At 35.5% G+C, this 72,089-nt stretch overlaps 1 pseudogene; it reads left to right on the top strand.

Moving 5' to 3' along the window:
• The first annotated feature begins 57,594 nt into the window (after positions 1-57,594).
• Positions 57,595-60,270, top strand: LOC132370128 (DNA endonuclease RBBP8-like; annotated as a pseudogene).
• Positions 60,271-72,089: the final 11,819 nt, after the last annotated feature.

Here is a 72,089-nt window from a genome sequence, read left to right as displayed (position 1 = left end):
CCAGGAGCCTGTGCAACCCGACACTGCCAGGGTCCCGGACAACTTCCCCAGGGGAACAAACAACATGCCTCAGCCTGGTGCAATGTCATGCCGGCCTCTGCCACCGCAGGCTCACCCTGCATCCGTACTACTCCCTCTCTCCGGCCTGAGTGAGCCAGAGCCCCCCAATCAGCTGCTCCTTTAACCCCGTCCTGTCTGAGCGAAGAACAGACGCCCTCAGGTGACCTACATGCAGAGGCGGGTCCTAATCCAAAGCTGAACCCAGGGAGCTGTGTGAACAAAGAAGAGAAAGGGAAATTTCTCCCAGCAGCCTCAGGAGCAGTGGATTAAATCTCCACAATCAACTTGATGTACACTGCATCTGTAGAATACCTGAATAGACAACGAATCATCCCAAATTGAGGAGGTGGACTTTGGGAGCAACGATATATATATATTTTCCCCTTTTTCTCTTTTTGTGAGTGTGTATGTGTATGCTTCTGTGTGATTTTGTCTGTATAGCTTTGCTTTTACCATTTGTACTAGGGTTCTGTCTGGCCATTTTTCTTTTTTTATTACCTATAAAATTTATTTTTCTTAATAATTATTTTTTATTTTAATAACTTTATTTTATTTTACTTTTTTTATTCTATCTTCTTCTGTCTTTCATTCTTTTCTTTCTCCCTTTTATTCTAAACCGTGTGGAGGACAGGCTCTTTGTGCTCCAGCCAGGCGTCAGGGCTGTGTCACTGAGGTGGGAGAGCCAAGTTTAGGAAACTGGTCCACAAGAGACCTCCAGCTCCACGTAATATCAAATGGTGAAAATCCCCCAGAGATCTCCATCTCAACACCAAAACCCAGCTCCACTCAATGACCAGCAAGCTACAGTGCTGGACACCCTTTGCCAAACAACTAGCAAGACAGGAACACAACCCCATCCATTAGCACAGAGGCTGCCTAAAACGATAATAAGGCCACAGACATTCCAAAACACACCACCAGATGTGGAGCTGCCTACCAGAAAGACAAGATCCAGCCTCATCCACCAGAACACAGGCACTAGTCCCCTCCACCAGGAAGCCTACACAACCCACTGAACCAAACTTAGCCACTAGGGACAGACACAAAAAACAACAGAAACTACAAGCCTGCAACCTGCGAAAAGGAGACCCCCAAAACAGTAAGTTAAGCAAAATGAAAAGACAGAGAAACACACAGCAGATGAAGGAGCAAGGCAAAAAACCACCAGAACTAACAAATGAAGAGGAAATAGGCAGTCTACCTGAAAAAGAATTCGGAATAATGATAGTAAAGATGATCCAAAATTTTGGAAATAGAATGGAGAAAATATAAGAAACTTTTAACAAGGACTTAGAAGAACTAAAGAGCAAACAAACAGAGATGAACAAAAAAATAAATGAAATTAAAAATTCTCTAGAATAGATCAATAGCAGAATAACTGAGGCAGAAGAACGGATAAGTGACCTGGAAGATAAAATAGAGGAAATAATTACTGCGGAGGAGAATGAAGAAAAAAGAATGAAAAGAATTGAGGACAGTCTCAGAGACCACTGGGACAACATTAAACACACCAACATTCGAATTATAAGGGTCCCAGAAGAAGAGAAAAAGAAAGGGACTCAGAAAATATTTGAAGAGATTATAGTTGAAAACTTCCCTAATATGGGAAAGGAAATAGTTAATCAAGTCCAGGAAGAACAGAGAGTGCCATACAGGATAAATCCAAGGAGAAACATGCCAAGAAATACATTAATCACACTACCATAAATTAAATACAAAGAACAAATATTAAAAGCAGCAAGGGAAAAAAAACAAATAACACATAAGGGAATCCCTATAAGGTTAACAGCTGATCTTTTAGCAGAAACTCTGCAAGCCAGAAGGGAGGGCAGGACATATTTAAAGAGACAAAAGAGAAAAACCTACAACCAAGATTACTCTACCAAGCAAGGAACTCATTCAGATTTGATGGAGAAATTAAAAGCTTTACGGACAAGCAAGACCTAAGAGAATTCAGCACCACCAAACCAGCTTTACAACAAATGCTAAAGGAACTTCTCTAGGCAGGAAACACAAGAGAAGGGAAAGACCTACAATAATAAACCCAAAACAATTAAGAAAATGGGAATAGGAACATACATATCGATAATTACCTTAAATGTAAATGGATTAAAGGCTCCAACCAAAAGAAATAGACTGGCTGAATGGATACAAAAACAAGACCCATATATATGCTGTCTACAAGAGACCCACTTCAGACCTAGGGACACATACAGACTGAAAGTGAGAGGATGGAAAAAGATATTCCATGCAAATGGAAATCAAAAGAAAGCTGGAGTAGCAATTCACATATCAGAAAAAATAGACTTTAAAACAAAGACTATAACAAGAGACAAAAAAGGACACTACATAATGATCAAGGGATCAATCCAAGAAGAAGATATAACAATTGTAAATATTTATGCACCCAACATAGGAGCACCTCAATACATAAGGGAAATAATAACAGTCATAAAAGGGGAAATCAACAGTAACACAATTATAGTAGGGGACATTAACACCCCACTTTCACCAATGGACAGATCATCCAAAATGAAAATAATTAAGGAAACACAAGCTTTAAATGATACATTAAACAAGATGGAATTAATTGATATCTATAGGACATTCCATCCAAAAACAACAGAATACACATTCTTCTCAAGTTCTCATGGAACATTCTCCAGGATAGATCATATCTTGGGTTACAAATCAAGCCTTGTAAACTTAAGAAAATTGAAATCATGTCAAGTATCTTTTCTAACCACAATGCTATGAGACTAGATATCAATTACAGGAAAAATCTGTAAGAAATACAAACACATGGAGGCTAAACAATACACTACTTAATAACCAAGATATCACTGAAGAAATCAAAGAGGAAATCAAAAAATACCTAGAAACAAATGACAATGAAAACAAAACAACACAAAACCTATGGGATGCAGCAAAAGCAGTTCTAAAAGAGAAGTTTATAGCTATACAAGCGTACCTTAAGAAACAAGAAACCTCTCAAATAAGCAACCTAACTTTACACCTAAAACAATTAGAGAAGGAAGAACAAAAGAACCCCAAAGTTAGCAGAAGGAAAGAAATTATAAAGATCAGATTAGAAATAAATGAAAAAGAAATGAAGGAAACAATAGCAAAGATCAATAAAACTAAAAGCTGGTTCTTTGAGAAGATAAGAAAATTGATAAACCATTAGCCAGACTTATCAAGAAAAAAAGGGAGAAGATTCAAATCAATAGAATTACAAATGAAAATGGAGAAGTAACAACTGACATTACAGAAATACAAAAGATCATGAGAGATTACTACAAGCAACTCTATGTCAATAAAATGGACACCTGGAAAAAATGGGCAAATTCTTAGAAATGCACAACTTGCCAAGACTGAACCAGGAAGAAATAGAAAATATGAACAGACCAATCACAAGCACTGAAATTGAAACTGTGATTATAAATCTTCCAACAAACAAAAACCCAGGACCAAATGGCTTCACAGGCGAATTCTATCAAGCATTTAGAGAAGAGCTAACACCTATCCTTCTCAAACCCTTCCAAAATATTGCAGAGGAAGGAACACTCTCCAACTCATTCTACGAGGCCACCATCACCCTGATACTAAAACCAGACAAAGATGTCACAAAGAAAGAAAACTACAGGCCTGTAATACTGAGGAACATAGGTGCAAAAATCCTCAACAAAATACTAGCAAACAGAATTCAACAGCATATTAAAAGGATCATACACCATGATCAAGTGGGGTTTATCCCAGGAATGCAAGGATTCTTCAATATACGCAAATCAATCAATGTGATACACCATATTAACAAATTCAAGGAGAAAAACCATATGATCATCTCAATAGATGCAGAGAAAACTTTCGACAAAATTCAACACTGATTTATGATAAAAACCCTCCAGAAAGTAGGCATAGAGGGAACCATCCTCAACATAATAAAGGCCATATATGACAAACCCACAGCCAACATCGTTCTTAATGGTGAAAAACTGAAACCATTTCCACTAAGATCAGGAACAAGACAAGGTTGCCCACTCTCACCACTATTATTCAACATAGTTTTGGAAGTTTTAGCCACAGCAATTAGAGAAGAAAAAGAAATAAAAGGAATCCAAATCAGAAAAGAAAAAGTAAAGCTGTCACTGTTTGCAGATTACACGATACTATACATAGAGAATCCTAAAGATGCTACCAGAAAACTACTAGAGCTAATCAATGAATTTGGTAAAGTAGCAGGATACAAAATTGATGCACAGAAATCTCTAGCATTCCTATACACTAATGATGAAAAATCTGAAAGTGAAATTAAGAAAACACACCCATTTACCATTGCAACAAAAAGAATAAAATATCTAGGAATAAACTTACCTAAGGAGACAAAAGACCTGTATGCAGAAAATTATAAGATACTGATGAAAGAAATTAAAGATGATACAATTAGGTGGAGAGATATATGATGTTCTTGGATTGGAAGAATCAACATTGTGAAAATGGCTCTACTACCTAAAGCAATCTACAGATTCAATGCAATCCCTATCAAACTACCACTGGCATTTTTCACAGAACTAGAACAAAAAAATCTCACAATTTGTATGGAAACGCAAAAGACCCCGAATAGCCACAGCAATCTTGAGAAAGAAAAACGGAGCTGGAGGAATCAGGCTCCCTGACTTAAGACTATACTACAAAGCCACAGTAATCAAGACAGCATGGTACTGGCACAAAAACAGAAATACAGATCAATGGAACAGGATAGAAAGCCCAGAGATAAACCCACGCACATATGGTCACCTTATGTTTGATAAAGGAGGCAAGAATATACAGTGGAGAAAAGACAGCGTCTTCAATAAATGGTGCTGGGAAAACTGGACAGCTAAATTTAAAAGAATGAAATTAGAACATTCCCTAACACCATACATAAAAATAAACTCCAAATGGATTCAAGACCTAAATGTAAGGCCATACACTATCAAACTCATAGAGGAAAATATAGGCAGAACACTCTATGACATAAATCACAGCAAGATCGTTTTTGACCCACCTCCTAGAGAAATGGAAATAAAAACAAAAATAAACAAATGGGACCTAATGAAACTTAAAAGCTTTTGCACAGCAAAGGAAACCATAAACAAGACGAAAAGACAACCCTCAGAATGGGAGAAAATATTTGCAAACGAAGCAACTGACAAAGGACTAATCTCCAATACATACAAGCAGCTCATGCAGCTCAATATCAAAAAAACAAACAACCCAATCCAAAAATGGCTGAAGACCTAAATAGACATTTCTCCAAAGAAGATATACAGAATGCCAACAAACACATGAAAGAATGCTCAACATCATTAATCATTAGAGAAATACAAATCAAAACTACAATAAGATATCATCTCACACTGGTCAGAATGGCCATCATCAAAAAATTTACAAACAATAAATGCTGTAGAGGGTGTGGAGAAAAGGGGACCCTCTTGCACTGTTGGTGGGAATGTAAATTGATATAGCCACTATGGAGAACAGTATGGAGGTTCCTTAAATAACTAAAAATAGAACTACCATATGACCCAGCAATCCCACTACTGGGCATATACCCTGAGAAAACCATAATTCAAAAAGAGTCATGTACCAAAATGTTCATTGCAGCTCTATTTACAATAGCCAGGACAGTCCATCAACAGATGAATGGATAAAGAAGATGTGGTCCATATATACAATGGAATATTACTCAGCCATAAAAAGGAACGAAACTTAATTATTTGTAGTGAGGTAGATGAACCTAGAGACTGTCATACAGAGTGAAGTAAGGCAGAAAGAGAAAAACAAATACCATATGCTAACACATATATATGGAATCTAAAAACAAATAAAAGAAAAAACAAATGATCGAAGATCCTAGGAGCAAGACGGGAATAAATATGCAGACTTACTAGAGAATGGACTTGAGTATACAGGGAGTGGGAAGGATAAGCTGGGACAAAGTGAGAGAGTAGCATGGACATATATACTCTACCAAACGTAAAATAGATAGCTAGTGGGAAGCAGCCGCATAGCACAGGGAGATCAGCTCTGTGCTTTGTGAACACCTAGAGGGGTGGAATAGGGAGGGTGGGAGGGAGTGACATGCAAGAGAGAAGAGATATGGGGACATATGTATATGTATAACTGATTCACTTTGTTATAAAGCAGAAACTAACACACCATTGCAAAGCAATTATACTCCAATAAAGATGTTAAAAAAAAAAAAGTCTTGACATGGCATCTAATTCCTCATCTGACATTCCAGGCAGATTACACCTCTACCATCTCAGACCAATGGCATTTAATATAATCCTGGTCATGATACTGAAGGATATTTGAGTCACCAAGAACTTTGATAGTAGTGTTTGAGAATGTGATGGGGAGGGTGTACATAGCTAAAACCTTCAAGGAATAAAAGGAAGTTATACAAGGCCAGTAGATCACTAAAACAAGGATGGTTTTGTGTTTGGCATTGTTTAATGAAATGAGTTTCAAAACTGGTGTGTTTCAAGAAAAAAGGCTGAAAAATTATATGGAAGAGGCAGTGAGGAAAACCCACCTCCAGGTCCAGAGGAAAGAGGTTTGGGAGAGAAAATATCTACCATTTAGAGAGGACAAAGCAATCCTCCGAAGAGAGGCAGGTTTATGTTAGGAAAAGAAAATGAAGAAGATGTCTGGTTTATGGGAAATTTTGTTGATGAATGATCCTGAGATCCAGAGAGTATAGTGAAAGGGATTCAGAATTTAGGTAAACGTAGAAGATGGTGTCAGAGAAAGCAATGCACAGACTCATATGGGAATTACAGTACGGAGGATGGTGGATGATTAGGGAGTCCTGGACTTCTTGTGGTGACATATGTAAACAGGTAAAAAAGGCATGATAAGTCTTGATTGGTCACAAGGCAGATATAAGGGTCTGGCCAGGAACACACTAAGTTTTAGAAATCCCTTATAACTACAGCTGATGGAAGCATGGAGGCTGGGGAAAAGGCAGCTTATGGAATCTCTACTGATATCTGCTGACATCATTCATGTTAATTTCAGTCTCTTGACCACTTCTCTTCCAGTAACATTGTCCTCCACCCCACTTCCTCCCATAGACACATCCTATTACTATACATAATTATCGATAATTGAAACCTCTCTATTGGCTCAATTTAAAGCACCACACTTTTAAACCACCACTTTCCTCTAGTCCTTCAATTCCAACATTTTTTCAACACAGCAAGGAAGCTAAAATCCATTTATCTTATGAACTTTTCACTATTCCTTATACCCTCAGGTCCCCTTTTCCCTATATACCTTGCTAAAATGCCATGGTTGGTCAATATAATCACTCTTTATTTACATCCTCCACTTCCTTTGTCTTGCTCTCACTTCATGGCATCCACTTTTGTAAACTGAAGCAAAGGTTGAATTCAAATAACACCCTATTTGCTTAATGTCTACTATATTGGTCTAGTCCATTTTTTCTCCCACTCTCTTAGATGACTACCTTATTTTCTCTAAAATTCCAACACCTCTTCCCCACTGTCATGCTCAGCTGATGACCTTCCTTCCAATTTCACTGTGAAAATAGTAGAAATAATCAGGAGAAATTTTCACACATTTACACCAGCAATTTTTGCCCTACCTATATTGGTGTCCATAATCCTAGTAAACACTACACCCTACACTTCAGCACTAGATCACACCCCATTTGCTCCACTCAAGAATGTTGTCCCAGCAAATCTTCTTTTTTAGACATCATTAGTTTTGTTTGTCCCTATTGGGTCTCTCTAATCAGCCAACAAACATGCTTTTATTACTTACATCTTTAAAAAAAATCCTCCTTGACTTCACTTCCCCTTTCAGCAACTGCTGCATTTCTTCCTTGAAAAACTTTTCTGCACTTGCTGTTTCCAATTTTCCTACACTTATTCTATCTTAAATTCATTCTAATCTGCCTTTCTCTTATAATACTCCATTGAAACTTCATTTATCATAGTCACTAATGACCTCTACAGTGTTAAATCCAAGAATAAATTCTCCATAATCGTACTTGACCTAGCTGTAGCATTTGACCTGGCTGATTATTGCCTGCTCCCTATTCCTGAAACAACTGCTTCACTGGTCTGCCAAAACCCTCATTGTTTTTTGTTTTTTCCTACCTTTTAAACTACTCTTTCTTAATCTCTTTTACTGGTTCCTGTAAAACACCAACTTGTTAACGTATGCATGTTCCAGGGCATAGCACTTGGACTTTTCTTCTCAATTTATACCCGTTTCCTTGGTGACCTCAATCAGAATCATGGCTTTAGATACAATCCATATGCTGATGCTTCTCAAATCATTTCTCTAGTCTTTGTTACATCCCTGAACTCCAGATTCATGGATCCGTCTCTCTACTCAACATCAACCACTAGATGTCTCAAACCTAATATGACCAAAATTGATTTATTGATTCATATTACTATCTCAGCAAAAGGGACAACTTCATTCTTTCAGTTATTCAGGAGTCATCATTGAATAATCCCTTTCTCTCATGCCTATATCAAATGCAGCAGTATCTTCAGAAGTCTACTAATTTCTCATCATCATAACCTTTCATTAAATATTGCAATAGCACCCTAACTGGTTTCCTTTATTCTATTCTTAACCACCTGTTGTTTATTCTCAATATAAAATTCAGTGATAATGTTCAAACCTGCCTTAGTCAATTCAGGCTAATATAACTTCCAATTTTGCAGATGGCCACCTTCTAGTTAAGTTCTCACATGGCTAATAACAGAGAAAGGAAACAAGCACTCATATCTCTTCCTATAAGAGCACTAATCCCATCATGAAGTGTTCACTGTCATAACCTAATTACCTCCCAAAGCTCCCATCTCCAAATACAGTCATATTAGGGCTTAAGGTTTCAATATGTGAATTTGGGGGGAACCCAAAACTTTAGACCATAGCAAATCTACATCAGACAAAGTCACTCTTCTGCTGAACTCCTCCTAACCCCATTAGATTTCAAACTGAAAGAAAAAGCCTGAATTCTTTTTTCTTTTGAAAAAAAAATCTATTTTACTTAATTTTTGGACAATTTTTATTAAAGTGTAGTTAATTTACAATGTTGTGTTAGTTTCAAATGAACAGCAAAGTGATTCAGTTTGCTGTACATTTGAAATTTTTTCAGATTTTTCCCTTTATATGTTATTACAAGAGACTGAGGATAGTCTCCTCTGCTATAGACTAGGTCCTTGTTTTTTAACTATTTTATATATAGTTGTGTATATATGTTAATTCCAAATTTCTAATTTATCTCTCTCCCAACCACTGTAGCTATCCCCTTTGGTAACCATAAGTTTTTCTATGTCTCTGAGTCTCTTTCTCTTTTGGAAATAAGTTCATGTGTATCATTTTTTTTTAAGATTCCACATATAAGTGATATCATATGATATTTGTCTTTGATTTACTTCACTTACTATGATAATCTCTATTTCATTCTTTTTATGGCTGAGTAATATTCCATTATATGTATATATAATATATATATGTAAATTGTATACTATATGTATAATATATATTATATATAATTTTATATATAATATATATTACACATATATATATTATAATATATATATAATATAATATATATAATATTCCTTTATACATATATATATATATATATACACACATATATATATATCACATCTTCTTCATCCATTCATCTTTTGATGGACATTTAGGTTGCTTCTATGTGTTGGCTATTCCAAATAGTGTTGCTATGAATACATGTATCTTTTCAAATTATAGTTTGTCCAGACATATGCCCAGGATTGGGGTTGCAGAATCATATGGTAACACTATTTTTAATTTTTTAAGGAACCTCCATACTGTGCTCCATCGTGGCTACATCAATTTACATTCCCACCACATTCTTGCCGACATTTGTTGTGTTCTTTTTGATGATAGCCATTCTGACAGGTGTGAAGTAATATCTCATTGTGGTTTTCATTTGCATTTTCTTGATGATTAGCAATGTTGAGCATCTTTTCATGTGCTTGTTGGCCACCTTCATTTCCTCTTTGGAAAAATGTCTATTCAGTTCTTCTGACCACTTTTAAATTTTTTTTTTTTGATGTTGAGTTGTATAAGCTGCTTATATATTTTGGAAATTAATCCCTTGTTGGTAGTATTGTTTGCAAATATTTTCTCCCAGTCCATATGTTGTATTTCCATTTTATTTATGGTTTCCTTTGCTGTGCAAAATCTTTTAAGTTTAATTAGGTCACATTTATTTATTTTTGTTTTTATTTACACTGCTCTAGGAGACAGATCCAAGAAGATATTGCTGTGCTTTATGTTAAAGAATGTTCTGCTTATGTTCTCCTGTAGAAGTTTTATAGTATCCAGTCTTACATTTAAGTCTTTAATCCATTTTGAGCTTATTTTTGTATATGGTGTTAGAGAATGTTCTAATTTCATTCTTTTACATGTATCTGTGCAGTTTTTCTCAGCACCACTTATTGAACAGACTGTCTATTCCTCCATTGTATATTCTTGCCTCCTTTGTCATAAATTAATTGACCATAAGTATGTGGGTTTATTTCTGGGCTCTCTATTCTGTTCCATTGATCTCTATGTCTGTTTTTGTGTCAGTACAATACTCTTTTGATTACTGTAGATTTGTAGTATAATCTGAAGTCAGGGGGCATGATTACTCCACCTCTTTTCTTCTTTCTCAAGATCGTTTTGGCTATTTGTGGTCTTTTGTGTTTCCACACAAATTTAAAAAACGTTTTGTTCTAGTTCTGTGTAAAATGCCATTGGTAATTTGATAGGAATTACATTGAATCTGTAGGTTTCCTTGTGTAACATGGTCATTTTAACAGTATTGATTCTTCCAATCCAAGAACATTGTGTATCTTTGAATCTGTTTGTGTCATCTTCAATTTCTTTCAGGAAAAAGCCTGAATTCTTACTAAGATCTGAAAGACATATACGGTCTGCTCCCCTTCCCTTAACTTATTTTTTTTCTTTGCTCTCCTTTTCTACTACTATCTAAAGAATTCTTCTCCAACTACATACTTCTTGCTGTGCTTCAAACATGCCAAGCAATGTTGGACTTACTCTTCCATCTGATTGTTCATTGTTTCTCCAGATAGCTTATCAGACTTAACTCCCTCACCTTCTTTAGGCTATTTATTTCACCTAAGGCCATCTCTGACCACACTAACTCAAACTGCCCCTCCTAAAAACAATCCTTGTTTGCTTTTTCTACTTTAATTTTCTCTTTATCATAATATAAGATTCTATAAGTTCATTTATTTGACTAGTTTTACTATTTGTTTTCCCTGCTAGAAATCTAAATGAATAACACTGGTCTTTAAGGCACATTTTATTTAAGTTTTGTTTGAGTTAATATTTTCATCAGTAATAGAAAGTTACTTTACTAAAAGGGGAAGCTTTCATTGATGGCAAAACTAAGAAAAAAACCGCTCACTCATGTTTCTAAGATTTTAAGTTTGTCATCAGTGATCAGAGTCACAAGTTCTACTTTAAAATACCATTGTGCATGTCATCATTTGTAGGATTATTTCATAAGAGATTCTCACTGTCACTTTTCTATCAGTATGGCAAAGTTAAATGCAGGAAGAAATCATAAAGGAAGAGAGAAATTTGGGAATTAAAATGATGGTAATTAAAAAGATGATTTTTTCAGCTAAAGTTTTAAGTAAAGCAAAGTAGAAGTAGGAAGAAACAAAAAAGAGGGAAAGAAATATGTTTTATGTGAACCTTTTAAAAAAACAAATAGATTTTGAAAAACTATAGAGGCTGTGGGGTCTGGAAGAAGTTTGGTCTGGTTCAAATCATAGCCTTAATTACTTAAATACAATCAGTAGAAAATAACTGATAGCTAAGCACAAACATCTAGTAGGAAGAATTAATAGTTCAGCAGTAGACTCTCTTTATATGTATAAATGTATAAAATGTATACATATAATCCTATATAACTAATATAGGGGAAAGCCAAAAAATTTGATATGTCTTCCTGTGCTTTATATTGTACCATGGATGCTATAAAAGAGATAGTAGAAGAGATCAGACAAATGTGCTAGGCTTAAGATATATATTGGGAGTCACAGCAAAACATTTATAATAAAGTAGATCATCAAGAAAATGAGTGTAGAAAGAGCAGTTATTCAAAGACCATGTCTTCTTTGAGCCTTGAGGTTGAGCCTAACAGGTTGGGGAGTGAGGAGAAACTGGTAATGCAAACTGAAAAAGATCACCCAGAAAGATAAGAAGATGCTTCTAAAGTTGTGTTTTAGTGGGTAAAGAGGGTTTTTTTTTTTTTTTTCCGTTGAGGAAATCAATGATCAACCATTCTGAAATATTGTTGTTAGTTCATGGATGATAAGGACTGAGAACTTATCCTTGTAGTTAGCAAAATGAAGATATTTTTGTGGCTTTGAAGCAATTTTGGTAAAGCTATAGAAGTTGAAAGCCAGATTAGAGTGGGACTCAAGAGAGTACCAGGGAAAGATATTGGAGAAAGCAAGGAAGTTGACTGCATGAGGAAGGAGAGAAATGGAGTTGTAGATAAAAATAAGTTATTGTCAAGAGGTATTTTTCAATGGGATTATTAAAAGCTGGAGAATAAGATAGAAATGAAAAATTCTTGCTGCAGAAAATTAAAAGGAGAATTTCTCAGACAATAGAAAAAAACGTGATATAATGCATAAATAAGAGAGTTTATAGTTTTTTTAGATTACTAATGGATTATTCATAAGAAGAGAAAAGAAGGCAGAATATCTGGGTAGAGAAACAGGCAGGTTAGTAGATGTAATGATGGAAATATGTAGAAGTCTTCTTAATGGTTTTCTTAATTCTCATTTAAGAGAATAAGATTTTTTAATATCAATAAACTAATTAGTATGACTTCTATATGGGCCTTTACATGTGCTTTTGTATTTTTTATACTATTATGGAAGTACCTTGAACATGGGAATAATGTTTAATTGATCCTTTTCTCTCTCTTTTTAATTACTAGAATCATAGAACTTAAAACACAGAATGTGATCTTTTGAATTAAATTGAATGTGTGATTCCATTGCAGAATATAAGTAATATTCACAACTTTCTAAATCTCTGATATATAATAAATGTGGACCCTTTTCTTGGGGGGGGGGTGTCACCCTAAAAAAGAACTCTGTTTAAGGGGATAAAATAATCAATTTCAAAAGTAGTAACTTTGCTTCTGGCCAAGATAGAGTAACCAGGACTGAATTTACCCTTCCACCTGAAACAACAAAATGAACTGAATAAACTATGTGAAACAGTAGTTTACAAGACATTGGATATCAGGCAACAAAGGCAGTTATCCTTGAGAGAGGAGAAGCAAATGAGAAAAATCCTACAATTGACCCAGCTTAATGTCTTAAAGATTTTAGTCTTGATTGCAGGGGAGTTAGGAGGAGGACCAAGGTATATCTGTGCAGACTGCCATAGTTGAGGAGAGAGAGCTAGAAATCTGAAGAAGCCAAAGCATCTAGCTCACAAGGCAGAGTACTGTAAATGAGGAAGGAACACAGGGAGAACATTCCAGAGATATATGGTCCTCCTAATAAACTCAGTTGAGAATTTATAACTACAACCTTGTGAGGAAACTTAAGTCCAGGGGAAGAACTATCTGGTGGAATTAGTAGAAAAGGACATTTAAACATTCAATATGCTCAAGAAGCTAGAGGAAAGATTGAGTATGAATAGAGACAGGATTTTGTTTTAAGATACAAATCAAGCTTTTAGAAATTAAAAACTATACTATCTAAGATGGCAAATACACTGGATGAAATTAATGGCAGATTGCAGATTGTAGAATAAACAATTAGTGAACTTGAAAACAGAAACAGAAAAATATCCAAAATAAAACATGTAGAGAAAAAAAAAGACTGAAGAGAAATAAAAAGAGAATTAATGAGTTGTAGGACAACTTCAAGCAACTTATATATATATACAGGCATACATTGACAATATTTCAAGTTCAGTTCCAGACTACTGCAATAAAGTAAATATCACAACAAAGTGAGTAACATGAATTATTTTGTTTCCCAATATATATGAAAGTTATGATTGCACTATACTGTAATCTATTAAATGTGTAATAACATTATGTCTAAAAAACATATATACCTTACTTTAAAAATACTTTATCATTAAAAATTCTTAACATTATGTGAGCTTTCAGTCGTAAGAATAACATCAAAGATTACTGATTACAGATCATCATAACAAATAGAGTAATAATGAAAAAGTTTGAAATATTGCAGGAATCAAGTGACATAGAGACATGAAGTAAGCAAATATTGCTGGAAAGATGGTACCAATAGACTTGCTTAATGCAGGGTTGCCATAAAACTATTTATTAAAAAAAAAATACAATATCTGCAAAGTGTGATAAAGCAAAGCACAATAAAATGAGGTATGGCTATAATTGAAATTCTCAAAGGGGAAAGGGAGAGACGTAAAATTATTTGAAGTATTTAAATAAGACTAAAAATTTTCCAAATTTGTGAAAATTTGAAACCCACAGATCTATGAAGTGCAAGCTCCAACCTCAAGAAACATAAAGAAAAGTACAAGACAACCTATAGTCAAATTGCTCAAAACCAGTGATAGAGAATCTTAAAAGCTACCAGAATAAATAAGACATGTTATATATAGAGGAACAAATAAGAATGACAGCAGATTTCTTATTAAAAAAAAAAAAATTCAAGCTACAAGTTGGTGGACACACATTATTTAGGTGAAAAAAATTTTTTTTAATTTTATTGAGGTATAGTTAATCCATAATGCTGTGTTAGTTTCAGGGGTACAGCAAAGTGAATTAGTTATACATGAATCCATTCTTTTTTTAGATTATTTTCTCATATAGGCCATTATAAAGTATTGAGTAGAGTTCTCTGTGATATACAGTAGGTTCTTATTAGTTATCTGTTTTATATATAGTAGTGTGTATATGTCCATCCCAATCTCCCCATTTATCCCTCCCTCCCTTTATTGCCTGGTAACCGTAAGTATGTTTTCTACATCTGTGACTATACTTCTGCCTTGTAACTAAGTTCATTTGTACCCTTTCTTAGATTCCATATATAAGTTATATCATGTGATATTTGTCTTTCTGTGTCTGACTTATTTCACGAAGTATGACAATCTCTAGGTCCATGCATGTTACTGCAAATGTCATTATTTTGTTCTTTTTTATGCCTGAGTAATATTCCATTGTAAATATGTACCACATCTTCTTTATCCATTACTCTGTTGATGGACACTTAGGTTGCTTCCATGTCCTGGCTATTGTAAATAGTGCTGCAATGAACATTGGGGTGCATATATCTTTTAGAATGATGGTTTTCTCTGGGTATATGCCTAGGAGTTATATTGCTGGGTCATATGGTAGTTCCATTTTTAGTTCTTTAAGGAAACTCCATACTGTTCTCCATAATGTCTGTATCAATTTACATTCCCAAAAATGGTGTAGGAGGGTTTCATTTTCTCCACACCCTATCCAGGATTTATTTTTTGTAGATTTTTTGATGATGGCCATTCTAATTTGTGTGAGGTGATACCTCACTGTAGTTTTGACTTACATTTTTCTAATAATTAGTGATGTTGAGCATCTTTTCATGTTCTTTTTGGCCATCTTTATGTCTCCTTGGAGAAATGTCTATTTAGATCTTCCACCCATTTATGGATTGGATTTTTTTTTTTTTTTGATATTGAGCTGCATGAGCTGTTGTATATTTTGGAGATTAATCCTTTGTCAGTTGCTTCATTTGCAAATATTATCACCCATTCTGAGGGTTGTATTTTTATTTTGTTTATGGTTTCCCTTGCTGTGCAAAAGTTTTAAGTTTAATTAGATCTGATTTGTTTATTTTTGTTTTTATTTTCATTATTCTAGGAGGTGGATCAAAAAAGATCTTGCTGTGATTTATGTCAAAGAGTGTTCTGTCTATATTTTCCTCTAAGAGTTTTATAGTATCTAAGCTTACATTTAGGTCTTTAATCCATTTTGAGTTTATTTTTGTTGTATGGTGTTAGGGTGTGTTCTAATTTCATTCTTTTACATGTAGCTGTCCAGATTTCCCAACCCCACTTATTGAAGAGACTGTCTTTTCTCCACTGTATATTCTTGCCTCCTTTGTCAGAGATTAGGTGACCATAGGTGTGTGGGTTTATCTCTGGACTTTCTATCCTGTTCCATTGATCTATATTTCTGTTTTTATGTCAGTACATACTCTTTTGATTACTGTAGCTTTGTAATGTAGTCTGAAGTCAGGGAGTCTGATTCCTCCAGCTCCATTTTTCTTTCCCAAGATTGTGTTGGCTATTCGGGGTCTTTTGTGTTTCCATACAAATTATAAAATTTTTGTACTAGTTTTGTGAAAAATGCTATTGGTCTTTCGATAGGGATTGCACTGAATCTGTAGATTGTTTGGGGTAGTACAGTAACTTTCACAATATTGTTCTTCCAATCTAAAGACATGGTATAGTTCTCCATCTGTTTGTGTCAACTTTTATTTCTTTAATCAGTATCTTAGTTTTTTGAGTACAGGTCTTTTACCTCCTTAGGTAGGTTTATTCCTAGATATTTTATTCTTTTGTTGTGATGGTAAATGGGATTGTTTCCTTAATCTTTCTGATCTTTCATTGTTAGTGTAGAGTAATTCAGGAGATTTCTTTGTATTAATTTTGTATCCTGCTACTTTACCAAATTCACTGATGAGCTCTAGTAGTTTTCTGGTAGCCTCTTTAGGATTTTCTGTGTAGAGTATCATGTCATCTGCCAACACTGACAGGTTTACTTCTTTTCCAATTTGAATTCCTTTTATTTCTTTTTCTTCTCAGATTGCCATGGTTAAGACTTTGTTGAATAAAAGTGGTGGGAGTGGACATCATTGTCATGTTCCTGATCTTAGAGGAAATGCTTTCAGTTTTTCAACATTGAGGATGATGTTTGCTGTGGGTTTGTCTTATAAGGCCTTTATTATGTTCAGGTAGGTTCCCCGTATGCCCACTTTCTGGAGAGTTTTTATCATAAATTGATGTTGAATTCTGTCAAAAGCTTTCTCTACATCTATTGAGATGATCATGAGGTTTTTATTCTTCAATTTGTTAATATGGTATATCACATTGATTGATTTGCATATATTGGAGAATCCTTGCATCCCTGGAATAAATCCCACTTGATCATGATGTATGAGCCTTTTAATGTGTTGTTGGATTCTGTTTGCTAGTATTTTGTTGAGGATATTTATGTCTGTGTTCATTAGTGATATTGGCCTGCAAATTTCGTTTTTTGTGATATCTTCGTCTGGTTTTGGTATCAGGGTGATTGTGGCCTCCTAGAATGAGCTTGGGAGTGTTCCTTCCTCTGTGAATTTTTGGAACAGTTTGAGAAGGATAGATTTAACTGTTCTCTAAATGTTTGATAGAATTCAACTGTGAAACCATCTGGTCCTGAACTTTTGTTTGTTGGAAGATTTTTAATCACAGTTACAATTTCAGTACTTGTAATTTGTCTGCTCATATTTTCTGTTTCTTCTTGGTTCAGATGTGGAGGTTGTATATTTCTAAGAATTTTCACATTTCTTCCAGGTTGTCCATTTTATTGGCATATAGTTGCTTGTAGTATTCTCTTAATGATTCTTTGTATTTCTGTGGTGTCAGTTGTAACTTCTTTTTCATTTGTAATTTTATTGATTTGAGTCATTTCCCTATTTTTCTTGAGGTGTCTTGTTAAAGGTTTATCAATTTAGTTTATCTTCTCAAAGAACTAGTATTTAGTTTCATTGATATTTGTTGCTGTTTTCTTGATCTCTATTTCATTTATTTCTGCTCTGATCTTCATGATTTCTTTCCTTCTACTAACTTTGTGTTTTGTTTGTTCTTCTTTCTCTAGATCCTTTAGGCATAAATTTAGGTTGTTCATTTGAGATTTTTCTTGTTCATTGCGGTAAGATTGTATTGCTATAAACTTTCCTCTTAGAACTGAATTTGCTGTATTCCATAGGTTTTGGATTGTCCTGTTTTCATTGCCATTTGTCTCTAGGTATCTTTTGGTTTCCTCTTTGATTTCTTCAGTGATCCATTAGTTTAGTATAATTTGTTTAGCCTCCATGTGTTTGTGTACTTTACAGTTGTTTTTTTTTTTTCCTGTAATTGATTTCTAATCTCAGTGTTGTGGTTGGAAAAGAGGCTTGATATGATTTCAATTTTCTTAAATTTACCCAGGCTTGATTTTTGACCCCAGATATAATGTATCCTGAAGAATGTTCCATGTGCACCTGAGAAGAAAGTACATTCTGCTGCTTTTGGATGGAACGTCCTATAAATATCCATTGTCTATGTCATCTAATGTGTCATTTAATGCTTGCTTTTCTTATTAATTTTCTGTCTGAATGATCTATCTATTAGTGTAAGTGGGGTGTTAAAGTCCCCCACTATTATTGTGTTACTGTTGATTTCCCTTTTTATGGCTGTTAGCATTTGCCTTAAATTTTGAAGTTCTCCTATGTTGGGTGCATATATATTTACAATTATTATGTATTATTATTGGATTTATCCCTTGATCATTATGTAGTATCCTTCCTTGTCTTTTGTAACAGTCATTATTTTAAAGTCTATTTTGTCTGATATGAGTACTGTTACTCCAGCTTTCTTTTGATTTCCATTTGCATGGAATATCTTTTTCCATCCCCTCACTTTCAGTCTGTGTGTATCCCTAGGTCTGAAGTGGGTCTCTTGTAGACAGCATATATATGGGTCTTGTTTTTGTACCCAGTCTATGTCTTTTGTTTAGAACATTTAATCCATTCACATTTAAGGTAATCATCGATATGTATGTTCTTACTGCCATTTTCTTAATTGTTTTAGGTTTGGTTTTGTAGATCTTTTTTCTTCCCTTCCTCTTTTTTTCTCTTCTCCTGTGTTTCCAGCCTAGATAAGTTCCTAGGGCATTTGTTGTTAACTTGGTTTGGTGGTGCTGAATTATCTTTGCTTTTGCTTGTCTGTAAAGCTTTTGATTTCTCTGTCAACTCTGAATGTGTGCCTTGCTGGGTAGAGTATTCTTGGTTGTAGGATTTTTCTTGTTATCACTTTAAATATATTATATCACTCCCTTCTGGCCTGTAGAGTTTCTGTTGAAAAATCAGCTAATAACCTTATGGGCATTAACCCATATGCCCTTATGGGCATTAGCCATATGTTATTTGTGGCTTTTCCCTTGTTGCTTTTAATATTTTTTCTTTGTATTTAAATTTTGTCAATTTGATTATTATGTGTCTCAGCATGTTTGTCCTTGGGTTTATCCTGTATGGGACTCTCTGCGCTTCCTGGATTTGTGTGACTCTTTCCATTCCCATTTTAGGGAAGTGTTCAACTATAATCTCCTCAAATATTTTCTCAGGCCCTTTCTCTCTTTCTTTCTCTTCTGGGACCCCTATAATTCGAATGTTTGTGTGTTTAATGTTGCCCAGAGGTTTCTGAGACTGTTCTCATTTCTTTACATTCTTTTTTCTTCATTCTGTTCTGCAGCAGAGATTTCCACCATTCTGTCTTCCACATCACTTCTTCTACCTCAGGTATTCTGCTATTGATTCCTTCTAGTGTATTTTTCATTTCAGTTTTTGTATTGTTCATCTCTGTTGGTTTGTTCTTTAGTTCTTCTACATCTTTGTTAAACATTTCTTGTATCACTTGATTTGTGCCTTCATTATTTTTTCTGAGATTTTGGATCATCTTTACTATCATTACTCTGACTTATTTTTCAGGTAGTTGCTTGTCTCCTCTTCATTTAGTTGTTCTTGTAGGTTTTTATCTTCCTCCTTCATCTGCAACATATTTCTTTGTCATCTCATTTTGTCAGACTTACTGTGTTTGTGGTCTCCTTTCTTCAGGCTGAAGGATCATAGTTCTTCTTGCTTCTGGAGTCTGCCCCTTGGTCTAGAGCCTTGTGCCATGATCCCTTTGTAGGGGTTTGATTGGCTTTGTGATGACAAGAGCCTGCCTTGGATATTTAGCAGGGCCTCCCCTTAGCTCTATGGTTCTCACTGCCTTGTCAGGGGCAGGACAGCGCCCTAGTTTTTTTTAGTAGAGGTCCGCATATCTGTTTCTTAGCTGTGATTCTGATATGTCTGTGCCCTTCTGGGTCAGTGGGGGGTGGGTCCTGGGTCCTGTTGGCAGAATTCCTAGTGGCTGGAATTGCCCACACCCTTCTGGGTCAGAAGTAGCAGGGCCTGGTGTCTGCCTGTGGGTCTGGAGGAGGCAGTCATGCCCACCTCTGGAGCCCAAGATGGTAGAGGCAACTCACACCTACCCTTAGAGCTTCAACAGGTGGCATCTTATTGCCTAGGAGGGCTCACAGGGAAAGGAGCTCTTATGGTGGACTCATCTCTCTCCTCATGTGCCTCTCAACAATGGTACTTTGTCACTCTGGTTTCCTCCTAGTTTATCCTCAGTTGCTACAGCCTGATCTCTTCAGGCTGTTTCCACACCCAACCCTGGTCTTCTCCCTGAGACTGAGCTCCAGGGTTTGAGCTTCTGTACCTGATCCCCACTCTAACCTACAGAGGAGTTTCTTAGATTGGAGTACACAGAGTAGTGGTTCTGAACCTCTTGCAGGATCCTCTCCACTCCACCTTCTGCAAAACAGTTGATGCTCTCTCCTCTTAGACTCTGAAGGTCCCCCTCCATCCAGGCTGATCTCCCACTGGTGAGGAGATTTCCCAAAATGCAAGAACCTTTCCTCCTTTACAGCTCCCTCCTTGGGGCACAGGCCCCGTTCTGATTCCTTCTTTTTCTTTTTCCTTTTGTTCTATCCAGTTATGTGGAGGTTTTCTTGTCTTTTCAGATGTCTAAGGTCTTATGTCAGCACTCAGTAGCTGTTCTGTGTGAATCGTTCCGCTAGTAAATGTATTGTCAATGTTTCTGTAGAAGGAGGTGAACTTTGCTTCCTAGCCCTCTGCCATTTTGATCATGAGCTAGGTGAAAAAATTTTAAATGTCAAGTTAGAATTTTCTACTAAGGGAAAATTTATTTCAAAAAAAAGGTGTAATAATTTTTCACACATTGAAAAGCTAAATAAATTAATCACCAGCAGAGCTGCACTATACAAAATGTTAAAGGAAGTCCTTGAAGAAAAGAAAAATACTAAATAAAACCTGGGTCTATGCAAAGGAATAAAAAACACAAGAATGACATGGATAAATGTAATGAAAAACTTTATATTTGACAAGTTAAATGAAAATGATGAAGTCCTTGAAAGAAACCAAAGTAGGAATGTTTACTCAAGAAGAAATATCTTTTATGCTGTGAATGACTGTTGGTTGGGACAGAAAATAAAATTGATACTTGTTTCTTTACAGGCTATGCTGTAGCAGGGGCAGAATTTGAAGTCCCAAGAATCAGTTGCCAACATCAACTTGAAAATCTAGGCTTCAAATTTGTTGTAGAAGCATAGCCCCCTTGTGCTGAGTATCAGAAGAGCCATTCTTACCAATGTGATAGCCAAGAAATGGATTTGGCAAGCCTTTTCCTAGGACAGACACTTTTAGTGTCCTTAATTCATGAGTTCTCTAATATTGTCCCTTTACTCAAAAGGAGCTTTTGTACTTTCAAATATAGTCCAGGCTTTACTTCAAAAAAACTCAAGACTTAACTGGTCAATTTTACCAGACATTTAATGATGAAATAATACCAATTCTACACTCACTCTTCCAGTAAATTGAAGGTGAAGAAATACTTTCCAACCTGACTCTAAAGTTCCTAAGTAAATACAAAAGACCTAGAATAGCCAAAATAGCTTTGAAAAGAACAACGTTGGAGATGTTACACTATATTATGCAATAATTTATAATAAAGCAACAGTAATTAATAAAGTAAGGTGCTAGCATCAAGACAGACAAATTGATCAATGGAACAGAATAAAAAGCTTTAAAATAGATGTATATATATATATATAATTGATATTTTATGTAAGTGCAAAGCAATTTAGTGTATATTTATTCATATGAAACAAAATGAAATGTTATCTATATCTTGCATCATATATAATAACTTAACTCAATGGTTCATAGTCTTAAACATAATGCCAAAATACTTCTGTAAGAACATACAAGAAAAAATCTTTGTGAAAAAATCAATTAAGTTTCTTTAATAAATATAGGAAGGTTTAGATTATCTATGTCTTCTTGAGTCAGTTTTACTAGTTTATATTGTTGGGGAGGAAGAAATTTTCCTCTATCCTTCTTGGCTCTTCTGGCTGGTCTAAGAATTAAATTGACATGAGACAGTATAAGAGGAGAAAATTAAACAAAAGTTTAATAACATGTATACATGGAAGAGACCCAGGGATACTAAGTTACTCACCCGAATGACTAAAACCTTCACCTTAAATACTATCTTCAGCTAAAGACAAAGGAGGATGTTGGGGGTAATGGTTTGAGAGTTCAAAGGGGAGGAAGGCAATTAAGATGGAGATGGAAAAGCAAATGTTTGGTAAACGAATGTTTGCTGGAACATGCGGAGAAAATGAGACACATTGATCTTTAGGCCCTGCCTAGAATTTCCTCCATCACACCTAGTCTGTATTCTTTGTAGATGTTTCTGGTGTTAGCTCTATTCCTAGGATGGACCCTCTATCTAAATTCTTTTAGGCAGTTAGGGACAAGGTCAAAGTTTCTTCCTGAGTCTTTTGGGCTTTGACTGTTTTCAGCTTGAAATAATTTGTATACTAAAGAGACACTTTGGGGTGGCAAATTTTGCTCTCCTACAGTGCCTTTCAAAAAAATTGTCCATTTCAATGTCCTTTTCTGGATGTAATGTTTTTCATTAATATCTTATTGTTACTATCCCTTTAATGTCTGTAGAATCTATAGTGGTTGTCTCTCTCTCCTTTCTAATACTGTTAATATGTGTATACTTTTTTTGTGTCATCAGTCTAGATGAGCTTTATTAATATTATTAATCTTCTGAAAGAACTAGCTTTTGGTTTATTCATGTGATTGATTCTTCCCTCAGGTTCATGTGGGTTTTTTGTTTTTTTTTTACATGTATGTGCTGATCTGTTATTTCCTGAAAACTCTAGGAGGACCCTCTCCAGATTTTAGAATTTCTGTTTCTCTTTCTTGGCAGCAATCTCTTCTCCTGTACTTAGAAATTCGTCATGCTACAATTGCAGTTTCCTGTCTCTCAGACATCACTGTCTTTCATTGCTAGGCAATGTTTAAAAAGCTGTTGTTTATCAATTTTAGTTGTTCCAAGTGGAAGGTAAATCTGGTCCTTATTACTCCATCTTAGCTAGAAACTGATGTCTTGATGGTTTTAAGAATGAGAGTGATATGATAAAATACACATTTGAATTTTTAAATTCTTACCACTATGTGCAAATTGGTTGGAAATGGGGTGGTGGTGGTGGTTCTACTTAGGAGATTATTGAAACAGTCCAGGCAACAGTGGTTTGGACTAGGATGACATCAGTGAGTTTGAACACAATTTGAGAGTTATTTAAGCATTATGATTGTTTTTGATAACTGATAGTTCAAAAGGGGGCAATTTCTGGCTTTGAGTTGGATGGATGGTGATGCCATTATCTCAAACATCAGAAAAGAAACAAGTTTGGGGATACTCAAGATGGGTGAGGGAAAGGATTTATTAAATATTAGATTTGTTGATTTTGATGTAATTATACAGAATCAAATGGAGGCATCCAGAAACAGTTGACAATCTGTGAAGCTCAAGAGAAAGGAAGGAAGGCAAACTAATTGGAGATAAAATTGTAAATGGTTTATTCAGACTTTAGAGTTGATGAAATCAAATGAGGAGAGTTGTATGGGCAGAAGAGAAGAGGAATTGAGAATATTAACATATAAGAGCTAGTGGAGGAAGAGCCAGAAACATGGCTGTGATGAAGCAGAGTTAGAAAGGTAAAGAGAGTGTATGATATACCAGAAACCAAGGGCTCTCCAGAATTTCTTTAATCAATGGAAGTAGAAGAAATGACTCAGGGAAATAACTGATACAGTGATACTAATGTAAAGATTATATGTTCCCCCTTTTCATTCAAACAACTGTAAATGGAATAAAATTAAAAAATAAAAAACCTTAAACCTCATTAATAACCAAACAGAGGTATTTGTAAACCACAATATTTTTTATTAAATTAGCAAATATTTTTAAAAGATAGAAATAAAAAGAAAATATGCAATGTTAGAAATAACCAATGCAAGCTTTTTGAAATGTTGACTGGTACATCTTAATGGGAAGTAATTTGATAATGCAATTTAACCCATTTGTATGTATCTTAGATAAATAGTGGTCTTCACAGTTTATATATATATACATATATGTATGTATGTATATATATGTTGATTACAGTGCCATTCATTTAAACAAAAACTTAGAAATAATTGAAAGTTTCACAGAAAAAGGAAATCACTAAATAAGTAAAGTTATCTACACATAAAAACATTATGTGATTTTTAAATATTTGTTAATAAAGTTTTTAATAATCTGGGGACATAATTTTGGGATAAGGTTAAATACTAACTTTAAATACAGCATGTTTTCAAATATCTAAAAATGCATTGAAGAAAACACTTCAGCTGTGGATGCTTCGAGTAATTAATTGGTTTATTAGGTTATTCTTAATAAAATATTAACAATAAGTGAATTTGGTGAATTCACCATGTTAGGGAGTTATTTTCTTCCTAAAATAGGCATAAAATAGTTAGACAGTTCATCCAACTGAGTTAAAGGAGATTTTGTATGTGTCCCAATGACTCCACAGAAGATATTTTGCTGCAAAACTCTACTGCAAATATTAACTTATACATTATTTCCAACAATAGCAAAAAATAGCTAGAGCCTGGGGAAGGGGGAAATACTGATAGCTCTATTTCCCTGGCTCTTAGATAAATTTTAGACTTTAAATGTCACTGAAAATATTAACAAGGAGCTAAGAAATATATACTGAAAATAAGTAAATAAAAAAAGAGCCCTAGAGTATCTCTAAAATATGCAAAGTTTCTGAAAATTTAATTTTTTCACTAGGCTAAAATATGATGCATCAAAGAGTTAAAATTGGATATTTAATAGCTGTAATATAGACTCATATCAACTTTAAAGGTCAAATTACTTCCTCTAACATTTATGACATATAATGTAGACTGTGTTTTAACATTGTATCTGCTTTACGCCAGCAAAATGTGCACTATGGGCAAAGGTAAGAATTATATGTTACGAAATGAAACACAGAAATAAAATTCTGAACTTTATTTCTAAAATAAGTTTATCTGTAATTTTATAATCAACAATCTTTTATTATGCATGTACTGTGTGCCAAGAACTGTCCTAGTCTCTAAGGATGTCAAAGGGAAAATCAAAGAGCCTAAGTCTAAGAGACAAATATATATACAATTTAATGGCAGAATCTACCACAAATATGGGATCATAGAAGAATATAAGAGGGACATTTAATCAAAGGTAGAAGTCAGAAAAGAAGTTAGAAAAATGATTTCCAGAGTTTAAGATATCTGAACTGAGTTTATAAGGAATAAGAAGATTTATGCAGATAAAGAATTAAGGTCAGCTCGGTGCTTTGTGACCACGTACAGGGGTGGGATAGGGAGGGTGGGAGGGAGATGCAAGAGGGAGGAGATAGGGGGATACATGTATATGTATAGCTGATTCACTTTGTTATACAGCAGAAACTAACACACCATTGTAAAGCAATTATACTCCAATAAAGATGTTAAAAAAAAAAAAAAAAGAAAAAGAAGAAGTAAGAAGGCCAGCAAGCAGAGGAAACTGTTTGAGCAAAGAAACTCAAAAACAAAACAAAACAAAACAAAACAAAAAAAAACGAAGGTATGGAACTTTGAAAATACTGTGAAGTCATGGAAGAAAGGTCTTTATTAGTGGTAGCAATAGTACTATTATCAATTTTGTTTATTAATGGCTGGGACAAGGGCTAGCTCATGAGCATGCAATCTGTGCAGTCAAATAAATCTCATCTTTAAAGTACCTTATGTTTCGTTTAATGGTCTTCTGTCATCATCTTAAAATTGTTAATAATATTTGAATAAGGCACCTGTATTTTTATTTTACATTGGGCCCCACAAATTATGTCATCAGTCCTGGCTAGAACATAAGTTAGCATGAACATGAGTGAGAAGGACAAGCTCATAACACAGTCTCAATGGAATGCTTTAGAGGTTAAGTTTTCCTAATTGTAGTCATTAAAGAGAAAAAATTTAGCTGGGGGTGAACACAATCAGCTGTGAATTTTACAACTATAACATTGATTGAAACAGAGAAGTGATTGAATGGGGGCAAGGCTAGAGATAGTTGAGATATTGAGTAGACTACTGTAGGAATTCAGAAAAGAATTAGTAACATATGAAATCAAGAAATGACAGTGGAAATGAGAAGAGGTAAACATTTCCAAAAACATTTAGGAGGTATTATTAATAATTAATTAATTAATTAATTTTTGGCTGCGTTGTGTCTTCATTGCTGCGTGTGGGCTTTCTCTAGTCGTGGCGAACAGGGGCTACTCTTCATTGTGGTGCACGGGTTTCTCATTGCAGTGGCTTCTCTTGTTGCGGAGCACGGGCTCTAGGTGCCTGGGCTTCAGTTGCTGTGGCACGCAGGCTGCAATAGTTGTGGCTCACAGGCTCAGTAGTTGTGGCACACAGGCTTAGTTGTTCTGCGGCATGTGGGCTCTTCCCAGACCAGGGATCGAACCCGTGTCCCCTGAATTGACAGGTGGATTCTTAACCACTGAGCCACCAGGGAAGTCCCTAGGAGGTGTTATTAATGGACTTCTGGTGACCAAAATTAAAATGAGAGAGAAGAGTTAGGGATTACTCTAGACTATGCCATTTACCAAAACCAATGTTCAAAAAGTGGCAGGCTTTGGGGGAAGACAATTTCTTTATCTTGCTGTATTCCAGCTGCACAGAGTGAGGCAGTTCTGCCTAGATGATGTAATCCTAGAGGTTCTAAATGTTCCTCCTCCTCCAACCTACCCTCAAAGAGGTGGGTAATTGAAAATGCAATTAATTACTGTTAATCACTAAGCTTTGGTTAAGACATTGGGGGGGAAAAGCCTCTGACAAATTGCAGATATGTTATCTGGTAGTAATAATCATCAGCCTCAAATTACTTGTGTAGAGAGGGGTCTTGATATGGGGAGGAGTAACAAGCACAATTGTGCTCTCTGATGATCTGAGTAGCTGGAGTTGGAGAGGGGCTCTAAAAGAAAAGCAGGGCTTCCCTGGTGGCACAGTGATTAGCCTGCCAATGCAGGGGACACTGGTTCGAGCCCTGGTCCAGGAAGATCCCACATGCCACAGAGCAACTAAGCCCGTGTGCCACAACTACTGAGCCTGCACTCTAGAGCCCAGGAGCCACAACTGGAGAAAGCCCGTGTGCAGCAATGGAGACCCAATGCAGCCAAAAATAAAATAAATTTAAAAAAAATAAATTAAAAAAAAAAGAAAAGCAAATCAAAAACCTCCCTGTTTCTGAAAAAAGGTAGTCCTTAATAGAATGGGTTTTTGGAGAACATGATGCAAAAGGCCATTTAAATTTTTTAAAATAAATTATTCAGTAGATAATTCATGTTACATAATATGCAATACAGCCAAGAACTTCAATAGCTTGAGCCTTCCTTTTAGAAGTGTGTACCTTTGGTTTTAATTCTAACATAAAATCCTTAAGTATTTGGCTATTCTGGGCAGTACAATAAGATGGAGCACCTACTAACCTTCTTTACTGAAGATTGAATTGAATTATGAATGATTTGAGGATTTAAGGAACTTAGGCATTTCACTGGAAAAAAATATTTACAATCTTTGTATTATGAGTCTTAGACACACAAACACACACACATTCATCACAAACACTTTCCTTTGAAAAACTGTCATTGAGAAATCCCTGAGAAAGTAGAACTATTACCAAAAAAAGACAACAAGGTAGAAAAGAGGGAAAAAAATAGAAAAATATAAGATGAATCCTACAGATTCTAAAACTGAACGTAATAGTTTCAGAAAGATAGAACAGAACTATCTAAAGGAAGTAAATTATTAAAATAATAAGAAAATTCTAGAACTGAAGGGCAAAAGAATTCAGGTTGAAATTGTCCATAAAGTGTCTGGTAAAATGGATGAGAAAAGACACACAGCAACACACATTATGAAGAAAGGTGAGAACACTGTGAACTGTTCAGAAACACTGTTTCTAAAATCTGAAACAGTTACAAATATACATGAGAGATGGTAAAAGAAGGAGAAAGAGAAGAAGAAGGAGGGGAAAAAAGAGGAGGAGGAAGTGTCTAGACACTTTGAACATAATATCTCTCTCTCCTTACCTCTCTCTCTCTCTGCCCTTCCTCCTCCTCCTCTTAATCTTCTTCTTCCTCCTCCTCTTTTTTCCCCTCCTCCTTCTTCTTCTCTTTCTCCTTCTTTTACCATCTCTCATGTATATTTGTAACTGTTTCAGATTTTAGAAACAGTGTTTCTGAACAGTTCACAGTGACTAATAATACCATTTGCCATCCACTTTTTTCCTCTGGTAATATTGCCCCTTCTATAGGAAAACCACATTTATGACTATTATTTTGACATTTAAATTTCTATCACTTAGTTTAAAAGTATAGCTTAAATAACAAATTGCCCCTTTCCTGTCCTCTGTCTCATTTATGCCCCCCAGAGACAACTACTTTCAGTTTTTGTTGGCTGCTACTTTTCATATTTATATCCACATTTCCAAATAAAATATGCTCCCATTTTGCTTTTTATATTTTTCAGTTTCACACATACCTACTGATCTCCCACTATAGGGTCTTCTGTCCAATTACACTTTTCCTCCCTTCTCCATGCTTCCAGATAGTTTATATATTTATGAATTTTGGTTTTATAACTCCTCACTGTGTACATTATTTTAACAATGTAAATATTACTTACAATTAAACCATGAATAAACCACTTTTACTTTCGGTGTAATCTTTTATTTTCCCTGGAGTTAATAATTGATTCATTCTCAGTTGCTTTATTTTATAGATACTTATCACTAACTTGTCCACTATTTCTCTACCATAAGTATAAATCTCCCTGAAATGTATAGACATATTGAATAATTTATCCATTTTATTTATTTATTTTTTTGAAACATTCCTTCTGGAAACTTTCTTTCTCCTAGTACAATCTGGATAGAAGGTTTCCTAGATCTGTGGCAACCTTGTTATCCTTGAACATCTCCTTACTGCCTTCTTGAGTATTCTCTTTCCCTCTCTCTAGTACTAGATCCCATATCTTCCTCTCTCTTGGTTTGCTCCAGTAGCTACCCAAGAAAGCATGGATGGTAAAATGGCAGAAAATGTCTTTATTTTACCCTCAAACATGATTATTTGAGCTATATGTAGAATCTTGTTTAGAAAAATTTTTTTCTAGGAAGTTGGTAGTCATTGCACCATATTATTTTACATTACAACATTACCATTATAAATTTCATGGCAGTATTCTTCTCACTGTCTGGAATTCTCTTTCCTTTCTATAAACTCTACCTTTCTTCCAAAGTCAAGCTCAAATCCCATTTATATAATTACCTCTCTGGTTCCCTGAGATCAAATGTAGTTTATTCACTTCTAACTCTTACAAATGTATGGATCTTACTTCCGTCTTAAAAATTGCATTAACTTTTAAAATATTTCTTATTTTGTTGGTTTTAAAAGTAGCTTATGTGTTCTTTTCATATTTGAGTTTTTATATGATCAGGCTTATTTTATATCTGTATAACATAACTTTAAGCTCCCTTCATGTTACTGAGTCTTAAATGCAGGACTTAGCCCAATGTCTATTATCAAGTTACTAGTGTTGATTCAGAATCCACTGCTATGAAAGGTGACACAACTATGTATTATATTCCATTCTAATTCCACTTCTTTTTTCAGTGTGATTTCCCAGCCCACTAAGAAAAGTTCTCAGATGACAGAAAATGTGCCTGAATCTGTGATGCTGTGGGACATGGCTCAATGTCAGGTTTTGCTATTCAGGTATTCAGTTATAAGCAAATGGCTTGAATTTGTTTCCATAGCTTTCAATGCAAAGATAATCCATACTCTATAGAGACTCTGCCTTATTCTCCAAAGTAACTGAAGTAGTACTTGTCCTCATTTTGGCAACTTTGGTGTTACTTTCCCTGAAATAATTTTTACAATTCAAATCTCAAACTTTACTTGAAGGCTGACTTTAAAAGTTTTCAGTTCAATTTAACTCAATTTGATTAAAACTAATATAACTGGAAGGCTGGAACGGATTTCCACACATTCACACCAGACTGGAGGAAAGGACAGCATCTGGTCTGGGGACATAATTAGTTCTTTACAAGTGACAATTTTAAAACTGTGACAAGAATTATTTATAGCTAAGGGATATGTAATTAAAGGTTATGTGGCTCATGGATCAGTCTTTTTATTATATTTCAAGTGTGTCTAACAATAATATGTTGGACCAAGATGCTGCTGAACATACGGAACTACCACCACTTTTCATAATAATATAAAGGACCAACTTAAGAAGTGTAGAAGCTGAGTCATGGTTATGAAGCAGATATATGTTTCTTTTTCTCAGTAGACTATGAAACAGTGAAGTATTAATGATAATCTTTGAGAGGTGTGTGTGTGTGCTTGTGTGTGTGTGTGTGTTTGTGTATCTCTACCTAAACCTGTGTGAGATCCAACAGTTTTATTTTTAAAAAATTTTCTGTAACAACTACTTTAAAATTTTTTTTAATTTTAATTTTTAAATTAATTTTTATTGGAGTATAGTTGCTTTACAATGTGTTAGTTTCTAATGTACAGCAAACTGAATCAGCTATACATATACATATATCCCACTTTTTTGTATTTCCTTCCCATTTAGGCCACCACAGAGCACTGAGTAGAGTTCCCTGTGCTTTACAGTAGGGTCTCATTTGTTATCTATTTTATAGGTACTATCAATAGTGTATATATGTCAATCCAAATCTCCCAATTCATCCCAGCCCTCCCTTTCCCCCTTGGTATCCATACATTTGTTCTCTACATCTGTGTCTCTATTTCTACTTTGCAAATAAGAACATCCATACCATTTTTTAAAGTACACATATATGCATTAATATACAATATTTGTTTTTCTCTTTCTGACTTACTTCACTCGGTATGACAGTCTCTAGGTTCATCCACATCTCTACAAATGAACAGATTTCATTCCTTTTAATGGCTGAGTAATATTCAATTGTATATATGTACCACATCTTCTTCATGAATTCCTCTGTTAATGGACATTCAGGTTGCTTCCATGTCCTGGCTATTGTAACTAGTGCTGCAATGAACATTGTGGTACATGTATCTTTTTGAATTATGGTTTTCTCATAGTATATGCCCAGAAGTGGGATTGCTGGGTCATATGGTAGTTCTATTTTTAGTTTTTTAAGGAATCTCCATGCTGTTCTCCATAATGGCTGAATCAATTTACATTCCTACCAACAGTGTAAAAGGGTTCCCTTTCCTTCACACCCTCTCCAACATTTATTGTTTGCAGATTTTTTGATGATGGCCATGCTGACCAGTTTGAGATGATACCTCATTGTAGTTTTGATCTGCATTTCTCTAATAATTAGTGATGCTGAGCATCTTTTCATGTGTTTGTTGGCCATCTGTATGTCTTCTTTGGAGGAATGTCTACTTAAGTCTTCTGTCCATTTATGGATTGGGTTGTTTGGTTTTATTATTATTATTATTTTTGATATTGAGCTGCATGAGCTGTTTGTATATTTTGGAGATTAATCCTTTATTAGTTGCTTCATTTGCAAATATTTTCTCTCATTCTGAGGGTTGTCTTTTTGTCTTGTTTATGGTATCCTTGCTGTGCAAAAGCTTTTAAGTTTAATTAAGTCCCATTTGTATATTTTTGTTTTAATTTTCATTGCTCTAGGAAGTGGGTTAAAAAAGATCTTGCTGAGATTTATGTCAACGAGTGTTCCGCCTATGTTTTCCTCTAGAGTTTTATAGTGTCTTGTCTTACATTTAGGTCTTTAATCCGTTTTGAGTTTATATTTGGGTATGGTGTTAGGGAGTGTTCTAATTTCATTCTTTTACATGTAGCTGTCCAGTTTTCCCGGCACAAATTATTGAAAAGGCTGTCTTTTCTCCATTGTATACTCTTGCCTCCTTTGTCATAGATTAGGTGACCATAGGTGCATGGGTTTTTCTCTCGGCTTTCTATTCTGTTGCATTGATCTATATTTCTGTTTTTGTGTCAGTACCATAATGTCTTGATTACCATAGCTTTGTAGTATAGTCTGAAGTCAGAGAGCATGATTCCTCCAGCCCCATTTTTCTCTCTCAAGATTGTTTGGTTATTCAGGGTCCTTTATGTTTCCATGCAAATTGTGGAAACTTTTTGTTCTAGTTATGTGAAAAATGTCATTGGTAATTTTAGAGGGATTGCATTGAATCTGTTGATTGCTTTGTGTAGTACAGTCATTTTCACAATATTGATTCCTCCAATCCATGAACATGGTATATATCTCATTCCGTGTCATCTTTGCTTTCTTTATTCAGTATCTTATAGTTTTCTGAGTACAGGTCTTTTACCTCCTTAGGTAGGTTTATTCCTAGGTATTTTATTCTTTTTGTTGCAATGGTAAATGAGACTGTTTCCTTAATTTCTCTTTCTGATCTTTTGTTGTTAGTGTATAAGAATACAAGTGATATCTGTGCATTAATTTTGTATCACGTGACTTTACTAAATTCATTGATTAGCTCTAGCGGTTTTCTGGTGGCATCTTTAGGATCTTCTATGTAATGTGTCATCTACAAACAGTGCCACTTTTACTTCTACTTGTCCAATTTGGGTTTCTTTTATTTCTTCTTCTCTGATTGATGTAGCTGTGACTTCCAAAAGTATGTTGAATAATATTGGTGAGAGTGGACACCTTTGTCTTGTTCCTGATCTTAGAGACAATGCTTTCAGTTTTTCACCATTGAGAAAAATGTTTGCTGTGGGTTTGTCATATATAGCCTTTATTATGTTGAGATAGGTTCCCTCTATGCACACCTTCTGGAGAGTTTATATCATAAATGGGTGTTGAATTTTGTTGAAAACTTTTTCTGCATCTATTGAGATGACCATATGGTTTTTATTTTTCAGTTTGTTAATATGGTGTATCCCATTGGTTGATTTGCATATATTGAAGCATCCTTGCATCCCTGGGATGAATCTCATTGATCATGATGTATGATCCTTTTAATGTGCTGTTGGATTCAGTTTGCAAGTATTTTGTTGAGGATTTTTGCATCTATGCTCATCAGTGATATTGGCCTGTAATTTCCTTTTTTGTGATACCTTTGTCTGGTTTTGGTTACAGGGTGATGGTTGCCTTGTAGGATGAGTTTGGGGTTGTTTCTCTTTCTGCAACTTTATGGAAGAGTTTGGGAAGGATAGATGTTAGCTCTTCTCTTAATGTTTGTTGGAATTTGCCTGTGAAGCCACATGGTCTTGGACTTTTGTTTGTTGGAAGGTTTTAAATCACAGTTTTAATTTCAGTACTTGTGATTGGTCTGTTCATATTTTCTATTTCATCCTGGTTCAGTCTTGGAAGGTTGTATTTTCCTAAGAATTTGTCCATTTTATTGGCATGTAGTTGCTTGTAGTAGTCTCTTATGATCCTTTGAATTTCCATGGTATCAGTTGTAATTTCTCCTTTTTCACTTGTAATTTTATTGATTTGAGTCCTCTGCCTTCTTTCTTGATGAGTATGGCTAAATGTTTATCAATTTTTTTTATCTTCTTGAGAAACCAATTTTTAGTTTTATTGATCTTTGATCTTGTTTTCTTTGTTTCTATTTCATTTATTTCTGCTCTGATCTTTATGATTTCTTTCCTTCTACTAACTTTGGTTTTTCTTTGTTCTTTTTTCTCTAGTTGCTTTAGGTGTAAGATTAGGTTGTTTGTTTGAGATTTTTCTCTTTTCTTGAGGTAGGATTATATTGCTATAATCTTCCCTCTTAGAACTGCTTCTGCTGCATCCCATAGGTTTTGGGTCATTGTGTTCTCATTGTCATGTATTTCTAAATATGTTTTGATTTCTTCTTTGATTTCTTCAGTGATCTCTTGGTTATTTAGAAGCATATTGTTTAGCCTCCTTGTTTTTTTTTTCCTGTAACAGATTGTTAATCTCATAGTGCTGTGGTTGGAAAGGATGCTTGATACAATTTCAGTTTTCTATAATTTACTGTGGCTTGATTTGTGACCCAAGATGTAACCTATCCTGTAGAATGTGCCATGTGTACTTGAGAAGAAAGTATATTCTGCTGCTTTTGGATGGAATGTCCTTTAAATATCAATTAAGTTTATCTGATCTAATTGTGTTTCCTTGTTCATTTTCTGTTGGGATGATCTATCCATTGATGTAAGTGGAGTGTTAAAGCTCCCCACTATTATTGTGTTACTGTCTGTCAATTTCCCCTTTTATGGATGCTAGCATTTGCCTTACGTATTGAGGTGCTCCTATGTTGGATGCATAAATATTTACAATTGTTATGTCTTCTTCTTGGGTTGATCCTTTGATGAGTATGTAGTATCCTTCCTTGTCTCTTGTAATAATCTTTATTTTAAAGTCTATATTATCTGATACGAGTACTGCTACTCCAGCTTTCTTTTGATTTCCATTTGTATGGAATATCTTTTTTCCATCACTTCTCTTTCAGTCTGTATGTTTCCCTAGGTCTGAAGTGGGTCTCTTGTAGACAGCATGCATATGGGTCTTGTTTTTGTATACATTCAGCCAGTCTGTGTCTTTTGGTTGGAGCATTTAATCCATCTATATTTAAGGTAATTATCGATATGTATGTTCCTATTACCATTTTGTTAATTGGTTTGGGTTTGTTTTTGTAGGTCATTTTCTTCTCTTGTGTTTCTTGCCTAGAGAATTTTCTTTACCATTTGTTGTAAAGCTTGTTTGGTGGTGCAGTATTCTCTTAGTTTTTGGTTGTCTGTAAAGCTTTTGATTTCTCCGTCAAATCTGAATGAGATCCTTGCTGGGTAGAGAAATCTTGGTTGTAGGTTCTTCCTTTTCCTCACTTTAAATATGTCCTTCCACTCCCTTCTTCCCTGTAGAGTTTCTGCTGAAAAATCAGCTGATAACATTATGGGGATTCCTTTGTATGTTATTTGTTGCTTTTATCTTGCTGCTTTTAATATTTTTTCTTTGTGTTTAATTTTTTTTAGTTTGATTAATATGTGTCTCAGCGTGTTTCTCCTTCTGTTTATCCTCTATGAGATTCTCTGCACTTCCTGGACTTGATTGACTATTTCCTTTCCCATATTAGGGAAGTTTTTGACTCTAATCTCTTCAAATATTTTCTCAGGCCCTTTCCCTTTCCCTTCTTCTTCTGGGATCCCGATAATTCTAATGGTGGTGTGTTTAATGTTGTCCCAGGTGTCTCTGAGACTGTCCTCATTTCTTTTCATTCTTTTTTCTTTATTCTGCCTTGCAGCTGCTAATTCCACCATTCTATCTTCCAGCTTAATTATCCGTTCTTCTGCCTCAAGTTATTCTGCTATTGATTCCTTCTAGTGCATTTTTTAATTTCAGTTATTGTGTTGTTCCTCACTGATTGTTTGTTCTTTAGTTCTTGTAAGCCCTTGTTAAACATTTCTTGTATCTTCTTGATCCATGCCTCCCTTCTATTTCCTAGATCTTGGTTCATCTTTACTATCATTACTCTGAATTCTTTTTCATGCAGATTGCCTATTTTCTCTTTATTTACTTGGTCTTGTGGGTTTTTACCTTGCTGCTTTGTCTGCAACATATTTGTCTGTCATCTCATTTCATCTAATTTTCTGTGTTTGTGGTCTCCTTTCTGCAGGCTACAGGGTTGTAGTTCCTCTTGCTTCTGTTGTCTGTCCCCTGTTGCATGGGGTTGGTTCAGAGGCTTGTGTAGGCTGCCTAGTTCAGAACCAGAGGACTGGTTCCTGCACTCTGGTGGGTGGAGCTGAGTCTTTTCCCTCTGATGGGCAAGTCCTTGTCATGTGGTGTGTTTTGGGGGTGACTGTGAGTTTAGTACAACTTTAAGCACCATGTATGTTGATGGGTGGGGCTGTGTTCCCGTCTTGCTGGTTGTTTGGCATGAAGTGTCTCGCACTGGAACCTGCAGGCATTTGGGTGGAGATGGTTCTTGGGGTTGAGATGTATATCTCTGGGATAGTGCACTCCAATTAATATTCATGGGGCTCAAGAATTCTCTGGTGGTCCAGCGTCCTGTACTCAGCACTCCCACCCTGGAGGCATGGGCCCAACCATTGGCTGGGGAACCAAGAGCTCACAAGCTGCACTGCCTGACCAGAGAAAAAGAAAGAAAAGGAAAAGAGAAAAAAAAGGAAAAGAAAAGAAAACAAACAGACAAATCCCAAGACAAATACAAAAACAAAAACAAACAAACACTAACAACAATGACACAACACACACACAGAAGAAAGAAAACAAACAGACACACCAGATCCAAGACAAATGATAACAACACCACCAAACTAACAGAAACAAACAAAGGATCAGACAGGAAAGGAGAAAGAAAAGAAGGGAACAAGGAAACAAACCAACGTATTTAAAAATGACAGCAATCAATAAGGACTAAACTAACAAAAACAAAAAAATGAAAAAAAAAACCAAAACCAGAAAGCAAACAAAAGAAGCAAACATAAAATAAACATATAGAAACAATTTTAAAAAGAAAAAAATAAAATAAAATAAAAAACAAAGAATGAAAACAAGAAAAAAACCACAAAACAACAAAAATGTAAAGTGAAAATAGAAAATTTAAAATATATATATTAAAAAATAAAAAACAAAAATAATAAAAACAACACCACCATCAACTGAGAAAAATGAAACAAACAAAAAAAGAATAATAGTAATAAGAATATTTTCCTGGGGCCTCTTCTGTCATTGTCTTTGCTCCCACAGTGAGGCACAGCCAATCCCCACCTCCCCAGGAGATCCTCCAATAACACTAGGTAGGTCTGTGGACCTGCTGTGGGCACTGTGGGGCCAGCTCAGACTCTGACCTAGCTCAACTCCCATGTGTACTTGCCTCCAAAGTCCACCTCTGCTAAGGCTAGACCAGTAAGAGTTGTGGGAACACTCGTTGTCTATTCAGATATTCCACAGATGAAGGATTTACAAAGCCAATCGCAGGGATTTAATTTGCAGCTTGTGCAGCTGCACAGAAAGATTTCTGTTCCTCTTCCTTAGTCTCACCACCCTATGGGGCTCAGCTTTGCTTTTGGCCACACCTCTGCATGTGCACCACCCTCAGGCATCTGTTCCCTTCCCAGGTGAGAGGGAGAGAAAGCCGTGGCCGACTGTGGCACACTTACTCTGTCAGGCCAGGAAGGGGTATGCCAATCACAACTGGGGTGTGGGCAAATTGCCTGCAGTGGCAGAGACCAGCAGACAGTTGCAACAGTTTGGGGTGCACCCGATGTGGTGGGAGTCCCTCCCAGTGTCTTCAGAGGCCGAAGAATCTGGTGGGTGGAGAAAGGGGTTGTAATGGTGGCCTTGCCCTTTGCACGCCACTCAACAATGATGCCTTGCTTGTACAGTGTCCTGGGCTTCTCCTGCTAACTTTCCTGGTTGTGGAACTCCCTACTCCTGTCCCTTCAGGCTGTCTTTTCACCACCAACAGCTGTTTTCTCCCTGGGTCTGTGCTCCAAATCCCACTTTCCAGTACCCAGCATCCCTCCACAACAGATGACTCAGACTGGGATGTGCAGAGCTGTGACGCGGACCATGCGTGCAGTTCTTACTTTGTCCTGTCTTCAATAAGCCATCCACTGTGTTCTCCTTTGATTGCCTCAAGGTCTCTTTCCATCCCAGTTGATTTTTCCATTGTGAGGGAGTTTTTCTGAGTGTGGGGACCTCTGTTTGCCTTCATCTTCCCACCAGGTTTGCTGGTCCCTTTTTTGATTCTTCTTTTCTCTTTTTCCTTTCTTTCATCCTACTTGGTTGTGAAGGTATTTTTTTGTCCTTTTAGGTGTCCAAAGTCTTCTGCTAGTGTTCAGGAGTCACTCTCAGAGAATTGTTCCATTTGTAAATGTATTCTTGACGTACTTGTGAGGAGTGACAAATTCTGTATCCTCCTATTCCACCCCATCTTGACTCCTCTCCCTGTGCCGGATACTTCTGTGATCCAAAAGTTTTAATCAGACTTGGAGAAATGTACTATTATGAAGGTATAATTTACCACCAACTTTCCAAAAGATAGATGGAATTTAAAAAATAGATGTTAGAACAAATGTTAGAGAGGCATTATCTCCTTTTTTTATCATTCCATTTAGTTTCTCCTCCCTTTACCTGCTTTATATGTTCGACATAACAGCACAGTTATGTGTGGTAGTAGATTGAGAAAAGAGATGAGTGAGTCAAAAAATATTTAAGGATTGCTCATATTAACTACTAGTCCACAGCCAGTAGCAAAAGGACAATAGTGTCCCATGGTATAGTGCAGAGGATTGGAAAATGGAGGAAAATATTGTTGAGAACATACCAAACCCTTATGCTCATGCCTATCTTCAACAATCATTAATCTTTTGCCAAAATTATCTACCCCATACTTTGGGGCTGGAGTAATTTAAAAGAATTTCCAGACATTACACATTTACATCTAACAAACTCAGTACATTTCCAAAAATGGAGAGGAAGGATTTCTTATATCACTATGATTCACTGATATATACATATAGCAGTCCAGTTTTCCCAGTACAACTTATTGAAGAGACCATCTTTTCTCCATTAGGTATTCTTCCTCTTTTGTTGTAGATCAACTGACCATAAGTGAGTGTGTTTATTTCTGGTCTCTCTATTCTATTTCACTTATCTATGTGTCTGGTTTGTGCCAGTACCATTACTGTTTTGATTACTGTAGCTATGTAGTACACTCTAAAGTCACAAAGCAAGATTCCTCCAGTCTGGGTTTTTTTGGTTTTTTTTTTTCAAGATTGTTGTGCCTATTCAGGGTCTTTTGTGTTTCCATACAAGTTTTAAAATTATTTTCTCTAGTTCTGAGAAAAATGTCATTGGTAGTTTGATAGGGATACCATCAAAGCTGTAGATTGCTTTGGATAATATGATCACTTTAACAATACTGATTCTTCCAATACAAGAACATGGTATATTTTTCCATCTTTTTATGTCTTCTTCAATTTCTTTCACCAGTGTCTTATAGTTTTCCAAACAAGTGTTTTACCTCCCTTAGGTAAGTATCAACCTAGATATTTTATTTTATTTTTTGATGTGATTGTAAATGGGATTATTTCCTTAATTTCTCTTTCTGATACTTCATGATTAGAGTATAGAATGTAACAAAATTCTTTATATTAATTTTGTCTCCTGCAAATTTACCAAATTCATTCATGAGGTCTAGTAGTTTTTTGGTGGCATCTTTAGGGTTTTCTACGTATAGTATCATATAATCTGCAAACAGTGACAGTTTTACTTCTTTCTTTCCAATTCGAATCAGATCACTTTTATTTCTTTTTCTTGTCTAATTACTGTAACTAGGACTTCCAATACTATGTTGAGTAAAAGTGGCAGCAGTGAGCATCTTTGTCTTGTTCTTGATGTTAGAGGAAATGTTTTCACCTTTTCACTGTTGAGTATGATGTTAGCTGTGGGTTTTTTATATGTGGCCTTTATTATGTTGAGGTATGTTCCCTCTATGCCCACTTTCTGGAAAGTTTTTTTTTTTTATCATAAATGGATGTTGAATTTTATCAAAAGTTTTTTCTGCATCTATTGAGATGATCATATGGCTTTTATTCTTCAATTTTTAATATGGTATATTACACTGGTTGATTTGCAGATATTGAAAAATCCTTGCATCCCTGAGATGAATCCCACTTGATCATGGTGTATGACCCTTTTAAGGTATTGTTGGATTCATTTTGCTAATATTTTTGAGGATTTTTGTATCTGTTCTTATTAGTTATATAGGCCCATAATTTTCTTTTTTTGATATAACATTTGGTTTTGGTATCAGGTTGGTGCTGGCCTCATAGAATGATTTTGCAAGTATTCCTTCCTCTGCAATTTTTTGTAATAGTTTCAGAAGGATAGGTGTTAATGTTTGCTAGAATTCACCTGTGAAGCCATCTTGTCCTAGACTTTTGTTTGTTGTAAGTTTTTAAATTACTCATTAAAGTTTATTACTGGCAATTGTTCTGTTCATATTTTCTATTTCTTTCTGGTTCAGTCTTGGGAGATTGTACATTTGTGGGAATTTGACAATTTCTTCTAGGTTCTCCATTTAATTGGCATATAGTTGGTCATAGTAGTCTCTCATGATCCTTTGTGTTTCTGGAGTCAGTTGTAACTTCTACTTTTTCCTTTCTGATTTTATTGATTTGGGACCTCTCTCTTTTTTTGCTTCATCAATCTGGCTAAAGGTTTATCAATTTGTTTGTCATTTCAAAGAATTAATTCTTAGTTTCATTCATCTTTCTTATTGGTGTTTTAGTCTCTCTTTCATTTATTTCTTCTCTGATCCTTATGATTTCATTCCTTCTATTTACTTTGGGATTTATCTGTTCTTCCTTTTCCAGATCGTTTAGGTGTAGGTTTAGGTTGTTATTTGAGATTTTTCTTATTACCTGAGGTAAGCTTGTATCACTATAAACTTCCCGCTTGCACTGCTTTTGCTGAGTCTCATAGATTTTGGATCATTGTATTTTCATGTTCATTTGTCTCCAGGTATTTTTTTTAATTTCTTCTTTGATTTCTTCAGTGATCCATTGATGTTTAGTAGCATACTGTTTAGTCTCTTAGTGCTTGTGTTATTTGCAGTTATTTTCTTGTAGTTCACTTCTAGTCTCATAGTACCGGGGTTAGAAAAGATGCTTGGAATGATTTCAGTTTTTAAAAAAAATTCCCAAGTCTTATTTTGTGGCCTAGCCTGTGATCTATCTTGGAGTATGTTTCATGAGCACTTGGAAAGAATGTATATTCTGCTGTTTTTCGATGGAATGTTCTATATATGTATATATCTATTAAGTTCATCTGGTCTAATGTGTCCTTTAAGGCCTGTGTTTACGTATTGATTTTCTGTCTCTGTGACTTGTCCATTGATGTAAGTGGGATATCAAATTCCCCTACTATTATCGTTACTGTCTATTTCTTCCTTTATGTTTGTTAATATTTGATTTATGTACTTAGATGCTCCTATGTTGGGTGTATACATATTTACAATTGTTCTATCTTCTTCTTGGATTGATCATTATGTAGTGTCTTTCTTTGTCTCTTGCAACCATCTTTATTTCAAAGATTTTTTCTTCTGATATAAGAATTGTTACCCTGGTTTACTTTTGATATCATTTGTATGTTTTATCTTTTTCCATCCCCTCACTTTTAGTCTGTGTGTTTCTTTTCATCTGAAGTGAGTATCTTGTAGGGAGCATACATACAGTTCTTGCTTTTGTATCTATTCAGCCACTCTGTCTTTTGATTAGAATATTTAGTCAATTACATTTTAAGTAACTACTGATATGTAAGTTTTTTTTTTTTTAATTGGGGTACAGTTGCTTTACAATGTTGTTAGTTTCTACTGGACAGTGAAGTGAAGTAAAAAAAATGATATGTACGTTCTTATTGCCATTTTTAATTTGTTTTTGAATTTTTGTGTAGGTCTTTTTTGTTCTTTTCTTCTTTTGTTCTCTTCTCTTGTGATTTGATGACTATCTTTAGAATTATGTTTGGATTTCTTTTCTTTATTGTGGTTGTGTATCTACTGTAGATTTTTGGTTTGAGGTTACCATGAGCTTTAAGTATAGCAATCTATATAGAGAAGTTCCTTAAACATTTCTTGTAAGGCTGGTTTGGTGGGTCTGAACTCTTTTAGGCTTTGCTTGTCTATAAAGCTTTTAATTTCTCCAAAAATCTGAATGAGCACCTTGTTGGGTAGAGTATTCTTGGTTGTAGGTTTTTCTCTTACATCACTTTAAATATATCATGCCATTCCCTTATGGCCTGTAGAGTTTCTGCTGAAAAGTCAGCTGACAGGTTTATGGGAGTTCCTTTGTATGTAATGTGTTGCTTTTCACTTTCTGCTTTTAATATTTAATCTTATATGTGACTCTGTGTGCTTCCTGCACTTAGATGTCTATTTCTTTTCCCAGGTTAGGGACGTTTTCATCTATTATGTCTTCAGTGATGCTCTTAGCCCATTTCTCTCTCTTCTCATTCCTGCAACCCTATAAGGGGAATATTAGTGCATTTGGTGTTGTCCTAGAGGTCTTTTAAACTGTCTGTATTTCTTTTCATTTTTTTTTTCTGTTCAGCATCAGTGATTTCCCCTACGCTGTCTTCCAGCTTGCTGATCCATTCCTCTGTATCATTTAGTCTACTGTTGATTCCTTCTAGTGTATTGTAAAATTTTAGTTATTGTATTCTTCATCTCTAGCAGTTGTTTTTTGTATTTTCTCTTTGTTAAAAACTTCTAACTTCTCACTCTGTACATCGATTTTTCTCTCAAGTTTTTTGATCTTTATCATCATACCCTGAATGCTTTCTCAGGTAGATTGCCTACCTTCACTTCACTTAGTTCTTCTTCTGCAGTTTATATCTTGTCCTTTCATTTGGAACATGTTCTTCTGTAGCCTAATTTTGCCTAAATTGTTCTTTTATTTTTATATATCTTGTAGGTTGTTTACATTTCCAGGTCTTGGAGAATTAGTCTTTTGTAGGAGACATTCTATGCATCCCAGTAGTGCACTCCCATCTCATCAACAGAGTATATGCTCTAGGCATTCCTCCTATGAGGACTGTATGGGTCTTTCTCTTTTGGCAAGCAGACAGTGTGGAAGGTCTGATAGTCTTTGGTGGCTCCTGGTACACTTGGTTGCCAGCTTCTGCCTTGTTCAGAGGCTACTGGCCCTTGGTTGACAGTACTGGTTCATGAGGTGACTGATTATAGAACCCCAGGGGTTGCCTGGTGAATGAAGCCAGATCCTGGAGCCATTGCCAGCCTACTTGTGGTCAGAGCCAAGTCCTGTGGTCTTGTTTCAGGCTCCAAGGTCCCAAGGAAGGTGTTGGATTGTTGGTGGGTGGGGATAGTTTCTGACACAATTGGTTGCATTGCCCAGGGTGTTTTGAAGCTTGTGTTGGCCTGCTAGTGGGAGGGGCCAGGGCTGGTCCCAGGGTAGGGTCTGGCCTGCTGGTGAGTGGGCTGCATCTGCAGACTACAAGACTATGGTTTTTCTTCTGGCTGGTGTCTGCCTGCTGGGAGGTAGAGCTGGGCCCAAGTCTAGAGCAGCCTCACTGATGAGTGGGACTGGGGCCCTGAGAATTCTGGGGTTCATGTCTGCCAACTGGTGGGTCCTGTTGGGTCCTGGGACCTCTGGCGAGAGGAACCTGTGGGTCTTGGGTTTGTGTCTTCACACTGTTACTAGTGGCTGGGTCCCAGGCCCTTTTGTGGGCAAAGCTGTGTCCAGAGGTGGCTGTTGGCACATGGGGTCTTAAGGCAGCCTGTCTGCTGTTAGGTGGGTCTGTGTCCATGCCTAGTTCATTGCTTGTTCTGTGGCATCCCAGCACTGGTGCCTATAGAACATTGGTCCAGGGCAGAGCTCGGTCCAATAAACTAGAGCTTGCCAGCACCACTGTCCACATGGTAGAATGAGCTCCCAAAATGGCTGCTGCCAGTATCTATGTCCCCAAGATGAGCTGCAGTTGTCTCTTACCTCTCTGGGAGAAATTCCAAGATCAGCATATAGGTCTGACCTCAGCTTTTATCAAATTACTGCTTCTGCCTTGGGTCCTGGACGTGTGAGGTGTTGTCTTCACCCCTTAAGAGTGAAGTCTCTATTTCTCTAGCTCTCTGGGACTCCCCAAAGTAAGCCCCACTGGCATCAAAGCAAATGCTCTGGTGGCTTGCCTTCCCACTGCAGGACCTCCAGGTTGGGGAGCTTGTTGTGAGGCTCTGTCCTCACACTCCTTTGGGACAACCTCTTCAGGTGTAATTATTCTCCCATTTGTGGATTGCCCACCTTGGGGTATGGGATTTGACTATATAGCTACTCTGCACTTCCTATGCATATCATGTGGCTTTTTCTTCATATCTTTCATTGTAGAAGATATTTTCTAGTCTCTTCCACTCTTTTTCACAATGATAGCTCTGTAAATAGTTGTGATTTTGGTGTACCTGTGAGTAGAGGTGAGCTCAGGGTCTTTCTACTCTGTCATCTTGTGCCTGACTACTCTACTTTTAGTCTGCTAAAATTGATCAGTAAATTCAGTGATAGCTTGTTCGTGTCATTGTCAGGTTTCTTAGTATAGGGTGACGTGACATACCTCTGCTTAGAATTGTACCCGTTTGTACCAGTTTATGTCTGTTGTTCTTATATAATTAATAACAATGTATTTTCAGCCACAAAATGTCTGTTTAGATAATGAATTACCCATGAACCTCACATTTGATAATTTTATCATCTACTGATGACAATTATCTAAGTCAGTTATTCCATTAAGAATTGCATAATGATTTTCTAATTCTATCATTCTTTCTTCATTTATTAACTGGTATATTGCTATATAAAACACTTTCCTTCATCCATAGGACTTATGGGATGCCCTGGAATACAATTGACTTTAGAATGACAAGGTAAATGCTCAGTTCTTTCACTTCAGTTGCCAATTTTCATAATATAGAATTGGTGCCCAGGCAATCTCTAATGGATGTCCAATATCCAGTGAGTTTTGGTTTGTTTCTCTCTTTTTAAAATATCATTGTGAATGCATGGATTTTTGCATATTAAAGTGTTTTGATAAATCATAGTTATTATCCTTTTTGTTGCTTAAATTGTTCCATCTTTGGATAGCAGAAGTCCATTCAAGCTGACATATGTGTCATTTTGACAATACCTCACTTTCATCTCATGGCTTTCTTATTTTATGGCACATGATGTTACAGGCTTATCTTCTATATTACTTCTCTTAGACTTGAAATCACATATTTCAAGTACAGGAAGAGTGATTAAGAAGATAACCAAGAAGGGAGCTTCATGCAACTTCTCCCCTACTGTCCCAAAATATTTGCAGAAAATAGTGCTTAAGGAAAAAGAAAAAGCTGACCCTTGATTTATATCAGGACTTGCTAGTGACTACATATAAAGCTATATAGCAACAACAGAGCTACAAACAGAATTAAGATGATCTGTGACTTCAAGAAGTTTATAAATTAGAAGGAAAATCAGACTACGTCCAGTAATTGTAGGTGGATTTATTGTGTTATAGCTATCCAGCATTGCAAAATTAGAAAATTCTTGCTTAATTCAATTGAATATAAATAGAATACATCAATGTTTTGATCCTCTACTAATTGACTTAATAATGATTTTTCCCTAAACATATGGTTTTGATATTTCCCCTAGTGAATAACTTATTAGGAGATTTACAGTTGTAACTTCAGAATCAGCCCAAACTGACTCTATCCTATTTCTAACAAGATATTGAGTTGTTTCTTTTACCAAATCAACTTTGCTTGCCCAAAACCCAAAAAGACAAATACTGAGAGGCTGAAGTTCACAGCAAAGAAATGGTTTATTCATGAGACAGCTATGTGAGGAGATGGGAGAAAATCTCCCCAAAGGTAAAAGCATTGGGATATTTATGGGATAAAGAAGCAGGATTATCTGAGGTGTGGGTCAAGACAATTGGAGGAAAGAAAAATTTGAAGTAATAAGTGTTCTGAGGAGGCTTCTCTGAGTTACACACTTCTTCAAGGGATACATATTCAGAAAACAGTGACATTAATATGATCTGAAGGAGGAGTTTTTGGCCCTCTGGCATCAAATTGTTATCCATGTGACACTTGCACATAATCAGTTAAATGGTAGTGATCTCAACTGGTTTGAACTGGGCAAGGCTAACTCCAAGCACCATAAGAACAACTTAAGTAAATTTTACTATAAGGACACATACATCAGAGGTATTATACATAGGGGGTAGTTAAAGGAGTCTTGTGATGTAAGTCTAAGCTATGTGAAGCTTGGATGCTCTGCAGTCTGCAAGAACAATTACAGAAATAATAGTCAGTGAAGACAGGTTATACAATATTATTTATCAAGCAAGTTATAGTCTAAGGAAGATAACAAATGACTGCACTCAGTTTCATTTTTCAGAGACAGCAGAAAACAACTGCAAGTCATACAGCTGAAGCATGGGCAGAGGAGAAATTTTTGACCTCCGCTAGCACCCAGAAGCAAACTCCTTCTATGAATTAACCTCACTGTGGTCTTCTGACTCTGAAGATCAGAGACACTGTTCCCTCTGTTTTTTTGGGACATTCCAGATGACTGGGGAGTTTATGGAGGTGTCAGTGCATCTGTCCCTGATGTGTAATGACCTTATAGGGACCACCTTTTAAAAAACACATCTTTTGGGGGCTTTCTTGTTCATGAGGAAGCAGTTGGCTCTGGCAGCTCATCCAAGGCATACTTCCCTAACTTTGTTGGCATCGGTGAGAGACAGTTTCTGCAAACACCACATAGTCAGAACTTAACCTTAGAGAGACTTCCTTTGCTGTGGCCACCTGGAGGAACACCATAAATGGGAAATGTAAATGGTATACCAAACAACAACCCATTGGAATGCATTTTCCAAATTGGGATTCTTGTAGTTATGAGCCTATGAATAAGAAAAGATGATATTCTTTTGTAACACTGCTTGACCCCAGTATCAGATGGAGTCAGGGGAAGAGTGGCCTGAGAAAGTGTCCTTAAATTATAATATTATTTTAGAATTAGACCAGTTTTGTAAGACAGAGAAAAAATGGGATGAAATCCTATATGTATAATCATTTATGTCTTTGTATCAATACTTATGAAACTTCCTATACTTGCAAGTCCTTACTTAATTGGGAACTGATGAAAATCTCATCCGAACAAAGGCCAAGATGGCCAGGTCTCTCAGGAACTTTTATCTTACTTTTATCTAGACCATCTCCAATTCATGACAATGAGGAAAAAAAGGGAGAAATGAGGCCTTTTTAAACTCAAGGGAGTAAAATTAACTTATATCAACTGTTATTTATAAACTACTGAGTTTTATATTGTAATAATTCATGACTAAGTTTTAAAATGAAGCCATAAGATTTCTGGTTGTGTCTGTTTATATGTCTGTGTGTGTAATATAGATATGACATATCTCTACCTCCGGATAGTATTACCAAAATTAATTTGTAAACAAGCTCTGTTTAATTGGCTTAAAGGAAAATAAGAACGGATATAAATTCTCAGATATATAAAAGAAATTAACCCAAATGAATTTCAGGTTCATGTGATCTGGGAAATATTCAGTATTAAATTAATATTTGCTACTAAACTTAGTTTAATTTTATTGGTTAATTAATACAGACATGTCTTTAGACTCATCGATGTTAATAATAACACTTTTATTGTACCTAAGTTTACTAGAAGTCAAATAAGTTCTTATTATTTCAGTTGCAAAATTTGGCAACAAGAAAATTGGGGACTTCCCTGGTGGCGCAGTGGTTAAGAATCAGCCTGCCAATGCAGGGAACACGGGTTTGAGCCCTGGTCCAGGAAAATCCCACATGCCATGGAGCAACTAAGCCTGTGCACCACAACTACTGAGCCTGCATGCCACAACTACTGAAGCCCATGCACCTAGAGCCTGTGTTCCACAACAAGAGAAGCCACCGCAATGAGAAGTCCATGCACTGCAATGAAGAGTAGCCCCCACTAGCCACAACTAGAGAAAGGCTGCAAGCAGCAACAAAGACCCAATGCAGCCATAAATAAATAAATAAATAAATAAAATTTATTTTAAAAAAAAGGAAAATTAACTTGGTGTGATGATATTTTCATAAGTAATTAAATAAATGTAATTGGGATAGAAGTTTTTAGGTGAACTCTCTAGGAATAACGGTTTCAGAAATGTCTACTTAAAAATAGTTTCTCCAGATGTTTGGTAACTTGAAATTTTAGAGGTTTGCTAAATTAAGGTAAATGATGAATTCATTGAATATTCAGTTCAATTCCAAATAAGATAAAATACTGGAACATTAATTGCTAAACAAGTTTATATACTTTTGTAGTCTTACTAGAGGTAAAATAAAGATGCTTGGGTTTATTGGACATATGTCTTGTATCACATTAAAGAAAAATATTATGCTGTGAAGAGATTGTATGTTTTTGGAATTATATAATATGTTCATAAGTTTACCAGTCAGGAAATCCTGGTATGACAAACAGTTCACAATTGCTTGCTTCTTGATTTTCACTAGAGTTTAAGGCTTTTAAGGGTTAAAAATTATAATATATATGTAATTAAAGCTACTAAAAATAAAAAGGGAAATTTTTCTGCAAGGAAACTATGATATGTGTTTTCAGTAAAAAAAATATGAGGGGTGGAAGTGCATTTTGTTAAGGGAAAAGAAAGTAATTTTTCGTAAAACGTTATGTCTAAGTGAGAAAAAAATAAAGGACAAACTAATATGGATACAGCAAGTTCTGGAAGGTTTTTGGTAAAGGGACCTTGAGAAAGGAGTTTACATGGTTAGGACCAGCTAAGATTAGATTGAGTTTAGTTAAGTAAGTAAATTTTGTTATTAAACTAAGCTGGTGCAAACCTAGAATTTGGTTTTCTCTCCCCATGAAGAGGACAGAGTTTCCTTGGAATATTGATCTGATTTTGATAAAAGGTCATAAAAGTTTCTTTATCTTTTAAGTAATCTATTGTAACTTTCTGAATTTTCCTTTGAAATCTTTTATTGTCACTTGGTTAAGTGAATAAGTATTTTTTCACAGTGACCTATTATTTTATTTGACCAGGGTTTTAAAACTTTTTGATATTTTTGACAAACTTCCCCCAAATCAAATTCTAAATAGGTTGTTATTGATCTGGAAATAACTTTGAGGTTTCCCAGAGGGCCCTTGGAACACCACTAGAGATTTGTTTTCTCTCCTTGTCAAAGAAAGATATTAAATTAATTAGGCTTATTTGGTATGATGAGTTACATGGGAAGCATTGTCAAATGAGTGATGATAAACCTTTTTAGGTTATATTGTATAGGTAAATGTCATTAGTATAAAAGTTCTTGATGGACTTCCCTAGTGATGCAGTGATTAAGAATCCACCTGCCAAGGCAGGGGACACGGGTTTGAGCCCTGGTCTGGGAAGATCCCACATGCTGCAGAGCAGCTAGGCCTGTGTGCCACAACTACTGAGCCTGTGCTCCAGAGCTCATGAATCACAACTGCTGAGCCCATGTGCCACAACTACTGGGGCCTGCATGCCTAGAGCCCATGCTCTGCAACAGGAGAGGCCACTGCAATGAAGAGTAGCACCCGCTTGCCCCAACTAGAGAAAGCTCGCATGCAGCAACCAAGACCCAATGCAGCCATAAATAAATAAATAAATAAATTTATTTTTTAAAAAGTTCTTGAAATTTCTAAAATTTGAACAGGTCCTAGTATAATGTTACTTTATTTTAATATTTTATGTCACAAAAATAATCACATTTCTTTGTGAATTGCATTGTAATAAGGTCTTTAACCATGCTTTTAAAGTCTTTTGTCGTTTATAGACAGTTATTGTTGTCTTCTGATGCTTTTGCAAAAAAATGTTTCATCTTAAGGAAGATTCCCAGAAAGAACTTTTTGACAAGTATAGATTTTTGATAACTTTCATATCATACTGCTGAAACCTTTCCCTTTAAGCTAATTTTGACTTACACCAACTTGTTTTTATTTTATTTTTTTGAGTTTTATATTGGAGTACAGTTGATTAACAATGTTGTGTTAGTTCAGGTGTACAGCAAAGTGATTCAGTTATACATGTGTGTGTGTGTGTGTGTGTGTTTATATATATTCTCTCTATTTTTTTCCTGATTATTTTCCATATAGGTTATTATAGAGTATTGAGTTCTCTGTGCTATAAAGTAGATCCTTGTTGATTATCTATTTTATATATAGTACTGTATATATCTTAATCACAGCCTCCTAATTTATCCCTTCTCTCCACCTTTCCCCATTGGTAACCATAAGTTTGTTTTCTATGTTTATGAGTCTGTTTATGTTTTGTAAATAAGTTCATTTGTATCTTTTTTTAATAGTCCATGTATAAGTGATATTATATAATATTTGTCTTTCTCTGTCTGACTTACTTCACTTAGTATGATAATCTCTAGGTCCAACCATTTTGCTTATAGCAACTTATTAAAGTGTAGAGAAAGACTAGACTTGTTGCGAGTAGAATTGAAACATTTATCTTTTCTCTCTACTTGATCCCTCCAGAAACTGGAAAATCTTAGGTTCCCAATAGCCTTATCAGGTGAATAAGGAAGGACACCTCTTGACAGGTGCAGGAATCCAAAGACATTTTGGGAACTTGAGAAGAGAATAATTTACCCAAATCTATAGATATTGCAGGTGGAATCTGATAGCAAACCCTTGTTATGGCTTTCCTGGTCTTGAGAGCCATTTTAAAAGCTCAATTTGAGATCTCTTTTGAAAAGTTCCAGCAAAGCCAAAATTAAAAGAGCCTACATAATCACTTATGTAAATAAACAGACTAAAGTTATTAAAACCAGACATATTTTTCAAACAAATTAGTCTTAATTTGGCTATATTTGGTAAAGGAATAATTTGAAAGAGAAAAATATCAAGTTTTAATAATATACCTTGGTGGATATTAAGTTCTAATATTGTTAATTGTCTTTGAGGTTTGGTTTTTACTGCTTAAAATTCACTTCCAATATGGCTCCTTGTTGCTAGGTTGCATTATTGTAGAGGTCAATTAAATTATTAAAAGGATATTCTGAGTTTGTCTCTGAAGCTTACCACAGTAATCTATCTTTGGATAAAGATCAGATAACCCATAACCGGCAACCAGGAAATGATGCATCCTGGAAAAGACATCAGTCAGAGGACTCTCTCTCTCTCCATCCTAGATGGAAAGACCTTTATCAGGTATTCTTATCTAAGTCATGCACATAGAAACTAAAGGGAATTTACTCTTGAATTCATATTTCCCACTTAAAAAAGGTCTCTGCACTGGACTGGTATATAGAAATGACTGTTGACTTCAAACTCATATTAAAACCATACACAAACATGGGAGAAATGACACCCACACCAGGACAAGAAGAAGATGACAGCAGTGGTAGACTGCTGACCCAAGAATCTGGACCAGGCCTGTTAGCTCTCCTACTAATTATACTGTTTACCAAATCTTTGTCTCCCTATCAAAATTGAATATTATTGTTTTACTTCTAACTATACTTTTGACCCAATGTTCAGGAGGGAAAGAAATTCTCTAGTGAAATTGTCACAGAGTAAAAATATACTCATGACATGTTTTACTGCTTGTTTTAAGTCTATTGCTGAAAGAACACATAGAATTTTTGTGTGACAATTTGATGTAATTAATGTAAAACCTAAAAACTGTTTTCCTATCAGCATACCTCTTTGCTTGTTCATTATGTCTGATTAGTTTTCTCCCAGTGGATAACTAGGCAAATCTATCTATCTTCTATCTATCTACCTATCTATCTAACAAAAAAAGTGGCTTAGCACCCAGGGACATGATGGACACAGGGCATTCAGTAACCACTCTGGTATTGAGGGGTAAATACTTTGTTTATCAGTGCATTCTATCAAAAGGTTTGCAGTCAAAAGGAGGAAAGGATAGGGTAAATCTTCATGTATTGAGGTATAGTGAAGCCATTCTGGCTTATTCAGGATTTAACGTATATTTTAAGATGTTTTGTGGCCTGTCAAACATACATTGTGCATCTGCTTTAACCATTAAAGAAATAAATGCACTTAAAAATCAAAATAGGAAAGTTTCACTGAACTCTGCCGACCAGAGAAACAGCCACCTCTACCCACCACCAGTCCCTCCCATCAGGAAACTTGCACAAGCCTCTTGATAGCCTCATCCACCAGAGTGTAGACAGCAGAAGCAAGAACTACAACCCTGCAGCCTGTGGAACAAAAACCACATTCACAGAAAGGTAGACAAGATGAAAAGCCAGAGGTCTATGTACCAGATGAAGGAACAAGACAAAACCCCAGAAAAACAACTAAATGAAGTGGAGATAGGCAACCTTCCAGAAAAAGAATTCAGAATAATGATAGTGAAGATGATCCAGGACCTCAGAAAAAGAATGGAGGCAAAGATCAAGAAGATGCAAGAAATGTTTAACAAAGACCTAGAAGAATTAAAGAACAAACAAACAGAGATGAACAATAAAATAACTGAAATTAAAACTACACTAGAAGGAATCAATAGCAGAATAACCAAGGCAGAAGAACGGGTAAGTGACCTGGAATGCAGAATTGTGGAATTCACTGCTGCAGAATAGAATAAAGAAAAAATAATGTAAAGAAATGAAGACAGCCTAAGAGACTGCTGGGACATTAAATGCAATAACATTCACATTATAGGGGTCCCAGAAGGAGAAGAGAGAGAGAAAGAACCCAAGAAAATATTTGAAGAGATTATAGTGGAAAACTTCAATAGCATGGGAAAGGAAATAGCCACCCAAGTCCAGGAAGCACAGAGAGTCCCATACAGGATAAACCCAAGGGGAAACATGCCGATACACATAGTAATAAAACTGGCAAAAATTAAGCACAAAGAAAAATTATTGAAAGCAGCAAGGGAAAAAATGACAATTAACAGGCAAGGGAACTCCCAAAAGGTTAACAGCTGATTTCTCAACAGAAACTGTACAAGCCAGAAGGGAGTGGCATGATATACTTAAAGTGATGAAAGGGAAGAAACTACAGCCAAGATTACTCTACCAGAAAGATCTCATTCAGATTCAATGGAGAAATCAAAAGCTTTACAGACAAGCAAAAGCTAAGAGAATTCAGCACCACCAAAACAGCTCTACAACAAATGCTAAAGGAACTTCTCTAAGTGGGAAACACAAGAGAAGAAAAGGACCTACAAAAACAAACCCAAAACAATTAAGAAAATGGTCATAGGAACATACATATCAATAATTGCCTTAAACGTGAATGGATTAAATGCTTGAACCAAAAGTCACAGGCTTGCTGAATGGATACAAAAACAAGACCCATATATATGCTGTCTACAGGAGACCCACTTCAAACCTAGGGACACATACAGACTGAAAGTGAGGGGATGGAAAAATATATTCCATGCAAATGGAAATCAAAAAGAAGCTGGAGTAGCTATACTCATATCAGATGAAATAGACTTTAAAATAAAGAATGTAACAAGAGACAAGGAAGAACACTACATAATGATCAAGGGATCAATCCAAGAAGATATAAAAATTATAAATATATATGCACCCAACATAGGAGCACCTCAATACATAAGGCAACTGCTAACAGCTATAAAAGAGGAAATCGACAGTAACATAATAATAGTGGGGGACTTTAACACCTCACTTACACCAATGGACAGATCATCCAAACAGAAAATTAATAAGGAAACACAAGCTTTAAATGACACAATAGACCAGATAGATTTAATTGATATTTATAGGACATACCATCCAGAGGCAGCAGATTACACTTTCTTCTCAAGTGCGAACGGAATATTCTCCAGGATAGATCACATCTTGGGTCACAAATCAAGCCTCAGTAAATTTAAGAAAATCAAAATCATATCAAGCATCTTTTCTGACCACAATGCTATGAGATTAGAAATCAATAACATGGGAAAAAACCAAAATACATGGAGGGTAAACAATACATTACTAAATAACAAAGAGATCACTGAAGGAATCAAAGAGGAAATCAAAAAAATACCTAGAGACAAATGACAATGAAAAAACGATGATCCAAAACCTATGGGATGCAGCAAAAGCAGTTCTAAGAGGGAAGTTTATAGCTATACAAGCCTACCTCAAGAAACAAGAAAAATCTCAAATAAACAATCTAACCTTACACCTAAAGGAACTAGAAAAAGAAGAACAAACAAAACCCAAAGTTAGCAGAAGGAGAGAAATCATGAAGATCAGAGCCAAAATAAAAGAAATAGAAACAAAGAAAACGATAGCAAAGATCAATAAAACTAAAAGCTGTTTCTTTGAGAAGATAAACAAAATTGATAAGCCATTAGCCAGACTCATCAAGAAAAAGAGGGAGAAGACTCAAATCAATAAAATTAGAAATGAAAAAGGAGAAGTTACAACAGACACCACAGAAATACAAAGCATCCTAAGAGACTACTACAAGCAACTCTATGCCAATAAAATGGACAAACTGGAAGAAATGGACAAATTCTTAGAGAGGTATAACCTTCCAAGACTGAACCAGGAAGGAATAGAAAATATGAACAGACAATCACATGTAATGAAATTGAAACTGTGATTAAAAATCTTCTAACAAACAGAAGTCCAGGACCAGTTGGCTTCACAGGTGAATTCTATCAAACATTTAGAGAAAAGCTAACCCCCATCCTTCTCAAACTCTTCCAAAAAGTTGCAGAGGAACAAACACTCCCAAACTCACTCTATGAGGCCACCAACACACTGATATCAAAACCAGACAAAGACACTACAAAAAAAACAAAATTACAGACCAATATCACTGATGAATATAGATGCAAAAATCCTCAACTAAATACTAGCAAACAGAATCCAACAACACATTAAAAGGATCATACACCACGATCAAGTGGGATTTATCCCAGGGATGCAAGGATTCTTTAATATATGCAAATAAATCAATGTGATACACCATATTAACAAAGTGAAGAATAAAAACCATATGATCATCTCAATAGATGCAGAAAAATCTTTTGAGAAAATTCAACACTCATTTATGATAAAAACTCTCCAGAAAATGGGCATAGAAGGAAGCTACCTCAACATAATAAAGGCCATATATGACAAACCCACAGCAAACATTATTCTCAATGGTGAAAAACTGAAAGCATTTCCTCTAATATCAGGAACAAGACAAGGATGTCCACTCTCACCACTGTTATTCAACATAGTTTTGGAAGCCCTAGCCACAGCAATCAGAGAGGAAAAAGAAATAAAAGGAATACAAATTGGAAAAGAAGTAAAACTGTCACTGTTTGCAGAGGACATGATACAATACATAGAGAATCCTAAAGATGCCACCAGAAAACTACTAGAGCTAATCAATGAATTTGGTAAAGTTGCAGGATACAAAATTAACGCACAAAAATTTTTGCATTTCTATACACTAATGATGAAAAATCTGAAAGAGAAATTGAAGAAACACTCCCATTTACCATTGCAACAAAAAGAATAAACTACTTAGGAATAAACCTACCTAGGGAGACCAAAACCTCTATGCAAAAAGCTATAAGACACTGATGAAAGAAATTAAAGATGATACAAATAGATGGAGGGATATACCATGTTCTTGGATTGGAAGAATCAACATTGTGAAAATGAGTATACTACCCAAAGCAATCTACAGATTCAATGCAATCCCTATCAAATTACCAATGGCATTTATTATGGAACTAGAACAAAAAATCTTAAAATGTGTATGGAGACACAAAAGACCCAGAATAACCAAAGCAGTCTTGAGGGAAAAAAACAGAGCTGTAGGAATCAGACTCCCTGACTTCATACTATACTACAAAGCTACAGTAATCCAGACAATATGGTACTGGGACAAAAACAGAAATATAGATCAATGGAACAAGATAGAAACCCCAGAAATAAACCCATGCACCTACGGTCAACTAATCTATGAGAAAGGAGGCAAGGATATACAATGGAGAAAAGACAACCTCTTCAATAAGTGGTGCTGGGAAAACTGGACAGCTACATGTAAAAGAATAAAATTAGAACACTCCCTCACACCATACACAAAAATAAACTCAAAATGGATTGGAGACCTAAATGTAAGACCAGACACTAAAAAACTCTTAGAGGAAAACATAGGAAGAACACTCTTTGACATAAATCACAGCAAGATCTTTTTTGACCCACCTCCTAGAGTAATGGAAATAAAAACAAAAATAAACAAATGGGACCTAATGAAACTTAAAAACTTTTGCATAGCAAAGGAAACCATAAACAAGGCGAAAAGACAACCCTCAGAATGGGAGAAAAATATTTGCAAACAAATCAACGGATAAAGGATTAATCTCCATAATATATAAACAGCTCATGCAGCTCAATATTAAAAAAAAAACAACAACCCAATCACAAAATGGTCAGAAGACCTAAATAGACTTTTCTCCAAAGAAGACATACAGATGGCCAAGAAGCACATGAAAAGCTGCCCAACATCACTAATTATTATAGAAATGCAAATCAAAACTACAATGAGGTATCACCTCACACTAGTCAGAATGGGCATCATCAGAAAATCTACAAACGACAAATGCTGGAGAGGGTGTGGAGAAAACTGTCAAACTTTGAATATAAGTTTGCACCCTCTTGCACTGTTGGTGGGAATGTAAATTGATACAGCCACTATGGAGAACAGTATGGAGGTTCCTTAAAAAACTAAAAATAGAATTACCATATTACCCAGCAATCCCATTACTGGGCATACACCCAAAGAAAACCATAATTCAAAAAGACACATGCACCCTAATGTTCACTGCAGCACTATTTACAATAGCTAGGTCATGGAAGCAGCTTAAATGCCCATTGACAGATGAATGAATAAAGAAGTTGTGGTACATATATACAATGGTATATTACTCAGACATAAAAAGGAACGAATTTGGGTCATTTGTAGAGACGTGGATGGATCTAGAGACTGTCATACAGAGTGAAGTAAGTCAGAAAAAGAAAAACAAATATCGTATATTAATGCATATATGTGGAACCTAGAAAAATGGTACAGATGAACCAGTTTGCAGGGCAGAAATTGAGACACAGATGTAGAGAACAAACGTATGGACACCAAGGGGAGAAAGTGGCGGGTGGTGGGGGTGGTGGTGTGATGAAATGGGAGATTGGGATTGACATGTATACACTGATGTGTATAAAATGGATGACTAATAAGAACCTGCTGTATAAAAAAATAAATAAAAGAAAAAATATAAAAATAAAAATAAAAATGGGAAGCCCAGGTAGCGTGAGCAGGGCCGGCAGCCCTTGGGCCCTCCCTGAGCCCTGGAAAGTGCGGCTGCCCCGGGGGCATGGCTTGGCCCCTGGCGGTTTGGCAGTATAGTGAGGGAATGAGGAGAAAAGCAAATGGCTGTCTCCTCCCAGCCCCAGAATATGCTCGCTTCCTTGCTGGGGCTTTCAAAAATCTCAAGGCAGCTTGCAAGCCAAGTATTTGGAGTCCATTGGCATCACAACTTGAGTTCCAGCCATGACATAGACATGTCTTAGCAGTGTGACCTTGAGTATTTAAACTGGCCAAAAACAACTTCAGACCTATATAATGTAGCAGAAAAGGTCATTAAGCAGTAGAAGTGTGGAGCATATTAAGCAAGATGAACATCTCCAGAAGCAGTTGTGGAAGCTCTAGTTCTGCTGGTGTATCTAATAACTTTAAGGATCTTTGGACAAAACTAAAGGCATATCATGATAAAGAAGTACAAAATATACAATAAAAGTAACCAAACTGAAAAAGCGATGAATTTTAGATGCAGACTAGAAGAACTCTTCACCAAAAATCAACAGCTGAGAGAGCAAGAGAAAGTCCTTTATGAAACCATTAAAGTTTTAGAAAACCTATTAAGAGCAGGATTATGTGATCACTGTGCTGTAACTGAAGATCATATGTGGAAGAAACAGCAAGAGTTTGAAAATATTCTGCAGCAGAACCTTAAACTTATCACAGAGCTTGTGAATGAAAAGCCTACTCTACTGGAAGAAAATAAAAACTTTCTGAACAGCTGCAGCAGAAAATTGAGTATGATCAACAGCATCAAGCAACTGATCTTGAATCTGAGGAAGATGTTATTCCAGATTCACCAATAACAACCTTTTCATTTTCTGGTGCTGACTACGAAGAAAGGAGAACTTCCATGTCCAATATGTAGAACAAACACATACTAAATTGGAGCACTCTGGGTGTACACATAAAATGAGAAAAGTCCCAAAGTCTTCAACTCATCTATGACATAAAGCTAATGAAAGTGAAATTCTAGTGGCTGACACTTGTGATCAGAGTCAAGCTCCAATGGCTAAAACACATGGGAAAAGCAGTTATTCTCCTGATAATTTAGCTATAGTTGTTGCTGCAACAGTTGGACTTAGTGTTCAAGACAAATCTGAATCTCGAGGCCCTAGGAGCCCTCTTGGTGAAGAGATTTACAATTGTCTGGAAGGAGACCACAAAAAACAACACTTTGAGGAATCTAGAAGAAATAGTGAAGATAGTTTAAGATTTTCATATTCTAATTCAAAGACTCCTCCTCAAGAAGAATTGACTAATCAAGTATGATCGCATCTATTTGGAGCTACCTCTAATGTGAAAAGTAGTTTAGGTTTGAATATAAGTTTGTCCCCTTCTCTTTTAGAAACTGGGGGGGGGGGGGGAATCTGAAAACAGTGCCTTTTAGCAACACTTCTAATTCTAGATCAGAGAAACCTACATCAAAATCTGAAGATGGTGTCCTTTTCACACACCATAATCTTGGGGCTGAAGTGAACAAGATCACTAACCAGTCATCTTCTAATAAGCAGATGCTTATAAATAAAATTGGAAGTGAATCCATAAATGAACAGGTGATAGTATTGATCACATTAAAGATACTGTTACTGATAAAGATAAACATGTGGTACCCCTGAAATCATTGGGAAGCAGAACCAAAAGGAAGAAAATTGAGGAAGAAAGTGAAGATGAAGCTGTCCCCAAGCCTCCTTTGATAAAGAAAATGCTTTTTTCTTATCCACTGGATAGTCATTCTTCCATGAATGGAGACTATGTAATGGGTGAACCTCTGGATCTGTCTGATTGATTTTCGGCTATTCAGTGTCAAGAGAAAAGCCAAGGAAGTGGGAACTCTAAAACCAGATTTAAGCAAGTGACTCTCTATGAGGCTTTGAAGCCCGTTCCAAAGGGCTCTTCCTCAAGTCATAAGGCCTTGAGTAGGAGCTATGGGTTAACCAAAGATTCCCCAGAAGAGCTCTGTTTACAGGAGTCCCTTTTGCAGTCCTTGAGTAAATCTTCAGAAAATAAAACACTGTTACGATTAAAGGAAGAAAATCCTATCTTTAAAATCCATTAACGTCCACGTAAAAGCTTAGAGACAGAGAATCTTTTTCACGATGTGAAGGGTGCTGGTTCTCATGAGCCTATAAAAATAAAAACCAGGTCAGTCCATGGAACATGTTAACTTGCATGAGTTCTTCAGTTAAATCCATGTAGAATTGCTAAAACAAAGTCTCTACAAAACAATGAAGATGTATCCTTTGAAAACATCCAGTGGAGTATAGATAAAGGTGCAGACTTTTCTCAGTGTAAAATGGATATTACTGTAGTAGATATGAAGGACAGCAGTCAGTCAAGATTAGCAGGAGAAGAGGTGGTGGACATGGACTTTGTGTTGGTTAGTGAAACTATGCTTTTAAAAATGAAGAAGCAAGAGCAGAAGGGAGAAAAATGTTCAAATAGAGAAAGAAAAATGAATGATAGCTTGGAAGATATATTTGATTGGACTACACATGAAGAATATGAATCCTGTTTGGCAGATAGCTTCCCCCAAGTAGCAGATGAAGAGAAGGAGTTGTCAACTACTACAAAAAAACAAAACAAACAAAAACAAACTCTTCTGGTGAGGAACAAGATAAAGTCAAACAGAAAACATTTATGGAGCATATTTTGAAGACGGTGAGAGACTATCTTATGAAATTTTCCTCATATTGAGGAATAAAGAAGAAAATTGCTTGGACACACATGTAAGGAATGTGAAATTCATTATGCAGATTTTCCAGCTAAGAAAAAGAAAAGAAGTTGGATTCCTGCTCAAGATACTGATTTCATTTCATTCCACCCAACATACCAGATAATTTCTGGGAAGTTGGTTTTTCTTCCACTCAGAGTTGTATGGAAAAAGGTTACATTAAAGAAAATCTTGACCCTTGTCCTTGTACAAAAAGACGGTGGCCTTACCATGCAATATTTTCTTCAAAAGGCAAAGAGCAGAAGGCATAAATGTTGAAGCAAAAACAAGAGAGAGGACAATTTTCTTTTTAGTTATTTATAGTTAAAGTTGGTATTAAACATTGAATTTTTTGATCTTCTGTAAACTAATTTATAAATCATTTTTCTATTTGAAAATGTTTTCAAATGGCATTTACCCATCACATAGACAACTATTTAAAAATGTGGATAAGTTTATGTTGTATTTTCTTGCTTTTGCACCTTTAAAATAATAAGGTGCTTTCATTTTGCAATCTAACTTGAGTTGTTTGTTACTTTATTTTGGTAATACCTAATTACAATTTTGAATATAAAAAATAATGAATAAATACAAATCAAAATGAAGTAACTGTGATTCAGGCATCCAAAATAGAGCTGGGGTGGCCATCATGGATGTGGTTTGAGACATATTCCTGTATTATGGAGAACTTGAATTTTCTGAACTGTACCAGACTCAAGGATCAGCCCTTCTCAAAACAATATCTGTTAGCAGCTGCCAGCTGCAAACTTATGGTCCCAAGGTCTCCCCTTATACTTATGATTTTTTTCTCTTATTTTAGAAATAGTAGCTAATGATTCAGCTCAAGCCATAGCCTCCTAGCAGAGGGCTCCAGATTCTTTAGACAAAATAATATTTGACAATAGAATTGCTTTAGATTATATTTTAGTAGAAAACGGAGGCATATATGTAGTTGCCGGTATCTCCTATTGTGTATATATTAATACCACATCAGAAGTTGAAACCAACTTATATAAAAATTGGACAGTAGGCTACTTGGTTCCAAAAAAATATCATCACAAGAGCCTGGATTTGATCTCTTAGGAAGTATTTCTCATGGATCCCATTAGGAATAAGGTCTATATTTGAGGGATTACCTAAACTAGGTGTCATTGATTTGTGCTTGCTAAGATTTATCCTTCTTGTCAAGCTCTGTATTTGCTGTTTGTCTCATATCTTTAAGCCCCCACACCCCAACCCATATGACATTCATTGAACATAAAAGTCCAGACCCAAAGCCTTGGCCTCACCTTAGGACTCATGAGAATGTGAAACAATTTTATTCCACAAACCCAGACCTTTATCCCATATAAGCAAGAAGAAGCTAGAGTGGTCATCACCCACTATCCCTCAAGACTAAGGAATGAAAAGGGAGGGTTTGTACCCCAGCTGAAAATGGCCCTATCTTATTCTTAACAGAATACTGAGTTGTTTTTCAAAAGAAACAGAACAAAACTGCAAGTCATACAGCCATAGCATTGGTGTTTATGTGTGTTGGGCAACAATCCCTTTGCTCGGTAACACAGTCTTCTTTTTAATCAGATGAGAAAATGTACATCTTCTCTCCCTTCCTTATGGTTTTTATAATGTCTATAAATATTTACAAAGAAGTTACCAGTTCACACAGAAGATGTCAGAGGTCCCAATCTACTTAGAAAAATAAACAACTGTGTTTCACTTCTCATAAAAATTACAATGGCAGGAATTTTACCCACCACTCTTCTCCCTCTGAGAGTGAGTCCAAAACCTCAGACAAAAATTTTCAGGGGTCATTAATTTTTAATATTTAGAAAAACAAGAAAATAGTTCCTTCCCCGGTAAATCTTCAGTCTTAATGACCTAGATCTTTGCAGATTCCAAGGTCTTTGTGTTATGGTGGGAAAAATCTTCTAAGTAGCAAGGAATGGCTTCAGCTTGTTAAGAGGTAAAATATGCTCTTATGTTTGCCACTTGAATATCAGACTCTGAGCCCTGGACTCCCCAGCTCAGAGGTAAGAACTTTTTAAACTCAGGTATTTAGCTGGCTTTAATAACTAACATGTCATATAGAAAATAAAAGCTGGAGCTAATAATAGAAAAATATGATTGACTTCTTGAGTCAGTATATTCAGTTACCCATCCCAAATCAGGTAGAATTTTGATCATTCATTTTTTTTCTCTCACCCATTCACTTAGATATCCCATATCCACTTAAAAAATATTTATGATAATTTTAGTAAGTTGCAGCAGGTGCTATACTTGGCATTCAGAATAGAAAATTGCATCATACATGATTTCTATACTTGAAATACTCATAGATGTGTGACACAAGCTTATACAAAATTATACTATAACTCAGAGAGCATCAGTATTATAAAGTATCATGGGAGTGTTCTGTTTAGGAAGGCTGAGTAAGGATTCACAGAGCTGGCATTATGTGAGCTGGGTGTAAAGAATGAGTGGAAACCAACAACAACAAAAAAATGGGCTGGACATTTAGATAGCAGGAACAGCAAATATTGAGTTATTTATGTAGCAAGCCATTAAGTACTTATTTATGTAACAGTAAACATTAAGTATGTTTAATGTTCTGGAAAACCTTAATTTCAAATATTTGAAACTGTGTTCTGACAAAACTGCATCATGTGTCCTGATTTAGTCTGAAAAAGTAGTCATTTAATGGTTAAATGAATAAGAGAAAAGTGTTTTCTCTTTCATATGCTGTGTTTTAATTGATGAGAAATACTCATTAAAACAACTAAACTTAGAATTAAGAAATTTTTTAATAGAAAGAATAAATTTATGTAATTCAATACTTTACTAAGTATTTGGTTTAAATCATAATCTTGTTTTGCTTTTTCTTGGTAAACAAGGAAGGAATTATTTGCTATTGAAATCTGTCCTTCTTTCCAAGCTCTCTTTCTTGGAAATTCTCTCAAATCTGCATTAAGTAAGAGAAACAAACAAATAAACAAAGAAAAAAACTTTTAATCCATATTTTTTCTTAGCTGTATTACCAAAGAACTTGTCTTTTGTAAAGGAAACAGATAAATCCACTTTATTTTTTTTAAGTTAAAAAATTTGCATGGCTTTGTGTAAGTCCAGTATTAAAATTCTGACTGTGTACTAGCTCTAAGATCTTGAAATAGGTATATAAACTCTCTTAGTTTCTTTAACTATAGAGATTTTTTCTTTCAAAGCTGGCAAGTCCTGACTATCTTCATAAAGATTGGTGTCTTTCTCTTCTTTTAACTTTTTATACAACAAGAAATCCAAATTTAATGGTTTCTGTAGCAATGAATGAGCATTTTTGACCAGTTTGTTGCAGATTAAAATGTATGCCAAAAAACATTTCTTTCTTTTTTCTTTTCTTTTTTTTTTTTTTTTTTTGGCTGCATTGGGTCTTCATTGCTGCATGAGGGCTTTCTCTAATTGTGGCAAGTGGGGGCAACTCTTCGGTGTGGTGCACGGGCTTCTCACTGTGGTGGCTTCTCTTGTTGCGGAGCATGGGCTCTAGGTGTGTGAGCTTCAGTAGTTGCAGTACGCAGGCTCAGTAGTTGCAACAAGTGGGCTCTAGGGTGCACAGGCTTCAGTAGTTGTGGCACATGGGCTCAGTAGTTGTGGCTCGTGGGCTCTAGAACGCAGGCTCAGTGGTTGTGGTGCATGGGTTTAGTTACTCTGCAGCATGTGGGATCTTCCCGGACCAGGGATTGAACACATGTCCCCTGCATTGGCAGGCGTATTCTTAACAACTGTGCCACAGGGAAGTCCCCAAAAAACATTTCTTAAAAGCATCTTTTTTTCCCCAGAATTTTATTTAGAACAAATATTTGAGTAGGCATAATAACATAATTTAAACATGCATGGGTTGGTCCTTAAGACATAAAATTGCAATATGGGGAGTTTAGTGCTAATTTTTAAAATAGGAGTCCCAAAATTGCTTTGAGTAATGATAGCACTATTTAAAAGATAGAATTTTTCAGAATTAGATCTGAAATATTCCTGTTTAATATTCATTTGAAGGATGAAGTTTGAATGCTTTTATACCCCACAAAGGTGGAGAGCATAACTCTCATTCAAATTAGTTCCTAAAGTTTTTGACATTTTTTATCTTGTGAATAAGGGAAAATATATATAATTAATTACTTTATTAATGCAAAATTCTTCTGTAAATAATGTGAATTTTGGTGTAGCAGAAGGTAGCATCACTGAGTGAAAACAATATAAATTATGGAGTTAGCAGCCCTGCAATTTTATCCTATATTCCCACTTACTGGTTTTAGTATCTGTTTCTTCATATTTTTTAATTGAGGAATATAGTTATTCTCTATACTGGATGTTTTCTTTTTTTAACTGTTTAACATCTAGCTGCTCTTCTATTTGGGAATACTCCTTTGTGGCAGGATGTGGCCCATCTTTCAGCCCTTGAGAAGCAGAGACTTGAAACATGACTTAGACTCAGCTAACCAGACACCCTGGAGAACGACTTTGTATCTTGATCAAGGAACTCAAAAGAAAAAGGTTGACTATAATTTATTCACAGTGACATTGCCCTCATTGTCCTGGGGCAGAATGTTCCCACTTCTTGGCCTCTGAACACACACCTCTTTGTTATTTATCATTGCCTAAGCTGACCTTCTGGTCTACATCAACTATGAGCCGCCAGTGTCATCCTGCAATAGATTCCTGCTCTTCTAAGACAACCAGGGTCAATTCCTGTTGCTTGAAAGCAAATGCCCTGAGTGACACACCTACTGCAGTAGGTTGAATAATGGCTACCCAAAGATATCAAGTCCTAATTCCTGGAACTTGCAAATATTACCTTATTTGGGAAAAAAAGTCTTTGTACATGCAACTAAGTTAAGGATTTTGAGAGGAAGTGATCACAAGTGTAGTTATAGGAGAGAGGCAGAGAGAGTCACACACCGGAGAGATGGTCATGTGAAGACAGGCAGAGATTGGGATGATGCAGCCAAGGAATGATGAAGGTAAAAGAGGTCAAGAATGGAATCTCCCATAGAACTTCTGGAATTGTTACCCTACCACCATGTTAATACTGAATTTCTCACCTACAGAACTGTAAAAGAATTTCTATTTTTTTTAAGCTTAAACTTTTAATTTTGATGTTATATAACTGTACACAGAAAAATTAAGATCCAAATCAAAGTGTCTTTGGCTCCAAAGACAAAAGTTATTTTAACTTTAAATTTTAGTCATTCTAATCTAACAATGATGTTAAAATCTGGAAATTGGGGAAGAAATATGTAATTAAATTAAAGAGTTGATCTAAGAAGGTAGGATTTTTGAAATCTCTGCCTTTTGAGACTTTTGATAAAGGATGGCAGTTTGAACATGTATGTTTTTTTTTCATTTCTTTCCCGAAGTATCATTAAAATGGTAGTAAATAAATATAAAAACTATAAAACTTACAGACCAAGGAGAGGAGAAAATAGTGGGTATAATTTTTTTGGAGTATGAAAACCATATTTTTAAATGTAACTGATTTGGATGAATAAAGTAAAACCTAAATGATTGGGGATAGGGTGCAGACTGGGATGGGGGAACAGGGATAAGATGGAAGAATGGAACCCAAAGGAATTTATTCAAACCATAGAACCTAGAAAGGCCCAGGAAGTGGTGTTCCTAGGTATTTCTCAAGATTATAGTTTGAAATTGACTGAAACAGTTGGAACTCCAATTTTTTTCCTTCTATCAATGATGCTTCATCTCCATCCTGCAAGAAAATTGAATTTTACTACATAGAGAAAGTGAACCTGGGCGGTAATTGACTCAAGGAAACCAAACACAGAAATAGTTGTAAATAAGGATGAGGACAATGTTGAAAACAAGGAGATTATGTGGATTTTTTCACACAGAATAACAATAAATTTACTATTTCCTCATGCTTTAAGATTCCAGAATGCAGACATTTCAATTCTCAGTATTGGATGGGGTGGAATAGTCCGAGTAAAGATAAATATATTGGTAGCTTGAGTAGTGAAAATATGGGGGATTTCATTTACATATATTTTCTCAACAAAATATAAATGAGGCAAGATCATCAAGTAAAAGTGAAAGGGATGGATCAAGGTTATAAAGTTTGAGGAGGAAAAAAGTGTGAAATAGTCATTTGAAGAGTGGAAATTAGAACATGGGAGTAAAAAATAGAAGCTGATCATAGTGAGAAAGTGGTAGATCAATAAATCAAAAGTCTCTATGGTAGTTCCCAGATCTTGGTTTCTGATTTCCATTCTCTAGTAAAAGGAACCAGGGCACCCTGGAGAAATAGTTAATTCTAGGACTAGGCAAGAAATATACAAGATGAGCCTTGAGTATCTTGTAGTGTTAGAAAGTAAGAAAATACTAAAAGAGAAAATAAAATAATGGGAATTATGTCAAAGGGACACATAAACCAACTGAAAGAGCTTTTTTAGCCAAAGCTGGAACAATTTCAGCAAGAAAATAAATATGTAGCTTTGAATTATAAAATGAATATAAAATAAGTATCCCTGGGTTTATACCGATGTTAACAAATTATTGATTGAATAAATAAAAAGAAATAATTAAATAGATTAATTAACTAATAAGAAAAAGAGACAATCTCCAGTGCAAAAGAATTCCAAATAATTTATATAGATACTCTGCATTCAAGGAGATGGAGTATAATTCCTTACTCCTTAAATGTGGGCTGGACGTAGTTAACACACTTCCAAAAAGTACAGTATGGGAAAAGGGAAAAAGTTACTTTACATTAGAGAAAACTAACAAACACTACTTTATCCAGATGATCAAGGTTGACAACAATAGCAATGTCATGTTAATAATATATACATATTACATATATATATGTATTGATTTGATGTGATGATAATAGTTCTTTACCTCTGTGGCCTTCCTTCACGAAAATCATAACCTTAGTTTAATCATGAAGAAAACATCAAACAAATTACTTTCTACAAAATATTAAACCAGCACCCCTCAAAATTATCAAGAAAATTTGAGAAAATGTCACAGCCAAGAGTAGCCTAAGTAGACACCCTTGTATGGAATCCTGAAGCAGAAAACAAATTAGGTAAAAACTAAGGAAATCTGAACAAAGTATAAACTGTAGTTAATAATAATATATCAATATCGGTTCATTAATTGTGACAAATATACTATACTAATATAGGAATTTAGGGAAAACCGGGTGTGGGGGATATGAGAACACTTTGTACTCTTCTCACAATTTTTCTGTAAATCTAAAGTATTTTAACATTTAAAAGTCTATTTAAAAACAAATACAAAAAGCAAAAAGAAAAGAGGCCGAGAGAGTGAATAATTGCTGGAATGGGACCAAAAATTTAGGTAAACTGAAGGACAGGCAGTGGTATTCAGAGAAGTCAATATTTTAGAGGTGATATATGGTTTGGGGATGATAATATCAAGAATATGAACCAGAAAGGGTGCCTTAAATGGGGGTTACTGAGGACCAGAAAGATCAAAAAGTAGGAGGCTAATAAAAATTTTAAAATGCTCTCAGAATTAAAGCTGTCTACAATGGTATCAAGAGTAATGGTGGAAAAGACTGTGGGTCATTCTGGTTCACTTCAATATAATCTCAGAAAAGCTCTTTGTCTTCAGCACACATTCTATTAAGGTGAGCTCTTAACCCTGAATAGAATGCTAATTCCAAATTAAAACTCATTCATAAGCAATAGTGAACCGTTTTTTAAAGTAACTTCAGTCAGCTTTCAAAGGAGTGGACAGAATTTACTTTCACCAGAGTAACTGAGCATCAAAAATAGTAGTGAAGTCAGCTACTTTTCTCCATATGTTATGCTTAAACAGGAGCATATGTTGGTGTTTGATATTCAGTCAGCATTTTGTAATGTGTTGACAAATTCAAGCTCTAGTGCTCCAGAGAAAATAAGATGTTTTGTGTAATTGTTTATAGTGGTAGAACCATAGCAGTTAAAAGGCCCTTTAAACTAGTTTTCCTTCCAAATTTCTGCTTTGGAGCTTGAAGAAGCAACACAGAGTTGCAGAAAAAAGTATCAGATTACATTTATGCCAGCTAGTCCAGCTACTATTTTATGTTTTCTGATTCTTGTTTTTTTTTTTTTAAACATCTTTATTGAAGTATAATTGCTTCACAATGGTGTGTTAGTTTCTGCTTTATAACAAAGTGAATCAGCTACACATATACACACGTTCCCATATCTCCTCCCTCCCGCATCTCCCTCCCTCCCACCCTCCCCATCCCACCCCCCCAAGGCAGTCACATAGCACCGAGCTGATATCCCTGTGCTATGTGGCTGCTTCCCACAAGCTATCTATTTTACATTTGGTAGTGTATATATGTCCATGACACTCTCTCACCCTGTCACATCTCACCCCTCCTCCTCCCCATATCCTCAAGTCCACTCTTTAGTAGGTCTGTGTCTTTATTCCCATCTTGCCACTAGGTTCTTCATGGCTTTTTTTTTTCCCCCTTAGATTCCATATATATGTGTTAGCATACTGTATTTGTTTTTCTCTTTCTGACTTACTTCACTCTGTATGACGGACTCTAACTCCATCCACATCATTACAAATACCTCCATTTCATTTCTTTTTATGGCTGAGTAATATTCCATTGTATATATGTGCCACATCTTCTTTATCCATTCATATGTCGATGGACACGTAGGTTGCTTTCATGTCCTGGCTATTGTAAATAGTGTTGCAGTGCACATTGTGGTACATGACTCTTTTAGAATTATGGTTTCCTCAGGGTATATGCTCAGTAGAGGGATTGCTGGGTCATATGGTAGTTTTATTTTTAGCTTCGTAAGGAACCTCCATAGTGTTCTCCATAGTGGTTGTATCAATTTACATTCCCACCAACAGTGCAAGAGGGTACCCTTTTCTCCACACCCTCTCCAGCATTTATTGTTTGTAGATTTTTTGATGATGGCCATTCTGACTGGTGTGAGGTGATGCTTCATAGTAGTTTTGATCTGCATTTCTCTAATGATTACTGATGCTGAGCATCCTTTCCTGTGTTTGTTGGCAATCTGTATATCTCCTTTGGAGAAATGTCTATTTAGGTATTCTGCCCATTTTCGGATTGGGTTGTTTGTTTTTTTGATATTGAGCTGCATGAGCTGCTTGTATATTTTGGAGATTAATCTTTTGTCAGTTTTTTCATTTGCAAATAATTTCTCCCATTCAGAGGGTTGTCTTTTCATCTTGTTTATCTTGATTACTATAGCTTTGTAGTATAGTCTGAAGTCTGGGAGCTTGACTCCTTCCAACTCCGTTTTTCTTTATCAAGATAGCTTTGGCTATTTGGGGTTTTTTTGTTTGTTTGTTTTTCCATACAAATTGTGAAATTTTTTGTTCTAGTTCTGTGAAAAATGCCAGTGGTAGTTTGATAGGGATTGTATTGAATCTGTAGATTGGTTTGGGTAGTAGAGTCATTTTCACAATGTTGATTCTTCCAATCCAAGAACATAGTATATCTCTCCATCTTTTTGTATTGTCTTTACTTTCTTTCATCAGTGTCTTATAGTTTTCTGCATACAGATCTTTTGTCTCCTTAGGTAGGTTTATCCCTATGTATTTTATTCTTTTTGTGGCAATGGTAAATGGGAGTGTTTCCTTAATTTCTCTTTCAGATTTTTCATCATTAGTGTTACAGGAATGAAAGAGATTTCTGTGCATTAATTTTGTATCCTGCTACTTTACCAAATTCGTTGATTAGGTCTAGCAGTTTTCTGGTAGCATCTTTAGGATTCCCTATGTATAGTATCATGTCATCTGCAAACAGTGACAGCTTTACTTCTTCCTTTCCAATTTGGATTGCTTTTATTTCTTTTTCTTCTCAGATTGCCCTGGCTAAAACTTCCGAAACTATGTTCAAAAAGAATGGTGAGAGTGGGCAACCTTTTCTTGTTCCTGATCTTAGAGGTAATAGTTTCAGTTTTTCACCATTGAGATTGATTGATGTTGGCTGTGGGTTTGTCATATATGGCCTTTATTATGTTGAAGTACATTCTCTTTATGTCTACTTTCTGGAGAGTTTTTATCATAAATTGTGTTGAGTTTTGGGGAAAGATTTTTGTGCATCTATCGAGATTATCATATGGTTTTTCTCCTTCAATTTGATAATATGTTGTATCATATTGATTGATTTGCATATATTGAAGAATCCTTGCATTCCTGGGATAAACCCCACTTGATCATGGTGTATGATCCTTTTCATATGCTGTTTTATTCTGTTTGCTTGTATTTTGTTGAGGATTTTTGCATCTATGTTCATCAGTGATATTGGCCTGTAATTTTCTTTTTATGCGACATCATTGTTTGGTTTTGATATCAGGGTGATGGTGGCCTCATAGAATGAGCTTGGGAGTGTTCCTCCCTCTGCTATATTTTGGAGGATTTTGAGAAGGATAGGTGTTAGCTCTTCTCTAAATGTTCTATGGAATTCACCTTTAAAGCCATCTGGTCCTGAGCTTTTGTTTTTTGGAAGATTTTTAACCACAGTTTCAGTTTCAGTGCTTGTGATTGGTCTGTTCATATTTTCTATTTCTTCCTGGTTCAGTCTCGGAAGGTTGTGTTTTCTAAGAAGTTGTCCATTTCTTCCAGGTTGTCCATTTTATTGGTGTATACTTGCTTGTAGTAATCTCTCATGAACCTTTGTATTTCTGCAATGTCAGTTGTTACTTCTCCTTTTTCATTTCTAATTCTGTTGAGTTGAGTCTTTTCCCTTTTTTTCTTCTTAGTCTGGCTAACAACTTACCAATTTTGTTTATCTTCTCAAAGAACAAGCTTTTAGTTTTATAAGAAGGAGGAGATATGGAGATATATGTATATGTATAGTTGATTCACTTTGTTATAAAGCAGAAATAACACACAATTGTAAAGCAATTATACTCCAATAAAAAAAAGAAAAGACTTTTGCTATTGTTTCCTTCACTTCTTTTTCATTTATTTCTGATCTGATCTTCATGATTTCTTTCATTCTGCTAACTTTGGGGTTTTTTGTTTTTCTTTCTCTAATTCCTTTAGGTGTAAATTTAAGTTTTTTATTCGAGATTTTTCTTGTTTCTTGAGGTAGGATGGTATTGTTATAAACTTCCTTCTTAGAACTGCTTTTGCTGCATCCCATACGTTTTGGGTCATTGTGTTTTGCTTGTCATTCGTTTCTAGGTATTTTTTTATTTCCTCTTTGATTTCTTCAGTGATCTTTGGTTATTTAGTAGTGTATTGTTAACCTCCATGTGTTTGTATTTTTTACAATTTTTTTCCTGAAGTTGATATCTAGTCTCATAGCATTGTGGTCCGAAAAGATAGCTAATACAATTTCAATTTTCTTAAATTTACCGAAGCTTGATTTGTGACCCAAGATATGATCTATCCTGGAGAATGTTCCATTAGCACTTGAGAAGAAAGTGTATTCTGTTGTTTTTGGATGGAGCGTCCTATAAATATCAATTAAGTCCATCTTGTTTAATGTGTCATTTAAAGCTTTTCTTTCCTTATTTGTTTTCATTTTAGATGATCTCTCCATTGGTGAAAGTGGGGTGTTAAAGTCCCCTACTATGATTGTGTTACTCTCAATTTCCCCTTTTATGGCTGTTAGCATTTGTCTTATGTATTGAGGTGCTCCTATGTTGGGTGCATAAATATTTATAATTGTTATATCTTCCTGGATTTGTCCCTTGATCGTTATGTAGTTTCCTTCTTTGTCTCTTGTAATAGTCTTTATTTTAAAGTCTGTTTTGTCTGATATGAGAATTGCTACTCCAGCTTTCTTTTGATTTCCATTTGCATGGAATATCTTTTTCCATCCCCTCACTTTCAGTCTGTATGTGTCCCTAGGTCGGAAGTGGGTCTCTTGTAGACAGCATATATATGGGTCTTGTTTTTGTATCCATTCAGCAAGCCTGTGTCTTTTGGTTGGAGCATTTAATCCATTCATGTTTAAGGTAATTATCAAATTGTATGTTCCTATGACCATTTTCTTAATTGTTCTGGGTTTGTTTTTGTAGGTTCTTTTCTTCTCTTGTGTTCCACACTTAGAGAAGTTCCTTCAGCGTTTGTTGTAGAGC

This window comes from Balaenoptera ricei, chromosome 8 (assembly GCF_028023285.1).
Source record: "Balaenoptera ricei isolate mBalRic1 chromosome 8, mBalRic1.hap2, whole genome shotgun sequence".
Lineage (NCBI taxonomy): Eukaryota > Metazoa > Chordata > Mammalia > Artiodactyla > Balaenopteridae > Balaenoptera > Balaenoptera ricei.
This window is presented reverse-complemented; position numbering and strand designations above follow the sequence as displayed.